This window comes from Homo sapiens, chromosome 2 (genome assembly GCF_000001405.40).
Source record: "Homo sapiens chromosome 2, GRCh38.p14 Primary Assembly".
Taxonomy (NCBI): Eukaryota; Metazoa; Chordata; class Mammalia; order Primates; family Hominidae; genus Homo; species Homo sapiens.
In genome coordinates this window covers 80,682,262-80,754,350 of record NC_000002.12, presented here as the reverse complement: position 1 = coordinate 80,754,350, position 72,089 = coordinate 80,682,262, and the positions used below count along the sequence as shown (strand labels likewise).

Genomic DNA, 72,089 nt, shown 5'->3' with positions numbered 1-72,089 from the left:
TTTCCCAGTATGAATTATTGAAGAGATTATCTTTTCTCCATTGTGTGGTCTTGGTGGCCTTGTTGAAAGTTCTGACATAGCATTCCATCTGCTAGGTATATACCAAAAAGGAATGAAATCAGCATCTCACAGAGATATCTGCACACCCATGTTTGTGGCAGCATGGTACACAATAACCAAGATAGGGAAACAACCTGAAAGAAACAGAAACATTGCACAGAAGGAAAAATACTATATGATCTCACTTATATGTGGAATCTTAAAAAAAGTCAAATATATAGTAACAGAGTAGAGTCTTCATTTTCATGGGTGAGGGGAAGGAGGAAATGGGGATATATAGGTAAAAGGGTACAAATTTGCATTTAAGTATGATGCATAACTCTAGAGATGTATACAACATGAGGATTATAGTTAATACTGTACACTGAACATTTGCCTAAAAAAATAGATTTTAAGTGCACTCATCACAACAAAAGCTTTTTTTTTTTTCTCTTTTGAGACGGAGTCTCGCTCTGTCGCCAGGCTGGAGTGCAGTAGGATGATCTCGGCTCACTGCCACCTCCACCTCCCTGGTTCAAGCGATTCTCCTGCCTCAACCTCCTGAGTAGCTAGGACTACAGGCAGACACCACCATGCCCAGTTAATTTTTGTATTTTTAATAGAGATGGAGTTTCACCATGTTGGCCAGGATGGTCTCTATCTTTTGACCTCGTGATCTGCCCACCTCGGCCTCTCAGAGTGCTGGGATTACAGGCGTGAGCCACCACGCCCAGCCACAAAAACTTTTTTCTAATTGAGATGACGTGATGATCACATCAAGTGATGGATATGTTAATCTGCTTGACTAGTAATCATTTCATTAATATGAATCAAAATATCATGTTGTATACTTTAAATATATACAATAAAGACATATTTGTTATTTTTGAAGAAAAGAAACCGCTAGAGGCAAATAAAAATGTAATTGTAGAAAATGTTCAAGCATCCCAGAGAAAGAAAGAAAAAACAAAACAAATGTAACAAGAAAACTGTCAATCAATAAATGGGCAAGCTTCTACCTTAACATAACAAGAATTAAATTAAATATGGATGGTTTAAATATATCAATTAAAAATATGAAAATCATAAAGGGGATTACAAAACATAAGCCAACTATATGCTTGTATATAAGAATTTATTATAAATATGATACAGACAGATTGGAAGGTAAAGTTTGGAAAATGTATCATGCAAATATTAATAAAAAGAAAGCATGAATATCTACATAATATAAAAAACGTAGACATCAAAACAAAGAACATTACCATAGACAGAGAGAGAAATTATACAAAGAGGTAAAGTCTATCCCCCAAGAAGGTAATCTTAAATGAGTATGCACCAAATAAGAGCTGTAAAATGAGTGAAGCAGAAACCAGATGAATTGAAAACAGTATAAGCAAATTCACAATTATGGTTGGATATATTAACAGTACTTTAATACAACTGATAGACCAACCAGATAGAAAAGTAGGAAATATTTAGAACTCAATAATACCAACAACTAATAGGATCTAACAGACATTAATAGAATACTACACCCCCCCAACCAACAACAAAAATAAATATACATAATTTTAAGTGACCACAGAACATATACCAAGATAGATCATATCCTAAGTTATAAAAAACTTCCCTAAATATGAAATAGTTGAAATCATATAGTGTGTTATCTAATCATGATGAAAACAAACTAGAAATAAATAATAAAAAGCTAAGAGGAAAATTTTCAAATACTTAAAAATAACACACTTTTAAATAGTTCGTAGGTCAAGAAGAAAAATAAATTACATTGAAATAAGTAAAAGGGAAAATACAGGATAACAAAGTTTATGTCATAAAACTAAAGCTTGTGCTAACAGGGAAATTTAGAGCACTAACTTTGTATGTTAGAAAAAGAGGAAAAGTCACAAATCAGTAATCTAGGATTCCACCTCAGAGACCTAAAAACAGAAAAGCAAAATCAACCCAAGATATGCAGGAGGAAATAATAAAGATAAGAGCAGAAATCAATAAAATTGAAAACAGAAAATAGAAAAATATCAATGAAACAGAGCTGGTTCTTTGGATTAATAATTTCAAAATTATCTAGAAAGACTGGCAAATTAAAAGAAGATTAAAAACTCCCAATATCAGCAATGAAATAGGCTATAACTATAGACCCTGCAGACAAAAAATGGGTAAAAAGGGATTACCATGGGAAGTTTTTCACAGCTATCTCCGACAACTTAGATGAAATGAACTACTTCCCGGAAAAACAAACTACCACATTTGCTCAGAATGAAGTAAATAATTTATACGGATAACCCTATAACTATTTGAATGAATCACTTAAAGATTCTCCCTGCAACCACAAAATTTTCAGGCCCAGATGGAATCACTGGAGACATGTACCAAATGTTTTAAAAACTACTAACCCTAGTTTTAAACAATTTCTTCCAGGAAAAAAATGGAGGAGAAAATATTTTCCAATTCATCTTATGAATCTAGTATAACTTTGATACTAAAATAGAAAGACAGTGCAAAATAAAAGATTAAAGAACAATGTCACCTAAAAATATACAGGCTGTGAAAGAGAGAAAATATTTACAAACCTCCTATTTATATTTTTATATAAACATAAAAAATTTGAAACAACATAGAATTTAGCAATACATATAAACATAGATGAATAGAATTTAGCAATACATAAACATAATTCATAATCATAACCAAGTGGTGTCTGTTTCAGGGTCCAAGGCTAGGTAAATAGTCAAATATCAATCTATGAAAATCACCACCTTAACAAGCTATAGAAGAAAGATTACATAATCATATCAATTGATACAGAAAAATCATAATCAACCCTGATGCATAATAAAAACTATCAGAAAACTGGAAATAGAGACTAATTCAACTTGACAAAGAATGACTTCAAAAAGTTCTACAGGTAACATCATACTTAATGATGAAAGACTGAATACTTTACCCGAAGACTGTGAATAAGACAAGGATGCCTTTTTTCACCACTCTTGTTTAACATAGTGCTATGAGTTTTTAGTAGCACTAGAAGAAAAGGAAATCAAAGACATTCAGATCAGAAAAAACATAACTTTTCTAAGTTGCAGATAGCACACTTGTCTACAGAGAAAATCCCAAGCAATCTACAAAAACATTTTTAGAGCTAATAAGTGCGTTAAAGGTTGTGGGATAGAAGATAAACATTAAAAAATCTATTTTATTTCTGCATGCTAGCAAGAAATACATGGGCACTGAAATTCAAAACATACCATGTATAAACAGCTCAAAAATAATTCTTTGGTGTAAATGTAATAAAACCTGTATAGGACTTGTATTCTGAAAACTATACATTGATGAAAAAATCAAATAAGATATAAATAAATGAAAAGAGATACTATGTTAACGGATTGAAAAAAAATCAAGCCAGTAAATATATTCCCCCCAAAAGATATACTGTCAAGACTGACACAATTATTATCAAAATACTAGCAAGATTATTTTAGACATAAATCAGGTTATCCTGAAATGTATACAGAAAGACCGTAGAACTAAAGTAGATTAAACAATTTTATATTTAAAAAGTATAAAAAAGAAAAATCAGGCTATTTAATTTAATACTTACTCTACAACTACGATAATCAGTAGCATGTGGTATTGTCAGAGAGACAGACACACAAATTGATGAACAAGTAGAGATCTCATAAATAGACTCATACCAGATTGTTCAACTGATGTTCACATCACAAAGGTGCAAAAGCAAATCAATGGAGGAAAGATAGCCTTTCTAACAAATGGTGCTGAAGCAACTGGACATCCATGGCCTCCCCTCAAAAAATATGTAATTTGACCTAAATTCATAAAAATTAACAAAATGAATCATGGACTTAAATATAAAAGTCAAAGCCATGTAACTTTTAGGAAAAGAAACCAGGAAATCTTCAAGATACATGGTTAAAGAATTTACATACTTAGCACAAAAGCATGATCCATAAAAAGAAAAGTTAATCAAATGATCTTCATTAGCTCATTTCCTTCATTACTTTTGTGGTGAGGAAAAGATCCTGTTAAGCTGAAAAAGACAAGCTAATGAGTGAGAGAAACTATTTACAAACCACCTAGCCACCAAAGGAAGAATAGCAAGAATATATAACTCAAATCACAACAGTAAAAAAGCAAACAATCTGATTACACAATTGAGCAGAAGACGTGAAGATACATTCCACCCAACAGGATTTACAGATGGTGAATAAGTACGTGAAAATATGTTCATCATCATTAACCACTAGGGAAATGTGAGTTAAAATCACAATGAGATGTCACTACACATCAATCAGAATGGCTAAAACAAAAAATAGTGACAACATAAAATTCTAGCAAGGATTCACAGAAACTGGATCACACATTGCTGAGGAAAATGTAGCTTTTGAGTAGCTCTCAAAAACAAACTTTGGCAGTCTCTTAAAAAAAAAGTATGTAACTATTATAGAACCCAGAAACTGTGTCCTAATCATTTATCCCAGAGAAATTAAAACCTATGTTCACACAAAAAGCAGTACACAATATTTATATGAGCTTTATTCCTAATAGTGGAAAAACCCATGGAAATAAATCTCTCACAGTTGAAAGGTAAAACGAACTGTAATATTCATACCATGGAATACTGTTCAAACAATACAAAGGAACAAACTTTTGATACCTCCAACAACCTGGCTCTCTAGAGATTATGTTGTGTACCCAATCCCAAAAGGTTACATATGATATGATTCCATTTATATTTAACATGCATGAAATGACAAAATTAGAGCAATGGAGAATGTATCAGTGCTTGCTTGGGGTTAGAGGAGTTGAGAGTGAACGGGAAACAGGTTTGGCTAAAAACAAGAAAACAACATGAGAAAGCTCTGTAGTAAAGGAAATTTTCTGTATCTTGACTATATCAAGGCTAATATCCTGGTTGTGATATAGTTTGTAAGAGTTTGCCATTAAGGAAAACTTGATAAATTACACATGGGATCTCTTTGTATTATTTCATACAACCACATGTGAATCAGCAATTATCTCTAAATAAAAAGTGCAATAAAAAAAACCCAGAAAACAGAAAGTTGATTAAGTACCAGAAGCCAGATAATGGTGGGTTATAGAATTTAGAGGGTGGTAGGGAGTTATATATGGGCAAATATTATGTTGTCCCCTAAGGCAAATCTGATACTTATTGGTTAAATTTATAGATGTTTCTTTCTCTGTGCACTACTCAAATGTAGTTATTTACTCCATTTCAGTGCTCAGTTCTATGCTCTTTTCTATTCACTCACTGAGTGAGCTCATACATTCTCATGGTTTTAACTGCTATATGCTAATGATTTCCAAACTGACATTGTCAGTCTTTTCTCCTCAAACTTCAAATTCTTACAGTCCATTGCATAGCAGACATGCTCATGTGGATGTTCTGCAGACACCTTACTCAGAGCAGAATTCCTCACTTTCCTCCTCTTGCAGTCTCTGTTTCAATTAGTGTCACAACCCTCCAACAGTTCTGCCTAATTAGTAACCTGAAAACTATTCTTGACTCCAGCATAACTTTCAGACCTCTAGCCACTCAAGCACCAAGTTTAGACACTTTATTTTCACATCTATTTTTGCCTTGCTCAGGTTCTCATATTTCTCTCCTGCAAACTACTGCTATATTTTTCTGACTAGTTTCCCTGCCTTCAGATTTGCCCACCTCATTAATCCTTTGCTCATCTTCCAGAGTTTTCCAAATTGCAAATTATCCATGCTATCCTCAAGCGTCCACAGAATAAAACTTAAAATCTATGTCAAGTATAAAAGCCCTCTGTGATCTGATTTCTTCTACCTCTCAGACTTATTTAGTTCTTTCTCTGCCTGGAACTTGATGCCCCGGGAGCACTGGATTGCAGGCAACTACCCTATGTCACACTTCTTGCCTTTTTTGTAATGACCCTCTGGTAGTAAAATGCTGTACCTTTCCCTACCCAACCCTCCCAGAGACCACTCTCCACTCTCCTCCATCTGTTTTATTACTGTTCAATATTTAAAACTCTTATTAAGCATGAATTCCTCATCCTGACCTTAAAGGATTGTATGATTGTCCCCTATCTTCTCACAACACCCTATGTAAATCTTTACCATGGCCCCACCTACATTCTAGTTAGATATCCGGTTTCCCCAGTAGACGAGAGGATATTCAAGGGCAAGAAACATGCCACACTACATAATAATAATGCCAAGAAGATGTAGAATCTTTCAAAAACGATCCCAGCTTTCATTTTATAAAGATCACTTTTTATAAACTCTCAGAACTCAAAATATTAGGAAGATCTATATTTGTTCATTCATTCATTCAACCAATATGTACTAACAGACAACCATTGTGCCAGGGGCTAGGAATATAATGATAAGAATGCAAGCTTCATGTCCTCAAGCTTATAGTTTAGTGTTATAAACTATAAGCTTATAGTTAAGCTTATAGTTAAGTATATGTCACTCTGTAAAATGTTGTGCAATGGAAAAGATAAAATTCTAGCATCTGTTTCACATGATCAGTACAATGATTGGAAGAAAGTGATGTTAACGATATTACAGGAAGACAAAGACTCAAATATCAGAGTTAGGCCAAGTAATCACCAAGAAAAGGATCCTGACAGAGACACAGTAGTAAGGTGCAGAAATAAATATTTGAGGTCGTTGTGGTGGGAAGAATTGAAAGTGTTTAGTTTAGAGCAAATAAGGATATGGGGTGAATGACTTTAAAAAGGTGTTTGCAGACATACTTGGCTTGATTTTATGGATGGATTAAAATGTGGGACATAAGTGGTGCCAATTCTAAACAACCTGCAGAGGACACGTGATTGTCCTTAGATGATCTTACTAGACTCCACATTAGTGAGACTTTGCCTCACTGACTATGGGGGTATGTTAGGCTGTTCTCGCATTGCTGTAAAGAAATACCTGAGACTGGATAATTTATAATGAAAAGAGGGTTAATTGGCTCATGGCCCTGCAGGCTGTACAAGCATGGCACTGGCATCTGCTTGGCTTCTGGAGAAGCCTCAGGGAGTTTGTACTCATGGCGGAAGGGGAAGTGGGAGTAGACATATCATATGGCAAAAGCAGGAGTAAGAGAGCGTTGTGGGGGGGTGCCGCATAGTTTTAAATAACCAGATCTCACAAGAACTCACTACCATGAGAAATCACTACAGTGAGGATGATACTAAGCCATGAGGGATCTACCCCCATGACCCAAACACTTCCTACCAGGCCCCACCTCTAAACTTGAAAATTACATTTCAACATAAGATTTGGGTGGAGACAAATATCCAAACTATATCAGGGGGATTCTGATCCCTATTGTTTTGCAGAATAAACTTCCTTCTAGACATTGTCAGTCCTGACTCTCTAAATTGTTAAAGTCAAAAACCAGGCAAAATAAAACCCTTAGTCTTCTCATCCCAGCACTGAACCACAAGAAGATTGTATAGCTTCTTCTATAGAATAAGATCAAGAATTTCTACTTTCCTAGGTCATGTTACTATCGAGTCCCTCCGTTAGGAGTGAGTTCAGTTGTACTAACTCAGAGTCAAGAAATCGGGTCCAGGACACCTGGGTCTCCTCAAGAAAGATGCCTGTCTACCTTCTCAGGTTCTTTTATGTTATGAATAGGAATTCTTACAGAGACACCTGTCTCACCCTAGTTCCCAGGTCAACTCTAGCCCTACTTAGAAACTTTGTCCCCTCTGCTCTTGTACTATTGTCTTTGGAGCAATTGTGCTCTCCCAGGATTCAGAATGTTTCCCTGTCCCTGTGGAGGCTGGAAAGTTTTAGCTTCATGAGATATGCATTCACCATAAGAAAATGAAAGTGGTTAGAAACAGAATCATGAAATAATAAAGAACCACCCAAAGGACCATGATCCCTGACTCCACCGCCATGTCTACAGAGTCTGGGAACTCTGCAAGTGACAGAATTCACATGCAGTCCTTTATTAATCAGTTCATTTTTATTCAACAACGATGTATAAAGCCCCTACTATGTAGCAAACGGTGTTAAGTGCTTAGAGCTTTCAGTCTAGTGGGCTCTGACCATTTGGTTTACAAACTACGTGTTAGTCCCAAGTCATCACACTGAAAGGGCATACACAAGGGGCTGCCGAGCAACCTACCCTTTTCTAAAAAATAAGCACACTTCAGGGTTTATTGCTTCTTACTCTCTTGCCTTAAAGCTTTGGGTTTAGGTTTTTGTTTTTGTTTTTTTTCCTCTCTCGAGACAGAGTCTCCTTCTGTCACCCAGGCTGGATTTAAGTGATACGATCTCAGCTCACTGCAACCTCCACCTCCCAGATTCAAGCAATTCATCCTGCCTCAGCCTCCTGGGTAGCTGGGATTACAGGTGCCCACCACCATGCCCAGCTAATTTTTGTATTTTTAGTAGATACTGGGTTTCATCATGTTGGCTAGGCTGGTCTTGAACTCCTGACCTCAGGTGATCTGCCCACCTTGGCCCCCAAAGTGCTGGGATTACATGTGTGAGCCACCACGCCCATACCATAGGCTTTTCTTTTTAAGACCTCTAACACCTCCCTAAGTGAACCTGAATAGCATTTCCCACTTTCTGCATTCAGTATATAATTCAGGCTAAGACATAGCTGTAGCTGTAGTAGTACCTACCAATATATGGTCTACCTAAGAAGGGCTGATAATCTCACTGCTATTATTTCCGTACCTGATGTACTTCAGGGTAAACTAGAACATTACAGTGGTCAAAGGGCTTAGCTCTTCGCTACCCCTGACTTATTGGTCTAGCACATTCCCCACTTCCACTCAGTTTTCTGCCTTATACTTCAGTTTCTTCTTCAAGCAGGAGTGCTCTCTTGAATTCCAACCCATTTGCCTAGGGTCCTAATACCCTTCCAAGCTCTAACCAACTTCATCCACAGGAAAGCATTTGATATTTACTCTTATTCTCCCACTTATTTACCAGAGTGAGTTCTTCCTTCGACGGACCACTCTGAAATACCACTATTCAGCTCACCACCTGCTCCTACCCACCTGATTTCAGGTACTCCCACCATCTGTGGCCCTGCTGCTATGCCAAGCCATCAGTTCTGCATTTTACCAAGCCCTGGCATACCTCCAGCAACAATTATTATGCACACGTAGTTCAAGGGTGGATTGAGACTGCCATCTTTCTAATGATATTTCTTTCCATAGGACAGCTAGAAAATTCAAAATTAAGCAGTAGTACAATGAGTTGAAATAATTTACAGATATTTTTAATGCTGGAGAAAAAATAATGATCCAATTAAATCTTCCCCTAAGAAATCATTATTCTATTGAGTCCATCCAAACAGCAGGGTGTGATTTTAATTATTATAATGGAACATAATTGTCACTAAGCTGAGGAGTTAATTATTCTGAAAATAATTGTGTCATTCTTCTACAAATAAAATGATACAAAAATGTATTTTGTGGCTCCGAGTTTTGAATAATACCAACACAGCCAGTATATTTACTAATGTGAAACTTAAGCAACAATCACTTGTGATTCACCCAATTTTCTCCCAAGAGTTGGGTTTGCAATTTTAAACTTGCAAATTTTATGGAAACTTCATTATTTCTCTAATGGGAAACACAAGATTCTTACAGAAGTGCCTCAGAATTGGCATTTGCCATCTATCTTAAATGCCACCATCCCATTGGAGTGTTGTTATAGGTCTCACTGAGACTGTCTAGTTGTTTGTCTTTTCTATATTATAACTCTTGATCCATGGGTTAATTTTCAGACAATACAGCAGAGACCGAAAGACGTGAAATTATCAGACATTATATTATCCTGAAATGAAGGCCAAAATTGTATCCCTGGAGAAAAACAGTCAGTATTCTCAAGGTTAAGATTGAATGGTGGCCCTCAGGGCATAATTGAAGAAGAGTCTTAGGCAAAAATAATGGAGTAGAAATATTTGGTAGCATAACTTATTTTCCTTATCTGGGACTTACTTCAATTAAGTTAAGCATCATTTCATACTGTGTTTCTAGATTTCTATTTGTTGGTATATCTGAACTTGCCTGCCTTTTCCATCGTACCACCCGTCTCACAGCCCATATTCTGGGGCCTTGGGGCCCTTTATCTGTAATATTAATGGTTTAATTAGAGTCTTATTCTCTCACGAAACCTGTCCTGTAAGTACTTGAATCAATTGGAACCATTAGTATGATTTGCTATCATAAAAGTCTTTTGGCTTTAAAATTATTCTTCAACTGACAGATGTCATAAAGTCAAGAGGGAGGGAGCTACATAATTTGGAACTGGCCCCAACAGATGTGTCAGTGATCAGAGGGGCATATGGACATGGTAGAATTTAAGCTTTAGGTGAGGGAGAGTCAATTAAAGATTAAGTGAATACAAAGTTTCCATTGGGCCCCTCTGATATCAATTGCTATCATGGAAAACTAAGACTATACTCAGAATTCAAAAACAAGACTATTTTTTTTTAAGAACTAGAATTCAGGAAGGAAGAGGGGCTGGGAGCAGCACACACTAAATCCTTACTACATCAAAATTATAGAGTTTCACTTATTAATTAATATAGGTTGTATTCTAATATTTGCCTAGTGGTTAGCATGAAGTAAGAACCTCATGACACTCAGGTAGTAAAGATGAGAAAATGTAGCACTAAAATGGGCAGTGTGAGTGGCCAGAAAGAGAAAGAAAAGAATATGTAGGAAGAGGTTTTTCATGGAAACTCAGGAAGTATTTAGTTGGTGCAAAAGTGACTGCAGTTTTTGCCATGATTTTCAATGGCAAAAACCGTGATTAGTTTTGCACCAACTTAATAGAACGTTTTCACAGACAGAGAGGTCAATTGTATCAGAGGTTTTTGAGAATCAAATAAACTGAGAAGAGAAAAATGCTCATTGAATTTAACAATCTACATGTTATGGGTTACTTTAACAAGATGATTTTGTGGAAAGATGAGGATAGTAACTAGATTGGAAGACTGAGAGGTAAGTGGCATAAATGCTGACAATGATTATAGACAACCAAAGGGGAGATAGAAGATATGGGGAGAGGGTAAGGAGAAAGATTTGTTTATTTTTGTTTTCGTGTTAATTGGGAGGAACTCCAGTGTGTTTAGAAACAATTCAGCTGAGAGGAAGTAAATGAATATGCAACAGAAAGAGAAGGGATTAAGCAGTACAGCATGGCGTCTGATCAGGCTAGCATTCATGAGACCAAAGCAGAAATTCAATATGAGGATTGGCCCCAGATTACAGGAGGAGCAGTTCCCGGCTCTGTCATTAACTCCTAAGAGCAACGCTAGAGGTTGGTAATTCCATTTTCTCAGTTAAGATCTGCTACTCTCTTCGTGAAATACCAGCAGCATATTTGAGGTTTGATTCCTGAGAGCCTTTTCCAATTTGAGATGAGGATTACATTATTTTTACAATGATGAGAAGCCTGAAACTCCACCTGCTTCCAGATAGGAAAGCAAACTTAAGACAATACTGCAAATGTGAGGCACACTCCCTCTGGGGTGTCCCTAACCACCAGTGACAGCTTCTGGTTATGTTGCTTATAGATCCTAATCCTGGGAGCAGAGGCTTGAGTTACTTATTAATGGAGAATGGAAAAAAGCAAGGTTGAGATATATTCTAAGTGTCATTTCTAAAATGTAGTTTTTAAAAAAGATTAAAAAGGGGAAATAAATTTACTTTTGCTCTGCTTGTGGCTCATGTCATACCGTTGGCACAATCAATGGCCCTGCATGGTTATTCTGAGATTGTGGAGTCCAACAGAATAAAGTAAGCTGAAAGGGGAAGAGCCTGCCACTGGCCCAGAGCTGGGTTCCATAAACTAAGCCCACAGACCCTACATACATTTTATTTCTATAAAAATAAATAAATAAATTCAAACAGTTATGCCTAGTAATTTATGTATCCTCCATGGCTGTGTTTGTGCAACAGTGGAAAAGTCGAACAGTTGTTACAGAGACCGTATGACTCTCATAGACTGAGATAATTATTCAGTCCTTTTTCAGAAAAGAATTGGAGCACTCTTGGCCTTGAGGAATGGAAGAGCTATTCCATGTCTCAGGCTATTGAAAGAGAAGGATGTGAGACTTCCCACTTTTCCGTGGAGGAGATGCTTTCAGACTGATCTAACAGGCAGAATCCACAGACCCAAATAGAGGACTGGATAGTAGAGGCAGTGCCCAAGTCCTCATAAGTGTTCAGAGGTCAAGGTCCTTTCTTTTATTGGAGGACTGCAATTCCAAGGGGACTTTGCTTATGGAAGCAATGCAAAACCCAAGTGCCTTGGCAGCAACAGAAGGCTAAGTTAGAAGCCATCTAACACTGGCTTTGGGTCACTTACCTTCAAGAGTCTGGTGGTAATGACTCTAAGGCAGAAGAGTCTGGGCAAAGAGTGATGGTCACTGTTTTGAAACAGAAGCCAGTAGACAAGATCCGTAGCAGTTGTAAATTCTTCATAAATTAAAATGATAAAGCCTGGCCTTGACTTCATTAGTAATAATAATAGCTTAGCTAACATTTGTTGAGAGCTTTCTAAGCTCTCATAATTACACCTTATACTAACATGCACAGCACACTATTAAGTTATTATTTTTTTATATTTTAAGTTCTGGGATACATATGCAGAACATCCAGGTTTGTTACATAGCTATACGTGTGCCATGGTGATTTGCTGTACCTATGAACCTGTCATCTAGGTTTTAAGTCCCACATACATTAGGTATTTATCCTAATGCTCTCCCTCCCCTTGCCCCCCACCCCCCGACAGACCCCGGTGTATGATGTTCCCCTCCCTGTGTCCATGTGTTCTCATTGTTCAACTCCCACTTATGAGTGAAAACATATGGTGTCTGGTTTTCTGTTCCTGTGTTAGTTTGCTGAGAATGATGGCTTCCAGCTTCATCCATGTCCCTGCAATCAACATGATCTCATTCTTTTTTATGGCTGCATAGTATTTCATGGTGTATATGTACCACATATTCTTTATCCAGTCTATATTGATGGGCATTTAGGTTGGTTCCAAGTCTTTGCTATTGTGAATAGTGCTGTAATAAACATATGTGTGCATGTGTCTTTATAGCAGAATGATTTATAATCCTTTGGGTATATACCCACTAATGGGATTGGTGGGTCATATGGTATTTCTGGTTCTAGATTCTTGAGGAATTGTCACACTGTTTTCCACAATGGTCGAAATAATTTACACTCCCACCAACAGCGTAAGTGTTCTATTTCTTCACAGCCCCACCAGCATCTGTTGTCTCCTGACTTTTTAATGATCACCATTCTGACTGACCTGAGATGGTGTCTCATTGTGGTTTTCATTTGCATTTCTCTAATGACCAGTGATGTTACCTTTTTTTCATGTGTTTCTTGGCCACATAAATGTCTTCCTTTGAGAAGTGTCTGTTCATATCCTTTGCCCACTTTTTGATGGGGTTGTTTTTTTCTTGTAAATTTAAGTTTCTTATAGATTATGGATATTAGAACTTTGTCAAATGGGTAGATTGTAAACATTTTCGCCCATTTTGGAGGTTGCCTGTTCACTCTGATGCTAGTTTATTTTGCTGTGCAGAAGCTCTTTAGTTTAATTAGATCTAATTTGTCAATTCTGGCTTCTGCTGGAATTGCTTTTGGTGTTTAAATCATAAAGTCTTTGTCCATGCCCTTTTGCTAGCCCTGAATGGTATTGCCTAGGTTTTCTTCTAGGGATTTTATGGTTTTGAATTTTACATCTCAGTCTTTAATCCATTTTGAGTTAATTTTTGTGTAAGATATAGGAAGAGGTCCAATTTCTGTTTTCTGCATATGGCTAGCCACTTTTCCCAACACCATTTATTAAATAGGGAATCCTTTCCCCATTGCTTGTTTTTGTCAGGTTTGTCAAAGATCAGATGGTCATAGATGGGTGGGGTTATTTCTGAGGCCTTTGTTCTGTTCCATTTGTCTATATATCTGTTTTGGTACCAGTACCATGCTGTTTTGGTTACTGTAGCATTGTAGTATAGTTTGAAGTCAGGTAGTGTGATGCCTCCAGCTTTGTTCTTTTTATTTAGAATTGTCTGGGCTATTCAGGTTCTTTTTTGTTCCACATGAAATTTAAAGTAGTTATTTTCTAATTCTGTGAAGAAAGTCACTGGTAGCTTGATGGGAATAGCATTGAATCTACAAATTACTTTGGGCAGTGTGGCCATTTTCACGATATTGATTCTTCCTATCCATGAGCATGGAATGTTCTTCCATTTATTTGTATCTTTTATTTCATTGAGTAGAGTGGTTCGTAGTTCTCCTTGAAGAGGTCCTTCACGTTTTATTCCTAAGTACTTTATTTTCTGCTAGCTTTTGAATTTGTTTGCTCTTGCTTCTCTAGTTCTTTAACTGTGATGTTAGGATGTCAGTTTAAGATCTTTCTAGCTTTCTGATGTGGGCATTAAGTGCTATAAATTTACCTCTTAACACTGCCTTAGCTGTGTCCCAGTGATTCTGGTACGTTGTCTCTTTGTTCTCATTGGTTTCAAATAACTTATTTATTTCTGCCTTAATTTCATTATTTACCCAGGAGTCTTTCAGGAGCAGGTTGTTTGATTTTCATGTAGTTGTTCAGTTTTGAGTGAGTTTCTGAATCCTGAGTTCTAATTTAATTGCACTGTGGTCTGAGAGACTGTTATGAATTCTGTTCTTTTGCATTTGCTGAGAAGTGTTTTACTTCCAATTATGTGGTCAATTTTAGAATAAGTGCCATGTGGTGCTAAGAAGAATGTGTATTCTGTTATTTGGGTTAAAGAGTTAGATGTCTATTAGGTCTACTAGATCCAGAGCTGAGTTCAAGTCCTGAATATCCTGTTACTTTTCTGTCTCATTGCTGTGTCTAATATTGACAGTGGGGTAGTAAAGTTTCCCACTATTATTGTCTGGGAATCTAATTCTCTTTGTAGGTTTCTAAGAACTTGTTTTATGAGTTTGGGTGCTCCTGTATTGGGTGCATATATATTTAGGATAGTTAGCTCTTCCTTGTTGCATTGATCCCTTTACCATTAATGCCCTTCTTTGTCTTTGTTGATCTTTGTTGGTTTAAAGTCTGTTTTATCAGAAACTTGGATTGCAACCCCTGCTTTTTTTTGCTTGCCATTTGCTTGGTAAATATTCTTTCATCCCTTTATTTTGAGCCTATGTGTGTGTTTGCGTGAGATGGGTCTGCTGAATACAGCACACCAGTGGGTCTTGACTATCCAATTTGCCAGTCTTTTAATTGGTGGGATTTAGCCCATTTACATTTAAGTTTAATATTGCTGTATGTGAATTTGATCCTGTCATCATGAAGCTAGCTTGTTATCTGGCACATTGGTTGATGCAGTTTCTTCACAGTGTCATTGGTCTTTACATTTTGGTGTGTTTTTGCAGTGGCTGGTACCAGTTTTTTTTCTTTCCATATTTAGTGCTCCCTTCAGGAGCTCTGGCAAGCCAGGCCTGGTGGTGACAAAGTCCCTCAGCATTTGCTTGTCTGGAAAGGATTTTATTTTTCCTTCACTTATAAAGCTTAGATTGGCTGGATATGAAATTCTGGGTTGCAAATCCTTTTCTTTTAGAATGTTGAATATTGGCCCCTACTTTCTTCTGGCTTGTAGGTTTTCTGCAGAGAGATCTGCTATTAGTCTGATGGCTTCCCTTCATAGGTGACCTGACCTTTCTCTCTGGCTGCCCTTAACATTTTTTCTTTCATTTCAACTTTGGAGAATCTGATGATTATGTGTCTGGGGTTGATTTTCTCATGGAGTATCTTAGTGGTGCTCTCTGTATTTCCCAAATTTGAATGTTGGCCTGTCTTGCTAGATTAGAGAAGTTCTCCTGGATAATATCCTAAAATGTGTTTTCCAACTTGATTCCATTCTCCCCATCACTATCAGGTACACCAATCAATTGTAGGTTTGATCTTTTCACATAGTCCCATAATTCTTAGAGGCTTTGTTCATTCCTTTTCATGCTTTTTTCTCTAATCTTGTTTTCATGCCTTATTTCAGCAAGGTGGTCTCCAATCTCTGATATTTTTTCTTCCTCTTGATCAATTCAGCTATTGCTACTTGTGTATGCTTCACGAAGTTCTCATGCTGTGTTTTTCAGCTCCATCAGGTCATTTATATTCCTCTCTAAACTGATTATTCTAGTTAGCAGTTCTTGTAACCTTTTATCAAGATTCTTAGCTTCCTTGAGTTGGGTTAGACATCCTCCTTTAGCTCAGAGGAGTTTGTTATTATCCACCTTCTGAAGCCTACTTTTGTCAATTCATCAATCTCATTCTCTGTCTAGCTTTTTGCCCTTGCCGGAGAGGAGTTGTAATCATTTGGGGGAGAAGAGGCATTCTGGCTTTTGGAATTTTCAGCGTTTTTGCACTGTTTTTTTCTCATCTTCGTGGATTTATCTACCTTTGGTCTTTGAGGCTGATGACCTTTTGATGGGGTTTTTGTGTAGGGGTCTTTTTTGTTGATGTTGTTGTTGCTTTCTGCTTGTTAGTTTTCTTCTAACAGTAAGACCCCCCTTGTGCAGGTCTGCTGCAGTGTGCTGGAGGTCCACTTCAGACCCTGTTGACCTGGGTATCACCAGTGGTGGCTGTAGAACAGCGAAGATTGCTGACTGCTCCTTCTTCAAGAAGCTTTGTCCCAGAGGGGCACTGGCCTGATGGAAACCAGATGGCCTGATGGCATCTCTCCTGTATGAGATGCCTGTTGACCCCTTTTGGGAGGTCTGTCCTGTCAGGAGCCACAGGGGTCAGAGACCCACTTGAGGAGGCAGTCTGTCCCTTTGCAGAGCTGGTGCACTGTGCTGAGAGAATCCCCCTTGTCAGGATCAGTGGCTCTCTTCAGAGCTGGCAGGCAGGAAAGGTTAAGTTTACTGAAGCTGCACCCACAGCCACCCCTCCCCCCAGGTGCTCTGTACCAGGGAGATGAGAGTTTTATCTGTAAGCCCCTGCCTAGGGCTGCTGCATTTCCTTCAGAGATGCCCTGCCCAGTGAGGGGGAACTTAGAGAAGAAGTCAGGCCACAGCTGCATTGCCTTGCTGTTGGTTTCAGTAGATTTATTTAGCTTACTGTTAAATACTTACTGTGGTGAATTCTGCTGTTGGTTTCAGGTAGATTTATTTAACTTACTGGTAAATACTTACCGTGGTGAATTCCGCCCAGTCCAAACCTCCCAGTCTCCTAAGCACTGTCAAGGGAAAACCGCCTTCTAAAGCCTCTGTCATGGTGGATGCCCCTCCCCTGACCAAGCTGGATCTTCTCAGGTAGACTCCAGACTGCTGTACTGGCAGTGAGAATTTCAAGCCAGTGGTTCTTGGTTGGCTGGGCTCCATGGGAGTGGGACCTGCTGAGTGAGACCACTTGGCTCCTTGGCTTCAGTCCCCTTTCCAGGGGAGTGAACAGTTCTCCTGTGTTACTGGGGTTACAGGCACCACTGGGGTACAAAAAAATCTCCTGCAGCTAGCTCAGTGTTTGCCCAAATAGCCACCCAGTTTTGTGCTTGAAACCCAGGGCCCTGGTGGTGTAGGCTTATGAGGGAATCTCCTGATCTGAGGATTGCAAAAATCTGTGGGAAATGCCTAGTACCAGGGTGAGTAGCACAGTCCCTCATGGCTTCCCTTGGCTGGGGGAGGGAGGTCCCTGGCTCCTTGCACTTCCCAGGTGAAGCAACACCCCACCGTACTTCTGCTCACTCTCTGTGGGTTGCACCCACTGCCTAACCAATGAGATAAACTGGATACCTCAGTTGGAAATGCAGAAATCACCCACCTTCCGTGTTGGTCTCACTGGGAGCTGCAAACTGGAACTATTTCTATTCAGCCATCTTGGCCCCTCCCTGATAAGATCAGTATTAAGTTCTTTAAATGAATTTTTAAGATGTAATTCTTATAGCAATCCTATAAGGGTAGTTATGCCCAACGCCACATAGCAAATATCTGAGCTATGATATAAATCCAGGCAGTCTGAATTGAAAGTTTATATTTCTAACCACTAATTTTTTAAATATGTCATAGGTCAAAATCTAATGTAATTACCATGCTAGAAAATACTCCCTTAAATAGGAGCTACAACTATGCAACTGCCCAATGGGTTCATTTTGCCCACTATTCACATGGAGCCAATTCATCAAGACAGGGGAATTGCAATAGAGAAATAGTTTAATTCATTCAGAGCTGGCTAAGCAGACCAGCTTTTATTATTACTGAAATCAGCCTCCCCCAAAATTTGGAGGCTAGAGTTGTTCAAGGATTGTTTGGTAGGCCAGGGAATTGGTGTTGCTGAGTGGTTGAGGATGCTAGAGTAGTGGAAAATGGTCCTTGTGTGGGCTGAGTCCACTGTTGAGTGGGGCACAGAAATGGTTGTTGGATCCAGCTGGAGCCATCAGTGGTCAGAAATGCAAAAATCTGAAAAGATATTTCCACTTTTACATTCTATAATAGTGATTTTATCTGTAGGAGTAATTAGGGAAGTTGCAAATCTTGTGACCTCTAGAATAATGTCTGGTTATCATTCCACCTAGTCCTTAGCAGAATTCAGGCACCTTCCATACTCTTAACCTAGGGCATTTTCTTAGCTTTACAAAAGTGGTTAAGTTTTTGGGAAGGGCTATTATAATTTAAACTATAAACTAAATGTCTCACAAAACTAGCTTTACCCAAGCCCAAGAATGTTTAAGGGCAGTTTGGCAATTCAAGGCAAGATGGGAGTTGGTTAGATTAGACCTCTTTCACTATCATAATTTTTTCACTGTTATAACTTTTGCAAAGTTGGTTTCAAGTAGATTTATTTAACTTACAAAATGAACTTCCTATTTACCTTATGTAGCTTCCTAGGTTAACCTCACTAATAAACTTTGGTGTTATTTTTCCTATTTAATTTTACTGTTGTCCTTCTTCTTTTGCATACCACTGTTTGTCTTGGTAAAGACATCAATTTGAAGATAGAAATGTCAAAAAAAAAACTCTCAAGCTATAAACAGAACAGAATATAACATGCATATTATTGAGAGGATTTTGAATTCTTAGAAGCAGAACTTATTAGAGAAACACATTGTGTCAACATACCATTCATATTGATCTCAATAAATTCAAAAAAATCTCCACTAGAGTTTCTCCTTTGAGTTAAAATATTATTTACATAAAGGGAATTACAACCTGAGAATTTCCACTCTATTATACCTGGGTAGATGCTGATGCCTTTTTAGAAAAAAAAAAAATAAAGTTTTTTTTTTTGTCTTTTGGTTTTTAATTTATTTAATTTTTCTGGGTACATAGTAGGTATATACATTTATGGGGTACATAAGATATTTTGATACAGGCATACAATGCAGAATTATCACATCACAGAGAATGGGGTATCCTTCACCTCAAGCATTTAACCTTTGTGTTACAAGCAATTCATTACACTCTTTTACTTATTTTAAAATGTACAATTAAGTTATTGACTGTAGTCATTCTGCTGTGTTACCAAATAGTAGGGCTTATTAACACTTTTAATTACCTTTTTTGGTACCCATTAGCCATCCCCACCTTCTCCCCCCAACCCCCATCCTCTGGTAACAATCCTTCCATACTCTATATCCCATCGTCCATTGTGTATATGCACCAATGGATACCATTGTACCAATAGTATTTCATTGTGTATATGTACCAATGGATATCAATGGATCAATGAATAAAGAAAATGGATAAAATATTTACACATTCGTCTGTTGATGGACACTTGGGTTGCTTCCAAATCTTGGCTATTGTGAACAGTGCTGCAACAAACACGGGAGTGCAAATATCTCTTCAATATACTGATTTCCTTTCTTTTGGGTATATACCCAGCAGTGGAATTGCTGAGTCATACGGTAGCTCAATTTTTAGTTTTTTTGAGGAACCTCCGAACTGTTCTCCCTAGTGGTTTTATTAACTTACATACCCAACAACAGTGTAAGAGTGTTCCCTTTTCTCCACACCTACACTAGCATTCGTTATTGCCTATATTTTGGATATAAGCCATTTTAGCTGGGGTAACATGTCTTATTGTAGTTTTTATTTGCATTTCTCTGATGACTCATGATGTTGAGCACCTTTTCCTATGTGTGTTTGCCATTTGTGTCTTTTGCGAAATGTCTATTCAAAAATTTTGCCCATTTCTTGATCAGACTGTTAGATTTTTTTCCTATAGAGTTGTTTGAGTTCCTTATATATTCTGGTTGTTAACTTCTTCTTAGATGGGCAGTTTGCAAATATTTTCTTCCATTCTGTGGGTTGTCTCTTCACTTTGATTATTTCCTTTGCTGTGCAGAAGCTTTTTAACTAGATGTGATCCCATTTTTCCATTTTTGTTTTGGTGGCCTGGCTGGTGGGGTATTGCTCCAGAAATTTTTGCACAGACCAACGTCCTGGAGAGCTTCCCCAATGTTTTTTGTTTGTTTGTTTGTTTGTTTGTTTGTTTGTTTTGAGACAGAGTCTCGCTCTGTTGCCCAGGCTGGAGTGCAGTGGCACGATCTCAGCTCACTGCAAGCTCCGCCTCCCGGGTTCATGCCATTCTCCTGCCTCAGCCTCCCAAGTAGCTGAGACTACAGGTGCCCACCACCACGCCTGGCTAATTTTTTGTATATTTAGTAGAGACGAGGTTTCACCATGTTGGCCAGGATGGTCTCAATCTCTTGACCTCATGATCCACCCACCTCGGCCTCCCAACATGCTGGGATACAGGTGTGAGCCACCTCGCACGGCCCCCCAAAGTTTTCTTATAGTAGTTTTATGGTTTGAGATCTTAGATTTAAATCTTTAATCCATTTTGATTTGATTTTTGTATATAGTGACAGAGAGGGGTCTAGTTTCATTCTTCTGCATATGAATATCCAGTTTTCTTAGCACCATTTATTGAAGAGACTACCTTTTCCTCAGTGTTAAGTTCTTACAAACTTTGTCAAAAATGAGTTCACTGTAGATGTTTAGATTTATTTCTGGGTTATCTATTTTGTTCTGTTGGTCTATGTGTCTGTTTTTATCCCTGTACCATGTATTTTTGCTTATTGTAGTTCTGTAGTGTAATTGGAAGTCATGTAATGTAATTCCTCCAATTTTGTTCTTCTTGATTAGTATAGCTTGGGCTATTATAGGTCTCTTGTGGGTCTGTATACATTTTAAGATAATTTTTTCTATTTCTGTGAAGAATGTCACTGGTTCATTGGTATTTTCATAGGTATTGCATTGAAACTGCAGATTTCTTTGGGTAGTGTGAACATTTTAACAATATTGATTCAATCCATGAATATGGAATATTTTTCCTTTTTGTTTCCTCTTGAATTTCTTTCATCAGTGTTTTCTAGTTTTTATCATAGAGATCTTTCCCTTCCTTCATTGATTTCTAAATATTTTATTTACAGCTATAATAAATGGGATTGCTTTTTAAATTTTCTTTTCAGATTGTTCACAGTTGACATATAGAAATGCTACTGATTTTTGTAGGTTAATTTTGTATCCTGCAACTTTAAAAAATTTATTTAGAAGTTCCCATGGTTTCTTTATGGAGTCTTTAGGTTTTCCCAAATATAAGATTATATCATCTGCAAACAAGGATGATTTGACTTCTTCCACTTCAATTTGGATGTCCTTTATTTCTTTCTCTTCTCTCACTGCTGTAGCTAGGACTTCCACTACTATGTTTAAAAACGGTGGTGAAAGTGGGCATTCTTTTCATGTTCCAGATCTTAGAGGAAAGGATTTCAGTTTTTCCTCATTCAGTATGATATTAGCTTTGGGTCTGTTGTATATGACTTTTATTATGTTGAGGTATGTTTCTTCTATACCCAGTTTTTTGAGGGTATGCAGTATGAAGGCATGTTGAATTTTATCCAATGCTTTTTCAGCATCAATTGAAGTGATTATGTAATTTTTTACATTTCATTCTGTTGATATGATGTATCACATTGCTTGATTTGCATATGTTAAACCATCCTTGCATATCAGGGATAAATCCCACTTGGTCATGATGAATGATCTTTCTAATGTATTGTTGAATTTGGTTTGTGATATGGTTTGGCTGTGTCCCCACCAAAATCTCACCTTGAATTTCCAAGTGTTGTAGGAGGGAACAAGTTGGGGGTAGTTGAATCATAGGGGCAGGTTTTTCTCATGTTGTACTCATTATAGTGAATCAGTCTCCCGAGATCTGATGGTTTTTTAAGGGTGAGTTTCCCTGGGCAATCTCTCTTTTTGCCTGCTGCCATCCATGTAAGATGTACTTGCTACTCCTTGCCTTCCTCCATGATTGTGAGGCCACCCAAGCCACGTGTAACTGCAAGTCCATTAAACCTCTTTTTATTCCCAGTCTCAGGTATGTCTTTATCAACAGCATGAAAACAGACTAATACAGTAAATTGGTACTAGTAGAGTGGGGCACTGCTGACAAGATACCCTAAAATGTGGAAGCAACTTTAGAACTGGGTAACAGGAAGAGGCTGGAACAGTTTGGAGGGCTCAGAAGAGGACAGGAAAATGTGGGAAGGTTTGGAACTCTCTAGAGACTTGAGAGTGCCTTTGACAAAAATGTCTTTATCAGCAGTGTGAAAATGGACTAATACGGTTTGCTAGTATTTTGCTGAAGATTTTTGCATCAAAAATGGACATTTTAACAATATTGATTATTCTAATCCATGAACATGGAATATTTTTCCATTTTTTGGTGTTCTCTTCAATTTCTTTAATCAGTGTCTTATAGTTTTTATTATAGAATCTATATTTCTCAGGGATATTTGTCTGTGGTTTTCTTTTTTGATGTGTCTTTGTCTGGTTTTGTTATCAGGGTAATACTGGCTTTGTAGAATGAGTTTGAAAGTAGTTCCTCTTCCTCTATTCAGAATTTGAGTTTGAATAGGATTGGTATTATTCCTTCCTTAAATGTTTGGTAGAATTCAGCAGTGAAGCTGTTGGGTCTTGGGCTTTTCTTTACTGGAAGATTTTTATTATTGTTTTAATCTTGTTACTTGTTATTGGTCTGTTCAGGTTTTGGATTTCTTCCTGGTTCAATCTTGGTAGGTTGGATGTGTCTAGGTATTTGTCCCATTTCTTCTAGATTTTCCAATTTATTGGCATATAGTTGCTCATAGTAGCCAGTAATGAGTCTTTGAATTTCTTCAGTATCACTTGTAATGTCTTTTTTTCTGATTTTATTCATTAGTATCTTCTGTATGGTTTTCTTAGTCTGGCTAAAGGTTTGTCAATTTTTGTTTATTCTTGCAAAACACCAACTTTTTGTTTCATTGATCTTTTGTATTGTTTTCTTTATTTCAATTTCATTGACTTCTGCTCTGATCTGTATTGTTTCTTCTAATTTTCAGGTTGGTTTACTCCTGATTTTTTAGTTCTTTAGCATACCTCATTGGATTGTTTATTTGAAGCTTTTTTTTTAAATATAGGCACTTATAGCTATAAACTTTCCTCTTAGTAGTGCTTTTACTGTATCCCATAGGTTTTGGTATGTTGTTTTCCCATTACAATTTGTTTCAAAAAATTTCCTTCTTGATTTCTTCATTGACCCTGCTGGTGAATCAGGAGCACATTGTTTAATTTCCGTGTATTTGTATAGTTTTCAAAATCCATCTTGTTAATTTCTTGTATTCTATTGTGATCAGAGAAGATGCTTGATATTATTTCAGTTTTTCTGAATGTTTTTAGATTTGTTTTGTGACCTTGTCTATCCTTGAGAATGACCCATGTGCTGAGGAAAAGAATGTGTAATCTGCAACCATTGGATTAAGTATTCTGTAAATATTTATTAGATCCATTTGGTCTATAGTGCAGTTAAGTCTGATGTTTCTTCATTGCTTTTCTACTTGGAAAATCTGTCCAATGCTGAAAGTGTTGTCTTGAAGTCTCCAGCTATTATTGTATTGGGGCCTTTCTCTTTAGCTCTAATAATATTGCTTTATGTATCTGGATGGTCCACTGTTGGGTGCATGTATATTTAAAATTGTTATATCCTCTTGCTGAATTGATCCCTTTAACATTATATCGTGACTTCCTTGTTTCTACTTATAGTTTTTATCTTGAAATCTATTTGTCTCATATATGTATAGCTACTCTTGCTTTTCTGGTTTCACTTGCAAGGAATATCTTTCTGTATCCTTTTATTTTCTATGTGACTCTTTAGGTGAAGTGTGTTCCTTGTAAGCAACAGATCAATGGGTCTTTTTTTGCTCATCCATTCAGCCACTCTGCCTTTTGACTGGAGAGTTTACTCTATTTACATTCAATTTTATTATTAAATAATGACTTGCTCCTACCATTTTCTTATTTATTTTTCTGATGGTTTTGTTTTCTACCTTTTTTCTTCCTGTCTTCTTTTAGTGAAGGTGATTTTTTTTTACTTGTGATTAAAAAAAAGAATAAAAAATGAAAACTAAAATAAAAAATGTTTCTTGCTTTTAATTTTATGTCTCTCTTGTAAGTTTTTTGAGTCGGAGATTATCATGAGGTTTGCAAATATTATCTTATAACCCATTATTTTAACCTGATAACAACTTAACCTTATTTGCATAAACAAACAAAAAGAAAACAAATAAAAACTCTGCACCTTACTTTTGTTCCCAGGCTTTTAAACTTTTTGTTTTTTTCTATTTATGTCTTATTGTGCTATCAATGTCTTAAAATGTTGTTGTAGTTATTTTTTAGTGGTTCATTGCTTATTCTTCCTACTTAAGATAAAAGTAATTACACATCACAGTTATCATTTTATAAAATTCTGTGTTTTTCTGTGTACTCACTACTACCAATGAATTTTTTACCTTCGGGTGATTACTTGTCACTCATTCACGTTCTTTTCCTTTTGATTGAAGTACCCCATTTAGCATTTCTTGTAGGACAGGTATGGTATTAATGAAATACTTCAGCTTTTTTTTGTCAGGAAAGTCTTTATTTCTCCTTCATGCTTGATGCATATTTTTGGCAGATATACTATTCTAGGGTAAAAGTTTTTATCCTTCAGCACTTTCAATGTGTCATGCCACTTTCTCCTGGCCTATAAGGTTTTCACTGAAAATTCTGCTGCCAGGCATATTTGAACTCCATTGCATGTTATTTGCTTCTTTTCTGTTACTGCTTTTAGAGTCCTTTCTTTATCCTTGATCTTTGGGAGGTTGATTATTAAATGCCTTGAGGTAGTCTTCTTTAGGTTAAATCTGCTTGGTGTTCTATAACCTTCTTGTACTTGGATATTGATATCTTTCTCTAGGTTTGGGAAGTTCTTTGTTATTATTCCTTTGAATAAATGCTCTACCTTGATCTCTCTCTCTCCCTACCTCTAAGGCTAAGGCTAATCATCTTGGATCTGTTTTTTTTGTTTTGTTTTGTTTTGTTTTTTTTTTTTGAGACTATTTTCTAGGTCCTGTAGGCATGTTTCATTGTTTTTTTATTCTTTTTTCTTTTGTATCCTCTGACTACATATTTTCAAATGCCTGCCTTCAAGCTCACTAATTCTTTCTTCTGCTTGATCAGTTCTACTATTAAAAGACTATGATGCATTTTTCAGTATACTAATTAGATTTTTCAGCTCCAGAATTTCTGTTTGATTCTATTTAATTATTTCAATTTACTTGTTAAATTTATCTGATGGAACTTTGAGTTTCTTCTCTGTGTTCTCCTGTATTTATTTGAGTTTCCTCAACACAGTTATTTTGAATTCTCTACCTGAAATGTCACATATCTCAGTTTTTCCAGGATTGGTCCCTGGTGTCTTATTCAGTTCATTTGGTGAGGTCATATTTTCCTGGATGGTGCTGGCGCTGGTAGGTGTTATTCAGTGTCAAGGCATTGAATAGTTAGATAGTTACTGTAGTCTTCACTCTCTGGGCTTGTTTGTGCCCGTCCTTATTGAGAAGGCTTTGCAGATATTCGAAAGGACTTAGGTGTTGTGATCTAAACTGTATCTGCCTTAGGGGGCACCTCAAGCCCAGTAACAATGTGATTCTTGCAGATTTATAGAAGTACTGCCTTGACAGTCTTGGACAATATCTGGGAGAATTCTCTGGATTACCAGACAGATACTTGTTCTCTTCCCTTAGTTTCTCCCAAACAAACAGTTCCTTTCTCTGTTCTGAGCCACCTAAATCTGGAAGTAGATTGACACAAGCATGCCTGTGGTCACCACCACTATGACTGTGGTGGGTCAGACCTGAAGCCAGCACAGCACTGGGTCTTGCCCATGGCTAGCTGTTACCACTCCCTGGCTACTGCCTATGTTTGTTCAAGGCCCTGAGGGTCTACAGTCAGCACTTGGCAAGGCCAGCCAGGCCTATGTTCTTCTATTTAAGTTGGTGAGTTCCCACAGGCCCTAAGTGGGTCCAGAGGTGCTGTCCAGGATGCAGGCACTAGTATCAAAACCTTAGAAGTCTACCTAGTGTTCTGTTCTACTGTGGCTGAGCTGGCACTTAAACCACAGTCATTTCTACTCTTCCATTCTCTTTCCAAATGCAGAGGAAACTTACCCCATAGCCACCACTATCACAGGCCATGGGGAGTACTGCCAGACTACCACTGATATTTCTTTAAGGCCCAAGAACTCTTAAGTCAGCTATGGTGAATGCTGCCTGGCCTGGGATTCGCCCTTTAGGGGAGTGGGCTTGCCTCTGGCCTGGGGCAGGTCCAGAAATGCCAGTTAAGAGGCAAGTTCTGGATTCAGGGACCCTAGGAGCCCACTTGGTGCTCTACCCTCCTGTGTCCATGATGGTACCAGAAGCCAGCAAGTCTCAGAGGTTCACCCAAGGTCCTCAATATAGTACCTGGGTATTGTTGCTGGTTATTCAGGGCTGAAGGGCTCTTCAGTTGGCATTTGATGAATGCTGCCAGGACTGGGTCCTTCCCTTCAAGGAAAAGCATTCTCTTCTGGCCCAGGGTGTGTCTAGAAATGTAATCTGTTAGCTAGAACCTGGAACAGAGGCCTCACAACTCTGACCATGCCCTATCCTGCTGTGGCTGAGCTGGTATCCAAGATACAAGAGAAGATTCTCCCCATTCTTCCTTCTCCTCTCCTCAAGCTGAAAGAAGGGGTCTCTCTTGAAGCTGTGAGCTGTACAGCCTGGAGTTAGGGGAGGGAGTTAGAGAGTCACTACTTTCTTAGTCACCCCAGCTGGCATCTTAGTATATTGTGTGTACTGCTCCTGTCCACTGTCTTTGGGTCCAGCTCAGCACCAGAACTTACCTAAGAGTTGCAGTCGTTATGGCCCAGACTGCCTTTCAAGTTTACTTAGAAACCCAGAGCACTTTAGCCCTCAGTGATGAGGTTTGTGGGAACTTAGGTTTGGACCACTGGGATCTGTGGTTCCCCTCTAGCTAGGGCTGCTTTAAATGCTACCTCCATGGGTGGGCATCAACTGACTTTGTTCTGATTTTTGTTTCTACACTAGCAGGACAGCACTGAGTTCAATGCCTCACAAATGCTGTGCTCTTCTTACCTCAGTACCCAGAGACACTTTCCACACTAGGCAGCTGCTGCTGGGTGGGGGGTGGGGGGGATGTAGGGGAGGGGTGGTGTCAGCTATTCCAGGCTATTTTTTTCTGTCTCTTTAGTGCCTCTTTCAGTGAAACAATGTTAAAACCAGATTATATGAGGGTTCACCTGATTTTTTGTTTTATGAGGTGTTTCTTCTGTATAGACAGTTGTTAAGTTGGTGTCCTTGCAGGAATTGGGGGGTGGGGATGACTGGTGGAGATTTCCGTTCTACCATTTTGCTCTGCCTACATCCTCTGAAGACTTTTTTATACTTTACTTTTGCACAAACATCAATACAATTGCTTTCTAATATCCTCCTAAAATATATCAACTTCTTTCCCTGGCTTTCAAAGCAATCTCCAAATAGATCCCATCTACATCTCTAAACTTGTTTTTTTCTAAACCAGCTACTCTATATGTGTTTATTTTCTTATCATCCGAGTATAAATCTCTGCCTTTTCTGCATTTTCCAACATGTTGGGGTACCTCCTCTGGGCTCTCTCTCTTCACTACCATGTAGACCTCTACCCAAAGAACAATAGAATTCTCCATTGAAACATACCCGTCCCTATCCCTTTTCTTAAACTTCATCACGAATCTATTAAAACATTTATCATTTTGCCAGTACAGTTTTTTCCTAAATTATATTATCTTCAATTTTTGTATGTAAGTACTGTCTTCTTAATTAGATTATTATTTCCATAAAATTAGGAAGTTTTCCGCTTTCTTTTCTATGTTTTCAACCTAGACCTGTCCTGGGTGACAAGTTTACTACTCACTTAATATCAAATGGTCATGAATTTGAATTCTGGCTTCTGTAAATTCAGCTATTTGAGCTTGAATAAGCTGTCTTATAAGCCTCAGTCCTCACCTGTATCAGAATGATGAGCATATTTTTTTTCAAAATATTGTTATAAGTACCCTTAAATCAAGAATATTGTCGTCTGGTTCACTACTGCATACTAGCACACACAAAATATAGTACTTGAAAAACAGGGATTGATAAATATTTAAATAAATGTAAAGATAATGTAAAATGATATTTATCAAGTTTATAACTGGCACAAAGAAACTCAATAAATGCCCAAACCTTAGAATTATTCATTTGTCAATTGGCTTTATGAATGAGCTTAGCTGAGGATCAGTGATTGAAACATTTTTTTTCACTGTACTGGGGATAACAACAGCTTCCTTGCTGAACATCACAAGACGTTTGGAAGATGAGAACAGTCATGGGGCTCACAAGAAAGGTGCTAGCAAGGTCATCAAAATGCTGTACCAATAAGAGATGTGACTTATCTATAAAGATGATGTGTAGATCTCAATGTCAAGTGTCACCTCACCTCATAGAACTCATGATTTATGAGATTTTCACATTCAAAAAAATATTTAACAACTTATTTTAAGTCCTTGGAGTTTTGTCCTAATTTCTGCATTTGGGATTTAGAAGTGTTACAATGTTTTTATTGGCCTAGGTACAGAGGTAGAATCACAACAAGCCCTATGAAGTGCAGAATGCAGCATAACCAGACTTCTTGGATGTTGTCCAAAGTGAATTATTAATAAAGTTTAAGAAAATGTTTTTTGGCCCTCCTATTACTATTTAATTATTAAATGTCTCACTGACATTGCAGGGCATAAATGATTCTCCAGCAGTTTAGTATTTATTGTTGGTTGAGAAAGAGACAGTTGGAGTTGTGATAACATTAAAGCATCTTTAGAGGTTTCCAGGACGTGATAGAAAAGGTGACATAATGTAAAAACCTGAGCTTTGGCACCAGACTAGATTGTATTCGAATACTGGCCTTTCAGAAATTTGCTGTATGATTTTGAAAAACCACTTAACTCTTTGTGCCTCCTTGTCTTCATCTGTAGAATAAGGATAAATAACAGCTGCATTTTAGGTTTGTTGTTGAAATAACATGGAATGAAAATGATTGTGATATTTTACTTTGAATTTCAAAATCCCTCTCACTGAGGGTCAAGTACCTTCTATGAAGAAGATTACAGAGAAGGGAAAAACGAAATCTTAGAAAGCAACATGGAGTGTAATGTATAACAGGACTAAGTGGCATATAAATTAGGGTAATACTTCCTTCTGTAGTAGATAAATCCCCAGAAATCATAGTGATTTACCATAATAAAAATTACTGTCTTGCTGACAATTCAATGAGCGTGGTCAGGAGATGAACTATCACAGGGTGATTTAGGGGCCCAGTCTTTTCCATCTCATGACCCCACCATCTTTCAGGACTTCTAAGTCCTTCACTGTCAGCCAGTGGTCATAAAGAGTAACGGTGGTCTAAGAGGTTTTTATAGCCCAGGTCTGAAAGAGACAGCCATCACTTCCACCACATTTCAATGTCCTCAGTCTTGTGGTCACACTAAACTGTGAGAGAGGCTGCGAAATACAACCTAGCTCTGTGTCCAGAAGGAAAAGGGAATGATTGTGGTAAACAGTTAATAATTTATACCACTAGTAGTAAATACCAATCAGCAAAGGAATCTATTACATGAAAAAGGGATGCAGACATCAAATATGTAAACTATTAAACTTAGAAAAAAAAAAACTCTGCTAGTTATTGAGACCTTAAGAGAAAGTAAATTCTTATGAAGAGAGAAAAACAAAATGGTAATAGACAATATGCAGAACTTGAATGGATGTGTATTACTTTAACCACAAAAGTGAAGGTAACCAAGAACCAGAAGAAATGTGATCAACTAGAATTTAAGGTCTCATTCCATGCTTTAATTTAGATATCAACATTCCAGTAAAAATCCATACATACAGTAAAATTAATTAGTGGCAAGGCCTTAATGTTACCTAGTTAGTTTCACTTGAGAAGAATTTTTTATTAAAAAGAAAAGAATTAAGGAAGATTGTATTCCACAGATTAAAAAAAAAGAAAGAAAAGATTGCATCATAATGAAGAAAATTAAATCTCAGGGATTAAAGGTTATTAAAGGTTAAATGAGTATCAAACGCCTCAGATAATTTTTGCTGATTTTAATCACAGTTAATATTCACTGCTATAATATATGGCTTCAATCCACCTTGTTTTGCCTGGTCTAGGCTGGCATAGCTGTTAGGAAGGAAATCCCCTATAACATGAATCCTGACTAGGAAACTGACACTCAGTATCCCCATGTTTTGGAGTGGTTTCACAATCTGCTGCTTGAATTGCTTTCCCCACCTTAACAGTGGAGGGTCAAGCTAACTCAGAGCAGCAAGTCTGTAAAAATGAGAAAGAATTGAATGTTGATCCTCTTCCTCAGCTGACTTTTCTTCCTGCTCAGAGGATTTTACTTTTAACAGTGGAGGCTCAGGGGGCATTAAATTGGCTTTGTTGCTTATTTCTTGATTATGCCAGTGGCTATTTTGTCCATAATAAATAAGAAAGTCTCATTGTGTCGGGAAGATCCTAGGTTTGACCCAACTCTCCCTGGCTCCTAAGAAAGAACCAGAGGGATGTTTTAATTTATCTGATATTGTCTCCATCCTTGGTTCACCCCCATCCTCGCCATAATGCTCTGACCAAACATCTCATTTGCTTTATCTTTTTGTCTCCAATCTGTCTCCACTGTCTCTTGGTTTTACATCTCTACCAAACCAATAATAAAGTCAATTAAAAATTCAAGTAAGATAGAGCCAGATATCAAAGGGTTCTTGGATGGAGAAACCTTTGGAGCTTATGAGTAATGTAGGTCAGCAAACTGCAGCCTGTGGACCAAATCCAGCCTTCTGTGTATTCTGTACAGCCCGTGACCACAGCCATCCTAGTCCACTCAGTACTGTCCATGGCTGCTTTCCCACAATGGCAGAGTTGAGTAGTTGCTACAGAGAGCGGATGTGGATTCCTGGGCCCCAAAGACTAGAATGTTTACCATCTAGGCCTTTGTAAAAAATGTTGCTGAATCCTTACCTAGATTGTCATAGATGCAATTGAAGGATATACCAGGTATTAAGGAATAGAGATGTTGTGACAGAGAGGCAAATATGAGCAAGTTATGCACAATAAGCAGTAAGTAGATTATACATTATATTAAGTAAACATTAAAAACTACACACACACATAGGTACAGAATAAATAGGTGAAGAGAAGCATTTACTCTTTGAGAATAACAATCTTACGTTTTGCATTTTTTTATTTTTAATCCTTCCCACTACTTAAAGCTAGTCTAAGAACACGGGAAGTAACATTGCTAGTTTACCAAATGCATTTAGCTTCAAAAAGCTTTCTGACTGCCCACGTCTCTATCTCTAGGCACTTATCTCTGTTGTCAGTTTGTCTCGGCCAATATTGGCTGTTCTAAAATGGAAATTCCTAGAGGAACTTGCATTTACCCCTGCTCAGTTAATGAATAGATGACATTCTCTATTCTTCTTCAGGGTCACTAAACTGGAACTTGTCTTGAGAATTAAATGTACTTTAATTAAAGCTTCAATATAACAAGAATTTTGCCACTTTACATATTTTTCTTGTGGCCAGGCATCAGTGATAATGAGACTAAGGTCACGGACTTGATTCCCATGTAGCCTACTTAACTCTGGTCTATTCCAAGTTAACAAACATTATAAAGCTCCTACAGTGTGCCAGGCACTGTGCATGTCATTAAGACTATGAAATTGATAAGGTACAGCTGCTTTCTTGAAGAATCCTAGAGCTTAGCAGAAAAGATTGGATAGTCTTGTGCCTAAGTGACTGGAGTTACAAGTAATATTGTAAGAAATACAGATAAATTGCTTTGCTACAATCACTTAAAAAAGCAGAAAACAGGATTATGAAAAAACCTGGAAAGAACCTGTGTTTGCAGTATGCTTTAAAGGTATATGCCATTTTTTAAGGTAAGAGAATGATGACAAGGAGCCTTCTCGATATAAAGTATGTACACAACACTGAAAAAATGTGTAATATATTTAGTAAACACTACTAGATTCCAATTTACTCAGAATACAGGACATACATATGGGAATAAGGAGATTAAATGTTTGTGGAAGGTCTGGAAATTCAAACTGAAAAATGCTGGTTTTATTTGCTAAACTAAGACGAGCCCTGGTGGATTTTAAGCAGTGAATAATTGGAGAATGGCTAAGAAGGGCAGACTGGCTGTCTGCATAGAATCAATTGGAATCTGAAAACTCGAATTGGAGGTGAGAGGAGAGTTAAAGATCTATTGCAGCAATTCTAGGAGGGACATCAATGAGCCCTAAGTAGAATGCTGGTGGTGAAGATGGAAAAGAGATAGACTTCAGCAACAGTACAGAGACCAAATCTAGAAGACTTTGGTTATAATTTGCATGTTAATAGAGAAATAGGAATAAAAAGACCCTTCATTTTCAAGCCTAGAATGCTCTTAAAAAAAAAACTATTAAATGGAAAATAAAGTCAAAGGAAAACATAGTTTGTGAGGACTTAAGGGGAACTATGAAAATTCTACACTTAACATGTTTATTTAAGGTTCAGGAGAAGCCTTAATAAAGTTATGTGGTAGGACGGGATTTGGAAGAGAGATTCAGGATAAACAGAAAGATCTGAAATTTTCTTAAACAGAAGTTTTTTACACAGATGTTATTGTAATGGGCACAATTTGAGAAGATGCACATGTAGAAAAAGAAGTGATGAGGCCTAAGAATAAAACCCTGGGCCATGGCTATGTTGGAGAAAAAAGTGAAGTCACCCATCAAAAAAAATTAGTGAAGTGGTGCAAGTATAGTTGTGTGTCCAGGCAGGAGGGCCACATTTCAGGCAATCTTATCACAAATAGGCAATAAAGAAGCCTGAGAATCTACATAAAAGCTTCTATGGTAAAACGTGCAGCCAAGATAACATACTACATGATGGCAACATGTGGGTATAAATGTGCATAGCAAAAATGTGGAAATGGGCTGGGTGCAATAGCACATGCCTGTAATCCCAGCACTTTGGGATTACAAGCTGATGCGGGAGGACCGCTTGAGCTCAGGAGTTCAAGACCAGCCTGGGCAACATAGCGAGACCTTATCTCTACAATTTTTCTTTCTTTCTTTTTTTTTTTTTTTAGTTAGTTGGGTATGGTGGCACATGCCTGTAGTCCCAGCTACTCAGGAGGCTGAGGTGGTAGGGACACTTGTGCTCAGAAGTTTGAGGTTGCAGTGAGCTACGATCACCCCCACTGCACTCCAGTCTGGGCAACAGTGTAAGATCCTCTCTCTCTCAAAAAAAAAAAAAAAAAGGTGAAAACCTTACCCTAAGTATTAGCCAGAAATCAAAGGCCGAGGAATTTTAGGGGCTTATGTTGCCATTTAAGTGTTCTTGGTTTTGTTTCAAGAGAATATATTTGGGTCAATCTATCTAATCTAATTGTAGTAAATGGGAAAAACTAACCGAATCATAATCCGTTGTTGTATACCCTATCTAAAAGAGGACTATGCTGGCCAGGCGCGGTGACTCACCCCTGTAATCCCAGCACTTTGGGAGGCTGAGATGGGCGGATCACCAGTTCAGGAGATCGAGACCATCCTGGCTAACACGGTGAAGCCCCATCTCTACTTAAAAAGCTGGGCATAGTGGAAGGCGCCTGTAGTCCCAGCTACTCAGGAGGCTGAGGCAGGAGAATGGCGTGAACCCGGGAGGCGGAGCTTGCAGTGAGTCGAGATCGCACGACTGCACTCCAGCCTGGGCAACAGAGCAAAACTCTGCCAAAAAAGAAAAAAAAAAGAAAAAAAGGACTATGCTAACTAATGGGAGCATGCAGCATAAAGCCTTTAAAAAATATATCAGATGACTTGAATTTATCAATGTATGTCCAGCAACCCTCTAGACAGGGTTTTCAAAGGAGCTGATAAGCATATTCTCCCCTCCTTATCTGGCTTATCCAATTTAGGTGCCTTTAAGAATATAGGGCTAATTCCTCGTGTTGGATTCCATGAAACGTTTTGATGACAAGTTGACCAAGTAGCTTGAGGGGCACAGGGTAAATGTGCTGACGAGGATATATTCTGGGTCATTTGGGATAATATATTAGTATATTAGCACTCTGAGTTATTAGACTATTATCTCTAAATGTATTGATAAATGTATCTAGACCTGCCTTCATGAGAAGACATAAAAACTAATATACTACCCTCTGTTTTCTACAGACTTCTATAAATTTCATTTCATCTCACCTCTTAGCTGCAACTCAGCCTTTATACCTAGAGGTACTATTCACATCGTATTGCTTCTGGGTTTAAAGCATTGTTTTGGTTACCCATTAGTGATTAACAAACCATCCCTAAACTTAGTGGCTTAAAACAACGACTTACTATTTCTCACAAATCTGCAGTAGGAGCTGGGCTTAACTGGGCTGTGCTGTTCCACATGGCACCTGAAGGGGTTGAAACTCTTTTATGAATGGCAATTGCTTCTTCATTGACATGTCTGGGGATGGTTAGAACCACTATGGACATGACAAGCTTCTCCCTCTTCTTCATGTGACCTCTCCATATGTCTGGCTTGGGCTTTCTCACAGTACATGGGGTCTCAATGTAGCTGAACATCTTACATAGAAACTGGGTTCCAAGGCAGGGAGCGGAAGCTGACAGTTATCTTAAAAGCTGGAAGGGGCCAGGCACGGTGGCTCACGCCTATAATCCCAGCACTTTGGGAAGCCCAGGCGGGTGGATCACGAGGTCAGGAGATCGAGACCATCCTGGCTAACATGGTGAAACCCCGTCTCTACTAAAAAAATACAAAAAAATTAGCTGGGCATGGTGGCGGGCGCCTGTAGTCCCAGCTACTAGGGAGGCTGAGGCAGGAGAATGGCGTGAACCCAGGAGGTGGAGCTTGCAGTGAGCCGAGATCGCGCCACTGCACTCCAGCCTGGGCGATAGAGTGAGACTTCATCTCAAAAAATATATATATATACATATATATAAAAAGCTGGGAGGAAACTGGCACATCATTTTTTCTGCTACATTTTATTTGCAAAAGGAAGTCTAACCAGATTCAAGGGAAAGTTAATAGACACCAGCCCTTGATTTGAGAAGTGACATGCACATATAGGTGGAGAAGAAATTGATGACTGTTATTTTATAAATATAGGGCAGGAGGCACACAATAGACAATGATTGTTGAATAAATATGAATAAATTAATGAATGAATTGATTATAACTAAAGAACTCCTCTCCTTAAATAAGATCTAATATTGTTTCTTTAAATTTATGCCTACCTCGAGGAGCCTTATTTTGTTATTAAGTAGAGTTGAAAATTTAGTTTTTCTAGATAGCAGTATTTGTTTTCGTTATTCATAAGAAATTCAAGAGAAAGACCTTCAGAGTAACTTTGAAAATAAAATGTTAATAATAATACATATAAGGCTTTCTATGGGCTGGGCATTCTTGTAACTCTTTCACATTTAATAATTATACAATTTTACTTCATAGACGAGGAAACCAAGACACAAGCAGCTAAATATCTGGCCCAAAATCACTGGTAATTTGTAATCCTGCCCAAAATTGCTGGTAAATTGTAGAGCCTAAATTTAAACCCAGATTTTAACCATTACATTTCTGTACCACTTCTCCTGCTTAAAGGAAATAGTGGATTTTACATGGGAATAAATTTTCTTCTTCCATTCATCTGCATTATCTTTGTATCCTTGCCCTTTATCTTCTTTGTCCCTAGTAAAGTTAGAATTTTCATTATTATATAATAGTGAAAATAGGGATAAATAGTGTTCACATGGTTCTTCAAATATACGAAAGCAGGCTTACTAATTACACCTCTATATAACTGAGAGTATTTGATTTGGGAATAGGACTCCATTAGTCACCCGTAGCACCACTTTGGAGAACAAGGCATGGAAATGGAGCATTTTAATGAGAAACAGTTGGGATTTCTGTACTAAAAATATATTTACAACACTTTGTAAGTAATACTTTTTATTTGGGACTTCTGATCCTAAATTCTGCAGGCAACACAGGACATCTAAAAAGAATCATACAGAGAAAAAACCCAGAAACCTTTACATTTCATAAGGATTTCTTCTTCAAATTTGAATTTAGTTCATAATTATATAAGCAGTTATTTTAACGAATATGTCCAGCCAAATCAAACAACTATTTTATTAGAGTTCTTGTTTATATGTATAATACAAGGAAATGTGAGAAACAAACGTTTATATTGATTGAGCAAAGTGGATTTATAACTTTATAACATAGGTTTTAATCCTGAATCCTGACTCTTCTGTAACTGGTTAAGTGAATTTGAGAATACTAGTTAATATCTCGCAGATTTGTTTTCCATCAATAAAAAGAGCAAATCTATACTTACCTTATTGTTCCCTAAAGAGAATTAAAAGAATCATTTTACATATCTATTTCTATGCGTGGCATATAGTGTGAGTACTTTGTAAATGGTCATTTTCTTACTTTAATTTCAAACTGTTACATATCAAATTACTTTCTCTTAAAATGTTTTGAAATATAAATATTTTGGAATATTTTGTATTAGATGTTAAAAAATTACATAGTTGATTACAATGATAATACTACCATATTTTGTATGGGCTTTGCAGTTTAAAAATGATTTTATACTTCCTGGAGTGTTCACAACATGCAGTTGAACACCAATAATTAGTAATCCTATTTTCAGGTGGAGAATATGGAGGGTGCCAAGATTTAGTTATTTGTCCAGAATTCAAGACTTTTTCCAGGATTCAACCACATATATAGTAGATGGCCTTTAGGAATGCTTTGGGAAAAATCAAACAAAAATCTTTTATGATGAATGTGTTATTGAGAAATTTTACTTAAGAAGTGGGTTTTTGAATCTCACTTCAACCCTCAAGCTACTGTCCCATCTGTCTCCTTTCTTCAAATAATATTCTCAAAATAGTTGTCACTACTCAACGGCCTCCACTGCTGCCTCCTTCTCATTCCCTACTCACTTTGTGCCAATCTTGTCCTGTTGCCACCACAGTAACAAACCTCTGACATAAAAATTTAATTTCCAATGATCCCAGGCCAGCATGACTTTTCTCAGCCCCAATCTTCTTTGATTTTTCTATTACAATTGACACTAATGATCAGTCACTCTAAAATTCCTCCTTGTGTTCATCCTTTCTTTCTGACTGCTCTTTTCCTGTCTTAATTTCTCTTTCCACTGAAGGATGGACAGACAGTCCTTATGGCTTTTGTCTTTTATTATATTCTCTTATTATATTCTATTTCTCTCTTATTATATTCTCCAGGTGAACTCACTCATACATTGCCTCAACCCTGACTCTTGTATTGATTGCACAGAAGTCTACATTTTTAGTCCAAATTCTTTCATGTAGCTTAATTTCCATAGTGTCAGCTGCTTCTTGCCCACTCCCACCAGGATGGTCAATTGGAAGAGAGATTTGAACGCTACTCAGAAACCTTTAGTGACTCTACGAGGGCAGTATTTGACGCCAAAGGGTTGAGGGGTGTGAGCATGTGTGAAACATAGAGATGAATATCTTATTTTGGCTGGGGAATAAAGCACAGGAAGGTAAGAAGTTAAAGTAGCTCTAGCTACTTGGCAGAAGTAGCTAGAGTAAAATTCTGATAACACTCTAGATTTTAGACTTGTTTCTGCAGAAAACTGGTAGAAACTTCTTTTTCAGCTTTCTTTCCTATCTATTTCTAACCTGTCTCTCTGCTTTTAAATCCATCAGACTATCTGTATATAGGGTGACCAGCACACAATAAGAATAAATGTATGGCACCTTAACTTTGTTATTTAATTATGTCCCAAATAATTTAGGATCATGCTGCATTGTACGATATTCACCAAGTGTTCTAATCTTTTCAACTCTTGATCTCTTGTTTCTATTCCTTCCTATACCCTATACCTGTAATGCAATACTGCCTCTCTAACATTGTCCTTGGATAGTCATGCTCAGGAGCAAACTGTTATTAGGCTATTAGACCACACTTTGTTGACCTCAATGTACATAAGAGCCGAATAATCACCTGATTGTTTCCCCTAATTCCTGTAAGCAAGTTTCTGTTGGGTCATCTGAAACCAACAAACCAAAGTATTTTGCTGAACAAAAAAAGATTCTGCTTCCTGTATAAGTAAGCACAGCATCTCATGAAAATTACTTTTTGAATAAAGCCAGAGAATATTTCACTTGCAAACCTATCTGGTCTCTACTCTAAAGTGTGTGTTTGTGCATAATCTGAAGTCAGCCTCTTCAAGACTAAGACTTTGCCCAGCCCTTAGTCTCAACTTCTTTAGATGCAAACCAAAAAACCCCTGTAAAGTGAGAACTCCTTTTCAAAGAGCTCTGTAACCCAGAGATGTCAGTACAAGGGAAGAACTGAATGTTATTATGGATTCTAACCCCTGTTCTTTTCTCCTATTAGTCTTTTGAATCTGCAGCAGGAAAATCAGGACTTTGAGCCTTATTACCTATCCAGACAAACTTTTCACCTGGCTATCATCAGTTCTAGGGCCTGACATGCCTTTATTGAATAAGATATTGAATGAGATATTTTGCTTTGAGCAAATAAAAATACCGAAATATTTAAATAAAACATTAAATTAGTTTCTCCTGCTTTCCTCAAATGCCACTGGAGTCTTGGAGAAAATAGAAGGAAACGACAGATCTATTTCTGCCTTTTGCAAAATGCATCTGTGTATACAAACCATTCTGAATATCCTCTTGATGAATTAACCCTCTGGGTTACTAAGATGCTACCTTCTACAGCTGAACAAGAGCAATTTTTGCCACTTGTTGCCCTTGTATCAACTCTTTTCATTAATAGGAAAGGTTACTATTTTAACAAGCATTCCTGAATAATAAATAGCAGAAAACGAACCACTTCTGAGTTCTACCCTTTAGCTATCTCTCTCAGGCTTGGAAAGGGAAGCTTTGCTGAAAAAAAAAAAAAAAGCTGGTTTATGACTGGAAACAAATCTTAATATTTTGGAGAGATCTTAATACATAAAAGCCACAAATTTAAACCCAAGGGCAAATAAACCATCAAGGAGGATCGTTTGAGCTGACCCAAGAAGGCCATTTGGAATCTCAAAGGCAGACAGATGCACCAAATGTTCTTGATTGGGGAAAGAAAGTCCCAGAGGCATGAAAGAACATGGCACATTCAGGAATTCCCCCACTCTGGCCCAAATTTTATTCACTGAGGGGAGCAGTGAGGAATGAAGCTGCAAAGATTAATCCCAGACTGATTTATTTGGGCAGAAAAAGGGTGAGGGTGGGCAGGGCACAGGTGCAGATCAGGGACATGATCCTTAGGCAAAGCAACTCTGAAACTTATCAGTCGAAATCCTGAAAATGACTGCTGTCATTGGTGATGGGAGAAAACAAAAATATCTTCTCATTTGATGTTCTATTTCTAAAGAGAGAACATAGTAATTGTAAGACACAGTATTGGCTGGAATTAAAGCCTATTAGTCATGCACATACTTTTGCTGACCCCATCCCTGATTTGAAATCTACAAAAACTTTTAAAATTATAACAGTTGCTATTTGTGACACTTTACATATTTTTAAGAAAGTACTTCCATAGTGGTAGTAATAATATTAAATATCATTTATTGAAGCTACTGTGTGCCAGGCATTTTATATTGTTCTCATTGGAGTATTAACAATTACTTTGCAAACTAAATATTATTATCCTAATTTATAGGAGAGAAAACTGAGTAAATATTTAAAAGCTTTAGTATTTTACCCCAAGACACAAAGCTAGTATGTAATAAAACTACAATTTAATCAAGAGTGCTGGTGACACCAAAGTCTATCCATTATAACATGCTGGTTGAGGGAATCCACGGTGCTGAAGAGTTCAGACATTCAAGTTGCTAAGTTGTTAAGTCTGGAAATGTCAGCACTTTCTAAATTTTTAATTTTTTCAGTGAAATTCTTTGAAAATATGCAAGCTCTATGGCTTTACCTTGTATAGCAGGGTTTTGAACATATAAAGACTTTTCTTTATGAACTTTCAGGAACCTTTTAATGGCCAAATATGTCAAACAATAGTCACCCTTCCTCTTCCTTGACATCTTTTAAAAACTCCACACACTTGACTATTTCACCTTCTTGAAAATCTCTTCTCCATTGGTCTTGGTTATACCCCCACATCACAGTTCCCTCCAACTTTTCTTATCACTTTTTTTCATGATCTTATATTAAAGACTCTTTCTTCTATTGCTCATTAAAGGTCAATGTTCTCCAAATCATCTTCTCTTTTCTTTTTATTAGTCTACACACTCTCTTTGTGTAGTGTTATAGTTTCACAGTTTCAGTTGCCTGCAACACAAAGATATTCATATCCTAGTGCCCCAAACCTATTAATGTATAGCCTTACATAGCAAAAGAGACTTTTCAGATATGATTGAGTGAAAGATCTTGGCATAGGAAGATTATCCTGGATTATCTAGGTGGACCCCCTGTAATCCCAAGAGCCTCATGGAAGGCAAGATGGTCAAAAAGAGAAGATACAAGAACAGAATCAGAAACCAGAAAGAAGAGTAGATGCTATGCTGCTGGCATGAAAGAGAGAAAGGGGACCACAAGCTAAAGTATATAGGCACCCTTTGAAGCTGGACAATTTAAGGAAGATGGATTCTCCTCCAGAGCCTCCAGGAAAAAAAAAAAAAAAGGCCTGTCAACACCTTTAGTCCAATGAAACTGATTTCAAACTTCTGATCTCCAGAACTGTAAGATAGTAAATTCATATTGTTTTAAGCTACTGTATATGGTAATTTGTTAAAGCAACAATAGGAATTAATATATCTTCAATATATTAAGAACTTTCAAGCATTGAGTCTTGTCCACATATCTCTCTTGAATTCCAGAATTACATAGAAGACTACTTGTTGATTACCTCAAACTAAACATCCCACAAATATATAGTTGAACCGAGCCCAACCATCACCCCACCCACCTACTGAATTAGCAAGAATCACTCTTGACCACTCCATCTTTGCCAACCTCATAGCAAAGCTTTGTCACAAAAGGAGGTCATGATCTACCCCAACAGAAGTAAATGACAGAATATTCACAGCTTCGCATCACATATTTATCATGACATTCATTAAAACTTGTCTTGCCAGGTATTGACCAAAGACATTAAAATGTCTCAGTAAGGCACAGATAAAAGACTTTGGCTGTAAGACTTGTACTTATTGGTGATCTTTGAAATATGAGCTGACTTCAGTGGAAAAGGAGAAAAAAATCCAGAGCCATTCACACCAAGTGTAGAAGAAAGGAAAATAAACAGTGGTAAATATAATTTTCTAAAGAGTGCTACCACAAGGTGACTAAAGAAATTCAGACCTTAGAAATGTCAGTCAAATCCACACATTATTCTTCATCTGATACCTAGAAAATTATATTCAGTCCTTGATAATATTTTTTGAGTGATATTAGATTAACTGGAGCTCATCTAGAGAATGACCAGAAAGGATAAAAAAATTTTATATGAGGAACTATAAAAAAAATTAAATATTCAATACTGAAGTGCTGACATGGTGTGAACTCAAAGGTTTAGATTAAAACCAATGCCTGAAGTACTGTGACTCACTAGAAAAAATAATTACTACTGATAACATAACAATAAGCTAATTATTTACATGGAATGATATTACATAAAATAAAGCAGTATATTTGACATTATTATTAGCAATTAAGAATAAGCTGAGTAAGCATTTAGTACCAAAACTGTAGTATGGAATATGCAGTAGGAACCAATGGGCTACAAAGAAGGAAAGGAAAAAAGAAAAAGCCTTGATTTGCATCCAGACTTTGCAATTGCTTTGTTGGCATGTGAACATTTCATCTTTCTCAGTCTCATTTTTTTCTATATATATTACAAATAATCTTTTAAATCATTGAATTTTTTGTAAGGATATGTTAAATAATGCATGAAAGCAGTTAGCAAACTGGCACACATCAATTTTTCGTAAATAGTGATATTACTAGAAGTAGGAGAATTCAAACACTGGATACTGCATTAGTCTAGATGACCTCTAAGACATTTCTCAAATCTGTTTTCAACAATATAGCCAAATAGTTAATAAGAATAAAACAACTTTTCTCTAAAGAGAATTGTAATGTTTTGAAGAAATACTACTAACATACTTTAAGATATAGATCTGAGGAAATAGGAAAGCTAGGGAAATTTCAAAATACCAGACCCTGAAGGAGAACTGAGTCTAGAGTGGGTAGGCTAAGGCTCTGGCTGCCCTAACGACATATACTTATCTTATTAACCAAGAGTTGTGAATTTAAATGACATCAAAATGATAGGAGGTAAATGTTGGGCTCATATGGAATGTGACGATAGAAGTGAGATCCTGATAGAAAGCCAGATTCCTTGATGCACAAAATGAAAAATGCAGGGTCACCATAGAGAGGAAAAAAGGAAGCTTAAAGATCTTAACCCAGACTCTAATTAAAAAAAAAAAATTAAGGGGTGTTTTTTTTTCCCAGAGAAGTTATAAACTCAGCCCTGAACCCACTAGGGCTTGTACATGATTCAGAATCCGCCACACTGAGTATTCACATAAAAAGAGGCCCAAACAACCTGGGCAGAAGCAAAGACCAATCAGTCAGGTCACACTTTGAATTGAGCTCAAAGTACAAAATTAATAACTCATAAGGAAACAAATTACCATGAATTATTGTGAGTAATATTATATCTGGAAAAAATCATTGACATTATAATATTGGATAAAAATATAAAACAATTATGTTTACCATTTAATAAAGAACAAAGTATAATATGAGGAAAAAATAATCTACTATTAAAGAGATAAGACATACTTTGAAAATAACCTAATACAATTTCTGTAAATAAAAACTAAAGTTATTGAAATTTTAAAATATCAGTGGATTCCTTTTTTTTTTTTTTTTTTTTTTTTTTTTTGAGACGATCTTGGCTCACTGCAATGTCCACCTCTGGGTTCAAGCAATTATCCTGTCTCAGCCTCCCAAGTAGCTGGGATTACAGGCGCCTGCCACCACGCCCAGCTAATTTTTGTATTTTTAGTAGAGACGAGGTTTCACCATGTTGGCCAGGCTGGTCTCGAACTCCTAACCTCATGATCCACCCACCTCCCAAAGTGCTGGAATTACAGGCACGAGCCACCGCGCCCGGCCTGGATTCTTTAAATAATGCATCAGCACAGTTAAAGATAGATTTAATAAGCTGGAGATTAAATTTAAAGAATGTACACAGAATAAGTCACAGAATGATAAAGCTAGGAAAATACATCAAGAGGTAGAGAGAATATAAGAAGAATATAATGACCTCATTTTTTTCAGACTTTATGAAAACTAAAAATCCTCAGGTATGGGAAATATATTATGTTCCAAGTAAAATAAATAAAACCAGATTCACACATAGGCATGTTATAGTGAAACTGCAGAGTGACATTAAAAAAGATTTTCAAAGTTGCAAGAAAGAACATGTAATATACTAGTTTTCTTTTTTTTCTTTCTTTTTTTTTTCTCGAGACGGAGTCTTGTTCTGTCTCCCAGGCTGGAGTGCAATGGTACAATCTCAGATCACTGCAACCTCTGCTTCCTGGGTTCAAGGGATTCTCCTGCCTCAGCCTCCTGAGTAGCTGGCATTACAGGTGTGCACCACCACCCCTGGCTAATTTTTTGTATTTTTAATTTTTTGTAATTTTTTTTGTATTAGTAGAGACAGGGTTCACCATGTTGGGCAGGCTGGTCTCGAACTCCTGACGTCGTGATCCGCCCACCTCGGCCTCTCAAAGTGCTGGGATTACAGGTGTGAGCCACTGCGCCCAGCCATATATTAGTTTTCTATTGCTAACAAACTACTAGAAACTTGGTGCTTCTAGACAAATTCATTATCTCATGGTTTCCATGGTGTGTCTGAGCACGTCATAACTACATCCTTTGGTCAGAATTCACAGGGATGCAATCAAGTTGTCAGCCAGGTGCTTTTCCCATCTGGTACTTGAGGGCCTCTTTCAGATTCCTGGCAGAATTCAGTTCCTTGCAGTTGTTAGGACTAAAGTCCCCAGCTTCTACAGGCCTGTCCTCATTGTAGGCAGTTCACAGCATAAATTTTTGTTTAAGGGCAACAGAAGAGTACCTCTCTGTTTAGAAAGGTCCATGTCCATCTTTTAAGAATTTTTACCTGTATTCACTATGTCTACGAGTTGAATTGTTTTGACTTTTAGATCCCACAAATAAGTGAGAACATGTTTTCCTTTCTGTGTCTGCCTTATTTCACGTATCATAACGATCTCTATTTCTATCCATGTTGTTGCAAATGACAGGATTTCGTTAATTTTTATGAGACAGTAGTACTCCATTGTTTATATGTACCACATTTTCTTTATCCATTAATCTGTTGATAGATTCTTAGGTTGCTTTTAAATCTTAGCTATTGCGAACAGGACTTCAAAACACACAGGAGTGTACATCTCTTCAATATACAGATTTCCTTTCTTTTAGGCATATACCCAATAGTGTGATTGCTGGATCATATGGATGCTAAATTTTTAGTTTTTTGAGGAACTTCCAAACTGTTTTCCACAGTGGTTGTATGCTTGAGGGGGTGAATACCCCATTCTCCACAATGAGATTATTTCACATTGCACACCTATGTCAAAACATCTCCTCTACTCCATAAATATATACACCTACTATGTATTCACAAAAGTTTAAAAAACAGTTTTCACCTCATTATGTGAGTTTCATTCAAGATCATTCCCCTTTTGCTTACTTTAAAGTCAACTTGCTTGACACTTAATTACATTTGCAAAATCTCTTCTACTTTGCCCAATAAAGTAACCAATCATGGGAGTGTTATCCCACATCTCCCATGTGTGGAGGGAGAGGATTATAAAGGGTGAGTACAGGAGGATTAGAACTTAGAGACCAATTTAGGGTTTTGTGTAGAACATATAGATTTTTCTGGAATGGAATTTCCATTATACTGATAGTGGGTATCTCTATATCAACCACAGAAGCTATCAGACAATGAAATAATATTTGAAAATATTGAGATAAAATTACTGTGAATATAAATTTATTAGAAAAATATGAAGAGTTTTTATCTCTTCTCACCAAAGTAAATTACAAAAATATATTTTGAGACAGAAATTAAACACTGAAGGAAGAGCTAAAATATAAGAAGCAGCCAGGCGTGGTCCTATAATCCCAACACTTTAGGAGGCTAAGGCGGGCAGATCACCAGGTCAGGAGTTTGAGACCAGCCTCGCCAATATGGTGAAACACCGTCCCTACTAAAAACACAAAAATCAGCTGGGTGTAGTGGCGCATGCCTGTAGTCCCAGCTACTCAGGAGGCTGAGGCAGGAGAATCGCTTGAACCTGGAAGGCAAAGTTTGCAGCAAGCCAAGATTGTGCCACTGCACTCCAGCCTGGGCGACAGAGGGAGACTCCATCTCAAATAAAAGACAAAACCAAAAAAAAAAAAAAAAATAGCAAGGAGGAGTTAAAAATTATAAAATGTGTGGGTAAATCTAAGAAATTGTTGATGGCAATAATACATAAGACAGGAGAGTGTTAGAATAAAATCCATGTTTCTTTCTGAGTTGAGGGCAAAAGAGGTAATGTTGATTAATTATAATCTTATTAAAATTATGTATGCATGTTAAAATTATCAACCTGTTCACTAATAGACCTTGATTGCATTATATCCAAAAAAGTAAAAGCAGAAAAATAAGTGAGAGAAGATAAATAATCCTAAAGAAGACATTAAATGAGGGGTAGGAAAAATACAGAAAAAGCCACGTAAACAAAACCCACAAAATAACATCCAACGCCTAGAACCAGCTTACTCACTGATTTGCAGGAATTCTGTAAAAACAAAGATAAGTGGCCAGGAGCGGTGGCTCACACCTGTAATCCTAGCACTTTGGGAGGCCGAGGCGGGCGGATCACGAGGTCAGGAGATTGAGACCATCCTGGCTAACATGGTGAAACCCCGTCTCTCCTGAAAAAATACAAAAAATTAGCTGGGCGTGATGGCAGGCACCCGTAGTCCCAGCTACTCGGGAGGCTGAGGCAGGAGAATGGCGTGAATCCAGGAGGCGGAGGTTGCAGTTAGCCAAGACAGCGCCACTGCACTCCAGCCTAGGCGACAGAGCGAGACTCTGTCAAAAAAAAAAAAAAAAAAAAAAAAAAAAAGATAAGCAGGCATAGATTCTTGGTTAAGGATTTTTCAGTAAAGATCTATCCTGTAGAAAGTCACCAGCTGCTTTGGAGAAAAGCAGCAACATCAATAGATAACGGGACTTGGAATTCTCTGTGATAGTAGAGTTTGATAATACACCAGGAGGTTTTCCTCCCACTGGACACTCCAAATGATCCTAATGCAAATAAATTTAGGAGACTGGTTTCTTCACTATAGGATTTCTCAGAACTTTTAGTAAACTGATGGAAATTATAAATCCCTAAGAAAGAAGAATATAAAATGCAGTGCTTCCCAAAGTTACTTGCCCATCTAGTCCATTTGGAAGTGTTTTGTGTATTCATTTTTGCCAAGTATGTCATGGGTCTATTGCACCACTGAATACTCGTCTACACAAATGCAACTGAAATGGGAAAAGTTCCCTTGTCCCTCTCACAGGGCATGTGATGGGGGTGTGACTCATTTCTTCAGTGCCCTGCTGCTCAAACCTCTAGGGGAGCACAGGGAAGGGCAGGCTGTGGAGCTCTGACCCCATGGCAGTGTCTAGGGGTGAATGTTTACAGCTGAAATCTCAGTGAGCGTGTGTTACAGGATGCTCTTTTAGTTTAGCCATCCATGTGTGGCTTGTGTTAGTCAGCTCAGTTAGATCCCTGCCTTATCACAAGGACAGAGGGCATTCTGTATCCTGGGGTTCTTGCCTTGGTGTACCAGAAGAATCAGATCACACATTGTTTGGAGAATGACTGCAAGGTTTTATTGAGTGGAAGTAGCTCTCAGGAGTCGGGGGAGCCAGAAGGAAGATGGTTTTCCCCTGGAGTCGAGCCACTTGTTGGCCTTGGCTCTCCTACAACTGCCCCAGCCAAACTGCCTTGGTTTGCTGCCTGATGGCCTGTCTGCGTGCCAGTGTGATCCTACACTGGTGCATTCCTCTCGATGTCCAGCCGCCTGTGCAGCAAAAATCCCTGTCCTCACCTAGGTCCATGGGCAAAGGCCTGGGGGTGGAGCCCTAGCCAGGGACCACTCCCTCCTCTACCCAGCACTTCCCTTCCCCCTTCCCTATCATTTAAAGGGACCACACCCTTCCCTTCCCAGCATTTCCCTTCCATATCACAAGGACCAGTCAGAAAGCTCAATTAATTATCGCTGGAAATGCACTGACACCATTATGACATGAGACCACAAAGAGAAATCATGCTGTTTAATGCCCCAAGGAAACATCATCCATCCCCCTGAAAAACCACTTCAAGACCACATAACTTTTTTTGGAACCATATAGTTTCCATCCACCAGTAACAGGCCTTCTAAGAATAAAAACACTGAAAAATGAATATTCATAATTTATTTAAATAAATATTCAAATCAGCAAAGGTATCAGTTACCTTTATATTATTTCTTCTTCATCTTGGAATGATTGTGTCTTAGTTTACTTCTCCCTCAATCAAATATCTACATCCCATATGGCCCTCTCCTCTGGTAAGCGTTTCGGCAAACTGATCCCTGCTGATGTGTTAGTGAGGACTTTCTTTAATCATAAATAAAATGTTTGCATTTTCACATGAGCCTTTGGAGAACAATGTTTTAACTTCCTGGAGATGGCTCACTTCTCAGACCTCCTACTGCTTTAGAAATATGAAGAAGTTAGCATTGTGCCTAGCACATAATAAGCCATGATAAATATTGCCATTATTTGTATTCTTCTTGGCAGCTGAATTAACCTGGAAACCCTTTGGACCTCAGCTCTTCTATCTATAAAAAGGGGGTAATAATAATAAGTCTCTGACTGTGTCACTGCAATGATTAAATAGGATATGCACAAACTCCTGGTGTTGTGTCTGCTATAGAAGTTATTCCTTTCTTTCTGTGCAGAGGCCTAGCATAACTTTAGCTGCGGTTCATTAGTCTTGAGATTAGCCTGTGATCACAGAATCTGAGACAGAATACGGAAAACATAAGCCATAGGCTCGTAAATGAACAAACTGGGTTCAACTACTATCTCCAACATTCTTGGAGTGACCTTGAGCAAATCACTAATCTTCAGGACCTTTACCTGTAAAATGAAGATTGAAATTATATGTATTATATACGTGTGTATGTGTGTGTCTGTATACACACACAGATACATATAGATCTAAAGTGTTTAATAAATGAGAATTATTGTCATTATTATTACCATGAGTCTACCCTTAGGAATCACTCCATTTGGGTTTCTCTTGATGTCACCTATGCCCAGGGTTTATTCTGATGACACTACTGACAAGAATTTTAACCCATGTGAGCCACCTTCTAAAAAGACACAAGAGGAAAAGAATATCCTTTCCTACCTAGTCAACCTGAAGCCACATCTCCTCTATGACAGGGTCCATTCTTCTGCTTCTCCTTTTGCTTCCCCAAAATGAACATTATGTAGAGCACAGTGCATCGGTGTAGGAGAGGTGGCTGTGGTGGGAGAGAGTGGCCCTGTGTCTTTGGTTTCAGGCTGCCCCTCTTGTCCTGTGTGACCGTGGACAAGTCACCCTCAGTGGAGAGAATGAATGGACTGGGGCCACTCCTTTCTCCTGCTGGTTGTTTTCTCCCGAGGAGTCTCTCCAGTATTGGTTGCCTTCTTCCTTGTGTATGCTTTAGAGAACAGAAAAAAGAGAAAGGGAACATGAGAGACAGCAAAGGCAAACCCTCAGTGCAGACAGAAGTTGTGATATGTTCACAATGCAGTGGAGAGAGGACTCCTAAAGGTCCTCCAGTCACATCTGCCCCCAGTTCCCTACCCTGAGGTTAGGTATGAGGGCAGGTAGGGATAGGCATTGCTTATTTAACACACTTGGGGGAAGGTAAATAAACATGGTACATATCATCAAAACTGGTATAATTTACAGAATTCTTGAATATCCTCTTGCCTAAAATTATCTTCCTTACCAGAATCATAGGCTGCCTAAAATTCAATCCTTACAGAGTTAGTCCTTTGGCTTCAAATAGCAGGCATGCAAGTTCCCAGGTAGGGTGCAAATGGGGGAAAATAGCCTATTATAATTATTATTCACTAATGTTCAAAACGGATTATTGTTATTTTGAGACAGAGTTTCGTTCTTGTCACCCAGGCTGGAGTGCAATCACGTGATCTCAGGTCACTGCAACCTCCTTCTCCCAGGTACAAGTGATTCTCCTGTCTAAGCCTCCCGAGTAGCTGGGATTATAGGTGCCCACCACCATGCCCAGCTAATTTTTGTATTTTTAGTACAGATGGGGTTTCACCATGTTGGCCAGGCTGGTCTCGAACTCCTGACCTCAGGTGATTCACCAGCCTTGGCCTCCCAAAGTAGAGGGATTCCAGGCATGAGCCACTGCGCCTGGCCCCAAACAGATTATTAAACCTTCTTTGAGTTTGCAGATAAGAGAGCACTGATTTAGAAACAACAGGGCTAGGAAGAAAGAGAATGTGGCAAGGGAGTCATGACTATGAGACCTTGGACAGCAGAGGAGAGAGTGCTGAGCAGATAGCTGCCAAGGATCAGTCAGTTACGAAGCTGGCCATGGAGAGAAGGGAAAGTGAGGAGGGTGTGGCTAAGGGTTTGTAATCACTAGGAAACCAGAGGGGAGGCAAACCATGAAGAACAGACACAAAAAGATAAACTGCTTTATCTTGGAATATAAAGCATGGAACTACTGTACTACCCTCCTTCAAAGCTGTGACCTTCCCAGAACCCTGTAATTTATACTAATTTTAACAATTATAATATGTTTACTTGGCTGTCTCCAAGATGTGAGGCCTAAGACAGACTCCAGGAAGAAGGGGCTCACAGAGATTCACACTAGGCGTACACACACAACTTTATTTGATCAGAGGAAGTCAGGTACTTGTTAGCACCAAGAACAGAGAGAAAGACATTCTAGACATTCCAGAAGTGCTCCAACCTCCTTCCTCTCTTCCAGGAAAGGCATGGAAGGAATGCCCTGTCCACCGTTGATAAAATTGGGAGACCCTAATGGACTTAAGTATGTGCTGGTTTGATTTTGTTTTTCTTTTGTTTGTTTGTTTTATTTTGTTTTGCCCCCCCCAATTGGCTTTAGACGAAAAAAATTTCTCCTCCTCTTCCTCCCCACAGACTCCCTAGCTACTTCCAAGTCACTGTCTATTTCTTTATCTCTACTTTGGTTTTAAATAGTCAGTCTCTCAGGATAACTTTGTGGGTGGCCTCTTCCACCCCTTCTTGAGCAGATTATTATGGCAGATTACTGGATTAGTGGTTAGACCACTAATGATGGCATATGACCATTTCCCACCTCTGTGAACATTGACTAGTCTGTCAAACAAGAATCTTTAAAGTCTTTTTCAGTTTCATTGTTTTGTAATTCACCTAAGACTATTCTTTACTCTCAAAATTCTCCAAAGAAAATGGTATACTATACCCTCAGAATAAACCTGCCCTAAATCTCCACCTTAGGATTTTACTTCTTTCTTTATTTCTATTCTAGATAAAGCTATATTTATATATGTATCTGTATCTATATATTAATTGTATTTATTTATGTCTCGATATAAATTGCCTATCCCTATTTTTACACTCACACCAGAATCATTCATTTACCTGCAGGGCACATTCAATCAAATATCTTTCTTTCTCCTCACTGTTCCCAACCTTTTGTCCCTTTGTTAAAGGACAGAATGTTTTCTGCCCAAGGCTTAAACCAGTCATTTTCTCTTTAGTGAAGATACCTGAAGAGTCAGTTTTCTCACATGATGATGGGCTATTAAAGGATTTGGAGGCCTCTTTTAATTATGGGATCTGATACCTTGCTACCTGCCACCTCCAAGGGACCAGTAGCTAAGAGCTTCCTCAGGATCTATAGGATCCTCAGGGTCTATAGGATTTCATGAGAGATGAAACTATTTATCTGATGATAAACCAATATCCTTCTCAAAAAAAAGTTTCTTAAAAATTCAACAAAATGAAGGTGATTTTTTTTCCTTGATCCATTTTCCTTTCAAATCTTTTTTTGCTTATAGCAGGCCTGATATTAAAAAAGAAATGTAGAGGTATGTGTGTCTAAGCATGTGCATGTGTGTGTGGATGACGATGTGTAAGAACGTGTGAGTGTATATACTTGTGTGTGAGTGGAGAACACTGTGCTGTGTATTTCTGAATCTATGAGTATATTTTCTGGCTCTAAAATATATTCCAAATATCCTGTTCCCTTATGCTCTACACAGCCTAGTGACCCTCCTGCAAATATTTTTACCAGTCAACCACAAATGTGCACATACAAAGCAAATCTTTGCCTTCCAAGGGCAAAGGAAATTCATAATAGGAAATGTGATTTTTGTACACTTTTATGGCATACAATGCAAGGGCAGGCCATGAAAGGTCATAGAAGCCTTCCTCTATGTCTCTAAGATGGTCTACCTGTCACATAACCTGAAGTTAGAGAACATTATATAATAATGATTACCTGACCCAGGTCTTTTTCATTTTGTAAACAAAAAGGGGAAAAGATAATCTATACTGTTTGTTCTACTCTTTATACAAGGTGATCAGTGAAACTCATCCCTTTGGAAGACATTCACATTCCCACAACCACTCTTATCTAAGCCCACTTTAACTGCCTGATTCTTTTTTTTTATTGATATATAATATATGTACACATTTATGGGGTATATGTCATTATTTTTACATGCATAGAATGTGTAATGATCAAACGGCCTCTCTTCCTACTTCCCTCTAATCTACCATTCCTGAGTTGGCCATTCAATAACCTAGTGCTCTTTAATAGCACTGAATCCTCTCAAACAATGCACAGACTCCTTTGCCTGAAATTCAAGGGCCTCCACAATCCAGCCCCAACACCACTCATCTAGCTGTATCTGCATATATCAGTAATCCTCAGTTCTTGTTTTCCTAGCCCAGAATAAGTAAGTCACAACATCTGCAGAAGGTACAAGGACCAACCATCCCTCTGTTTTTAGAACTAAGTTTCCCTGATATGCAGGGCTCTCAGTCCTCAAACCAGGAAAGTCTTGAACAAATTGTTGAGTTTGATGGACTTGAGCCCTCCATCAAACATGGTTTTCCCGTTATTCCTGAGACTCACCAAAGGTATTTTTACATGGTACAATCATTCTGCCAGTCTTTTGTCACCTTCATCTGTTGACTCTACCCTAAGGTGCTATTTTCTCAGAGCCTTTTGCACATTGTTCATCTTCCCATGACCTGTCTAATACGAAGTGTTATCTCTCTGCCTGGATTAACTGCAAGTTTTCTCCGCAGTTAATAGCAGAGCACACAGGCCCTCACCTTCATATCTGAGGCCTCTGCTTTGCTTTCAAACTGCCTCCATAGGAGAAATGAAAGCCCTGCTCTCTAACACCCACATAGAGAATCAAACAGCCTCCTCACACAAAGGAGTGCAGCTTTCATCACTGAGGAGTCCTTTATATTTATAAAAAGAATAGTTAACATTCTAGACTGAAGGATTCATATTTGGCATCATTCCACCATGTAGAGTCTTCACCATGAACAATGAATAAAATATGTGTCATATATTTGAGTGACTACATAGTGATTCTGTTGGCTATTCCAAAACAAAACAAAAAGGTATATTTCAAAGTAACTTGCTTTCTTTATCTATAGAAACTGTTCAAAACATTTAAATTTAGGTCTCTTGAAAAGTCTATGTCTAGTTACCTCATCACAAATACATACCTGGTATATATGAGTGTTCATTTGTATATCGATGTTTTGACTTCTATCTACTTATAGTGGGGTATAATATGGTTTTATAAATGTGTGTGTCTTCTCTCTCCATTTTTTCTTATTTTACCTATTTCCCATTTATTTTGCCAGAGTTTTCCAAGTAATATCCCAGCAAAGAGAGAAAATAAAGCAGAGAGAACAAAATAATTCTTCACTTTCAAAATTTCAACATAGATATTTGAAACTCACAAAGAGGACAGGATTTGAAGTACCTGGATATATTTTAGTTTGAAGAGTTTAATATTTGAAGGACTAAGTTTTATCCATAAAAATAGCTTAAGGAAGATGAGAACGGGAGTCAGCTCACCCTGTCCTCAGGTTAGAAAACGACTCCATAGTCTGGAGAAAAATGATGAAAGAGGAGAGGAGAGCCAGAAAGGGTAAAGGGGCTCTGATACTGAGAGATCCTGTACAGGAGCCCATATGGACTAACCATACAGGCCAGGGCCACATCTGAAAGAGGATGCTAAAGAAACCCAGGTGTGTATGGGCAGGCCAGAACAAAGGGAGCGTGTTAAATACAACTCCAATAGTTAGAAATTTTTGTAGGGAAGTCTCTGTCATCCCATCGTAGTTCAGGAGTAGAGAAATAGAAGTGACTGTAACAAGTAAGCACAGAGGGCATGAAGCACCAGCAAGTCCTTTCTAGTTTTAGATTTGTTCAGTAGAATAGCCAGAGATTTCACCTGAAACTAGAAAGAATCAAAGAAGTGGCCCTCAAGGTAGGACCAAAAGAACATATATGCTATCTTTATGGTGTATGTTATTATGGATTATGTTCATTGGAAACCAAACATGAATTTAGATGCTTTAGGGGAATACCTAACAGTGACCTGTAACCAGATGTCCCTTCCTTCCAGGTTCTGAGACTTTTTCTCTCAAATAATTTAAATGCATCCTCAGGTATAGTGGGTAAATATAAGACTCTAAATTTTTTAAACAATTAATTTTTGTGATTAACATTTTCTATTGAAACCATCCTATGAATTACCTATTATTTACACATTTTACAGTGAGGGTAACTCAAACCCATAGAGGGTATGTAATTTATTAGTGGTCAAAGACTTAGAAAGATGTAGAAATCAGACACAAACTCACATTCTTGAGCTCTGAGCCTCAAGCACTTTCCACCATACTGCACTTCTCTCCCAACCTTTTTCTTGTTGTTGTTGGGTTTTTTTTTGTTTTTGTTTTTGTTTTTGTTTTTGTTTTGTTTTTTAATCATGTATCTCTATCTCTGTTTCCTCCAGGTCCCAGTAAGAATAAATCCAGATATCCCTGGTAGGTTGTAAAATGGTTTGTTGGTCAGAAGCAATGTTGTGGGGGATACTATGACAGTAAACAAGGCATCTGGTAAATCCCCGGGGCCAAAACTTAGAGAATGCAAGAAAGGCAAATCCATATTCTCGCAGAGTACAAAAATAAATATCTATTCCAGTGACAATAAATCACTTTCTTCTCTGTGGACAAAAACGAATCTCATGTAATTGACCTGCCATGAGTTGCCAGTTAGTGCCCTGGGGTTTGAGCCTGCTGTGATGTAACATTAATTTCTACTGCTGGCAGATGGAGTTCTCAGCAGTGACAGTTACCTGAGCAATCTAGTAAGAAATCCATGTTTTTGACCCTATGCCTAACTTTCCTCACTGTCATCATAGCCACCTTTATTCATGAGTCCCGTGAGCAAATATGGAATGTCAGGCAAGAGAGGCTGAATAATACCAACAGTGATGATTACTTTTTTCATGTGATTAATGTGGCCACAATAATCATGGGAGCAGACACTTGGGGGTACAAATGTGATATGGTTTGTCTCTGTGTCCCCACCCAAATCTCATCTTGAATTTTAATCCCCATAATCCCCACGTGTCAAGTGAGGAGCCTGGTGGGAGGTGATTGGATCACGGGGGTGGTTTCTTCCATTCTGTTGTTATGATAGTGAGTGCTCACAAACTCTGATGATTTTATAAGGGGCTTTTCCCCCTTCCCACGCTCTCTCTAGCCTGCTGCCAAGTAAGACATGCCTGTTTTCCCTTCTACCATGATTGTAAGTTTCCTGAGGTCTCCCCAGCCATGCAGAACTGTGAGTGAATTAAATCTTCTTTGTTTATAAATTACCCAGTCTCCAGCAGTATCTTTACAGCAGAAAATGGACTAATACAAAATGCCCTTACGTTCTGGACAACTTTAAGAAATTCATTCGTGAATCGATCACCAAAACTGCCTTGTTAATAATCTTCTGATATTTCTTTAATTCCAAGTTTCTAACCATCTTTCCAAACCATGATCGACTCCTACCCATGGAATTGATGTATATCTAAAGCCTCAGTCATCTCTTTTTTCAAACAAAGTGATCATCATATTTAGTTTTTACATTTTGCCCAATAGATGTATTATCATAGCTATTGTTATTCAGGAGTATCCCTGAGTGAGACAATACACTTTTGGCTGATGTCAACATATTAGATTGAGTCATCTATAAATAAAGCTTACTTGTTTTTCCTCAGTCAATTGATACTAGAGGAACTCTTTATGAAGTCACAGTTTGGCTAGAAAAAGTGACAGTGAACCCACAGAACTGGGCACATTGGGAGTATTAGTAATCTGATTATGTAACATGTTGAGACCTTTTGAACATGCTTAGGCCCAATCCTGTTTATCTTATTTCCTATTGATGTTGGTGTCCTACTGAGCACACGCAGCTCTGTGGTTTACAAGTTCATGATAGCAGTTCAAATAGCACATATGATGACTTGTTGACCCATTGGATCAGTCAAAGTTCTATCAGAGAATCAGAACTAATACTATATTTGATGCTCCTCAATATCATAGGAAGTGGACATTTTCATTCTCATCTTTGTGTACATGTTTAAGTACAGGTGAGCCACTGGCATTTGATAAGACCATGCCACCTTTTTAAGCTCTTTGCATTTATTATACAGAACTAAGGAATTTCTGATATCTTAACTTCACTTAACATAAGACACTGTTATATTTAGTTTTCAGTAAACAAGTCCTAAATATTTGCTAATACAAATTAGCAAACAGCTTCTCCTCCTGGACTTGAATCTCTTTTTGGTTCTGTGAGTCAAACTGAGGTATGTTTGAGATCATATAGATGGTAGGGTGGGATATGGGGAGTATAGCTGTTCTCTTGCAAAAGCACTGATTACAAGGTCTTCAAATAAAACAGGAAGAATCTCATCAGCCCTGTATGGGTGGTGGGGAGTAGCTGCTAGTGTTGTCTGAGACAGTCAGTAAAGTTTGGAGGTTCAGAATACTCAAAATCAACTAAGTCACCTCAAATACCTAAGAATTTTTAGGCTTAACTTTTTTTCAGCCAATACCCTTATGTGTTTAGTCAGGGCCTGGCAAGACTCTAAATTCTCTCTATTTTATTTCATCAACTCAGAATCAGTCTCTGGATTTGATGTTTAGTTACATAAACCCAAAGGAATACAAGATTCTTTTGAGGGCACTCATAGAAACGCTCCAGTTCTTTTTTCAGGACTTGAATCAGGATTTTAAAACATGACCCCATTACTTTCTTGCTTTGTGCTCTTCAGTTCAGTTGGAAGCAACAGCCTGGCCTATTGTCATTATATTCTTCACACCTATCAACATGGCCTACTTAAGCATAGCCATTACCTTTAATAGGTGCATCTTTCCCAGTAACAAAAGGCAATAATTTAATAATTCTTCCATCAGTAGATGCTACAGATTACCAGCATTCCAATCTCTACTGCTGACTAGTCTACCCTACCTTCAACCTAGTAGGTCAGACAGACAACTCCAACATCCATGTCCTTCATCTGTCTCACCTGAAGTCATTCTGATACTATTATACCTTTCTGAATTTCTTAGTTGCAGATGCCATAGTCTCCTGCAGCTATACTAGGCAGACAAGGGTTCATTTCAGAATTTCTAGTAAGCTAGATGATAGAGGCAAGAGAAAAGGCTTTTAGTAAAACAGGACTCTTGTAACAAAACCCACAGTCACTTCCACTTTATGATGACACCTGTGCCATTCTGCATTATCCAAAGAGTCAGTCTCCATGCTGCCCCTTCACATTGTCACATTACTCTTTCCCTGTCTCAGGTGGTGGCTTTGCTTTTGGAATTTAGGTCATACACAGAAGGCTGCTGAAATTTTTTTGCCTTTCCAGCTTCTAAAAGATAGGGAGATACACTAAAGAGGAGTTGGAGTTGGCATTGAGTGAGCCAATCTGCACAGTGTAGCCAAGTGCTTTGTACTTTAAAGAGGTTTTGAAGGCAAAAGTCTGTCAGTCAGTTACACTTTTATTACTATTAATAAGTATTGTTGAATGGAACTCCTCTGAGAAGTTCTCTCAATACCTTAGATGCTTGCATTTAATTTATTACTATGCTATGTGCTATCTTATATTAGTATCCAACTCTTCTATATGTATAAGTATAGAATTTTCCTTCTCTCCCATTAATGCAAACTCTTCAAGGACTGTGGGATGGACTTCTTTTATGCCCCACCCACTATTAGGAGAGAGCACATCAGAAACATGATGAGGAACATGGCTGTGACCTCATACATCAAGATGAAGTCCCAACATATGCCTGTCAGTAGATGGGTCACCTTAAGTATCCACCACTCTGATTTTATTTTTTGTACCCTGGGAAGTGGAACCTTTTAAACAAAACAATATTTTAAAGCAATTAGTACAATTATAGAAATTATAAGATATTATATGATCAGGTGCCCTGCCAGAGGATGCACTGCTAAAGAATTCATTTTTGTTTGTCTTTTTTAGATTTTGTTATTTTCTTTTTTCCCCTCTTCTAATGCTAGAGAAATGCTACATTTTATATTATAATCTACGTATAATTTTTTTTAAATTATTGAGAGATGCCACCCTTAAATAGTAGGTTTTGTTTGAGCAAATCCTACACTAGCCAATTGTTCATAGAGAGGAATATAACAAGATCCATTGATTTGTGGGGATTAAAAAAAAAATGTACCATAGCCTGGGAGAGGTGGTCAGTAGAAGGAAAAATGGATGATTTTTCCAGATGTTGGAGGGTGCAGACAGAGGCATGAGTCCAGATCCAATACTTTGAGGCTGGGGCTAGCTGTATAAATTTAAATGGATGATTATTAAGAGCTATGATCCTGGGAACCTGAGGAATGATGACACTTGCCCTGGAGGCTAGGGGATCCTTCTCTTTCAAAAACTACTGTGGTTTCTGCAGAACCTCAACAAGCAGTAACGACATCAGAAGAGTGGGCTGACCTGACCATCAGCCTGTAAGTTACCAGTCATCAGCTGTCACACTATAGCAGTGAGAAACAGTGGCAACCTGGTTTCAATGGTGCAGAAACTCCTATAGAATGAAAAACTCCCTAGGATTCTGTTACAATTAAATAGAAAAGGAATTAGACACTGAAATTCTTGATGTTAAGCAGGTGAGAGATTGAGCAGTTTATTTGAAAAAATAAGAGACCTGAGTATGCTAGATACCCTCAGGCCTGTACAGCAATTCATACCATTTACATTTAGTTTGCCTTTCTTTCTATTCAGAATTTCTGCCCTAACTTTTCCAATAAATATCTGAGCTTCAGGGATGTCATCAAAAATTGAGGACTAATACTAAGTAATGTGTTATAATTATCACATTATGATGCTCTATGCTTATTTTTTCTTTGGGAGGATTGGAGGTAAAAATCACTTATATGGAGAAAAACCTTTTATTTTGAAATCACTCTGTTAACACCTTCCAAGCTCAAGCCTATGGTTATTTCTTTGTGTATCACAGTTATTTGAAACATTTTAGAAATATCAGCAAAATAAAAAACACCATGGACTTTCAAGGCTGGCTATATTGTACCTGATATTGTGCTCAGCATGTAGCACTCTTAGGTAATTAATGGGGTTGGCTGGTTAAAAAAAAAAAAAAAAACATAAAGCTGTTCACAGTTTTCTGAGTCTGTATACAAGTTGTGGGAGTCTTCAAAGCAATGGATACCATAAGACTTTAATGAATTTTATATACAAAATGAGGACATTGCCTCCTTCTCACACTCAATGGATTGTTCAATGGATTTGCATATATAGATAAGTCATTTGTACATGTCTGTTATTCAGTGGTCCTTTCTCTCTGTGTGAACTCATAGCACTTATTGCTTGCACTGTTCATTGGGTGAAAAAGTATTCTAAATGCCTTGAGACATTATGTTATAGAGCCTTGATTGCTTCTCTCTTAATCGAGTACATTCTCAAAGAAGGCAAGTACCTGAAGCAAAAGGCTAAATTTTGGGGAAAAAATACAATGACTTGCCCACTGCAGCAGCTCTCTAAGATGTGAATGTCACTAAATGATGTCAAAATTCTGTGGTGTTCAATCTACAGATGTAATTATTATCCCTTATCATGCCCACTGATGCCTCCTTCTCTTGTTCATTCCCTTTCTGTGACTAATCTTCTGGCTAGGATTAACTCTACTCTGGTTTCTGCCTCGCTTAATCATGTGGCAGCTTTCTTCATTGCCATTTCATGGTTTCACGGTGATTATAAAGTGACTTTTATCATTCTGCTTAGCAATTAGGACTGGTAATGCTAGATTCATTCTCTGGGTTCTAAGTTCAAAACAAGCATTGAGACTCCCATTTTCTACCTCCCATATGTGGCAATTAAGAAAGAATAGAATTAAAGGTGACAATTTGCCAAAATTTAGGGTGTATGAGAGGCCTCCTACATAGATGATTTGATTCTAATTAACCTGCCAACTTAAAGAAAAGGGAGTATCCTTGACTCAACATAGAAATATAGTCATCTCTCTCCATCTGAAATACTTTCTTTCCTTTATGGTCCCCATTCAACTTACAACCTGCGTCTTTACATAACTAAATATCTTCCATGAGTGGCCTGTATGTGTTGTCTCTACTCTCTTACATTCAATTAACTCCTAAAATCACTTCCTCCACCCTATCTGCCTGAGTGCCAATAAGAAACGCATCATCTCAAGTTAGAATGATTTAAGAAAATATTATTTACAAAGATAATATTTACAAGAGATGGTGCAATAACCCAGGGTAAGTATTATACAAGCCATGAGAGCCACCACTAGGCCCAAGAAGATAAGAAAATGAAGTACTTACTGGAACCCAGAAGGAAAAAGACATAGACAGGACACCTTAGAAGCATGGTGATTCCAGGACCATACCAACCCAAAGTGACCTTACAGGGAGAAGCTGGGAAACAGATATCCTGACTGTTGTCTCCTTCCTCCTTCTATTCTTCTTGGCATTCCCCTTTGGAAAAACCCAATAAAAGCCAGACAATAAGGGAAAACATTGATGAAATATGCAGGTCAGCTTTTTGAGGCTTGAGGCAAGTAAAGAAGGGTGGTGAAAGTGGATATCGAGTTGGAAGACACGAAGACACATTTCACCTCAATGTTCCATTGGAATTATACCTCTAAAAAGTCAACTCCTCTCTAGTTTTCATACCAAATGGCCTATTTTTATTTACTTGTCACCTCATTCCTTTGCCTCTTTGCTTCTGGATTCCATGACACCCTTCACCCCTAATCTTTTGCTAGACCTTGGCTCGTCTTTTATTTTCTGTCTGCACACCTATTTTTCCTTTTCCTGGCTTTCCCAGGAGAAACATCTGATATACTTTCTGAGTATAATCTGTCTGCTAAGTCATCCAGCATACTAATACCAGCTTCATATCACTAAAACACAATTCTCATCATGACATTTTTCTTCCTAAACTGCTTTGATAGCTCCTTTATGCCCATAAGATACATTATAAAGACGTTTCTTAATCTAGCCCCGGCTTCTCTTTCCACACCCAGTTTCTGCTCTCTTCTCCCATGTCTTGTGTTCAGCCAGACTCTCCAATTCCTTAAGCATGTTCATGCCACTAAGATTTGAGAATACTGCCCGCTCTGTCTTAGATTACTTTTGCTCCTTTTCTGCCTAATGCTCTATTTTATCCTTCCAGAGCTAGTTCAAATATGTTGTGATCCAATAAAAAAAAGAGAATTTTAGACCAATATCCCTGATGAACATCGATGCAAAAATCCTCAATAAAATACTGGCAAACTAAATCCAGTAGCACATCAAAAAGCTTATCCACCATGATCAAGTGGGCTTCATCCCTGGGATGCAAGGCTGGTTCAACATACACAAATCAATAAACGTAATCCAGCATAAAAACAGAACCAAAGACAAAAACCACGTGATTATCTCAATAGATGCAGAAAAGGCCTTTGACAAAATTCAACAGCCCTTCATGCTAAAAACTCTCAATAAATTAGGTATTGATGGGATGTATCTCAAAAGAATAAGAGCTATCTATGACAAACCCACAGCCAATATCGTACTGAATGGGCAAAAACTGGAAGCATTCTCTTTGAAAACTGGCACAAGACAGGGATGCCCTCTCTCACCACTCCTATTCAACATAGTGTTGGAAGTTCTGGCCAGGGCAATCAGGCAGGAGAAATAAATAAAGGCTATTCAATTAGGAAAAGAGGGAGTCAAATTGTCTCTGTTTGCAGATGACATGACTGTATATCTAGAAAACCCCATCGTCTCAGCCCAAAATCTCCTTAAGCTGATAAGCAACTTCAGCAAAGTCTCAGGATACAAAATCAGTGTGCAAAAATCACAAGCATTCTTATGCAACAATAACAGACAAACAGAGAGCCAAATCATGAGTGAACTCCCATTCACCATTGCTTCAAAGAGAATAAAATACCTAGGAATCCAACTTACAAGGGATGTGAAGGATGTCTTCAAGGAGAACTACAAACCACTGCTCAACGAAATAAAAGAAGACAAAAACAAATGGAAGAACATTCCATGCTCATGGATAGGAAGAATCGATATCGTGAAAATGGCCATACTGCTTAAGGTAATTTATAGATTCAATGCCATCCCCATCAAGCTACCAATGACTTTCTTCACAGAATTGGAAAAAAACTACTTTAAAGTTCAAAAAAGAGTCTTCATTGCCATGTCAATCCTAAGCCAAAAGAACAAAGGTGGAGGCATCACGCTACCTGACTTCAAACTATACTACAAGGCTACAGTAACCAAAACAGCATGATACTGGTATCAAAACAGAGATATAGACCAATGGAACAGAACAGAGCCCTCAGAAATAATACCACACATCCACAACTATCTGATCTTTGACAAACCTGACAAAAACAAGAAATGGGGAAAGGAGTCCCTATTTAATAAATGGTGCTGGGAAAACTGGCTAGGCATATGTAGAAAGCTGAAACTGGATCCCTTCCTTACGTCTTATACAAAAATTAATTCAAGATGGATTAAAGACTTAAATGTTAGACCTAAAACCATAAAAACCCTAGAAGACAACGTAGGCAATACCATTCAGGACATAGGCATGGGCAAGGACTTCATGTCTAAAACACCAAAAGCAATGGCAACAAAAGCCAAAATTGACAAATGGGATCTCATTAAACTAAAGAGCTTCTGCACAGCAAAATAAACTACTGTCAGAGTGAACAGGCAACCTGCAGAATAAGAGAAAATTTTTGCAATCTACTCATCTGACAAAAGGCTAATATCCAGAATCTACAAAGAACTCAAACAAATTTACAAGAAAAAAAACAACCCCATCACAAAGTGGGTGAAGGACATGAACAGACACTTCTCAAAAGAAGATATTTATGCAGCCAACAGACACATGAAAAAATGCTCATCATCACTGGCCATCAGAGAAATGCAAGTCAAAATCACAATGAGATACCATCTCACACCAGTTAGAATGGCAATCATTAAAAAGTCAGGAAACAACAGGTGCTGGAGAGGATGTGGAGAAATAGGAATACTTTTACACCATTGGTGGGAGTGTAAATTAATTCAACCATTGTGGAAGACAGTGTGGCGATTCCTCAGGGATCTAGAACTAGAAATACCATTTGACCCAGTGATCCCATTACTAGGTATATACCCCAAAGATTATAAATCATGCTACTATAAAGACACATGCACACATATGTTAATTGAGGCACTATTCACAATAGCAAAGACTTGGAACCAACCCAAATGTCCATCAATTATAGACTGGATTAAGAAAATGTGGCACATATACACCATGGAATACTATGCATCCATAAAAAAGGATGAGTTCATGTCCTTTGTAGGGACATGGATGAAGTTGGAAACCATCATTCTCAGCAAACTATCGCAAGGACAAAAAACCAAACACCGCATGTTCTCACTCATAGGTGGGAACTGAACAATGAGAACACTTGGACACAGGAAGGGGAACATCACATACCGGGGCCTGTCATGGGGTTGGGGGAGAGGGGAGGGATAGCATTAGGAGATATACCTAATGTAAATGATGAGTTAATGGGTGCAGCACACCTACACGGCACATGTATACATATGTAACAAACCTGCACTTTGTGCACATGTACCCTAGAACTTAAAGTATAATAAAAAAAAATTAAAAAATATGTTGCAATCTATGATTTCCCTTTTTGCCTCTTCCCAAGAAGAATGGATCCCCTTCCCTCTGCTGTGTCCCAGGGAGAAACTTTCGTGGCCCTTTGGCCTAATTTCCATTTTGGCACTGAACATAAAAGCTGTAATTAATTCCTCCCAGTTAAACAGTGCTTGAGGTAGGAACACACAGTGCTTCATCTATCACCAATAATATATCAGGGTGCTTGGCACATGGAAAGTTTCCTAACATATTTGCTAAATAAATGAAAGGTGACTAGCCTGGTATATTAATACCACCTTCTACCTGGTACCTGAAGAGCAATCCTCTTGTGCATTAACAAGCATCTTCATATGTAACATGAACTGTGGTCAGATGGAGCCCAGGAATAGCCATGGGATCCAGCCAAGCATCCCACCTATGGGGTAGATAACAGGTGAGGAGCTGGTTCAGATGAGGCAGAGTTCTTATCTGCATTGGGACGAGTATACACTGGTGTCAACCCTGTCTACTGAACATGGGAATTTCTCTTTTGTATTGAAGCTGCCCAATCAACTGGCAGAAAATTCCCTCTTGTAGGGCTCCTGAATATTCAAAGTGTCCTTCACATACCCCTTATACAGGTCCACTAACTGGTCATGTAGAAGGATAGACACCTTTCTATTGGACCGGTACCAGCAGCCTGCTTTCTGGGCCCCACCTGGTGACCCCAGTGTCATGTTACTCTATCCTCCTACGTTCCTGCCCTTCTTTCTTCTTTCATTCTTTCTCTTCTTACCAAACTCCCAACTATAATGTTCATGTTTTCCTTTTACAGAAAACTCTGGTGGCCCATTAAAGTGGCACTCAAATAATCAGTGAGTGGAAAGTCAATCCCCTTTTCATCCACATTAAACATAAATAGGCAATTGCCAAAAAATAACAAGAATGAGAACAAATGTGTTCTTTCTTTCTAAGGTGGTAAATACAATGAAATAAAACAAAAGGTGTTACCATTTTAAACCAGGTTGAAAGTTCTGATCCAGTCATGATAGTTTTACCTAAGGTTAAAAGTTCTGAATGCCTGTCATTGAGCTACCCACTCCCTATGTGGTGACAAGCTACCACCTCCATATAGTTGACAAGATCATCCCTCACTCTGCACAGCCTAATTTCCATCTAAAGAAATGACTCTATATGTACCAGTAGAGTTCTCATTTAAGTCTTTAATGCTTTCAAAAGCATTAATTTATATGCAAATTCTTCTGATGTGGCAGTCACCTTAACTGGGCAATACCCTAATCGATGGTTAATACTGTCCTTTAGTTTACAACCCTCTGAATGCAAAATATATAAAACAAGAGACCAAGAAAAAGCATCTACTAGTCATTTGTATGTTGAAAGGAGAGCTGTTGAGTGGGGTTAAAGAGTTTCAGAAACTTTAACAACTTCACTATTTTGCTAAATGGCAAGGCTGAGCATGAATTTATTTATTTTTTTTAACCTGATCACTGCCAAATGTGTTTTTCTCTTTCTCTCCCATCACTGCACATCTTTTACTAACTGGAAACCTAGAAGTGTAAGAACTTTTATTTATGTTGCCTTAAGCATTGGATAATTATTTGGGCCAATTTTGTTCATGCAGGAATTATAATACTCTAGGCAGTGGCACAGGTTTCAGTTGGTGTATAATAGCTAAGAAAGTGTCTCATTATTTCAAAAATAGCTGGTGTTTTCTTTTTCTCAATTCCAAACTATTTTGAACATGTATCAATTAGGAAGTTCCCATAGGTATAGCAGTGACGGTCTCAATTGAACAGAACAGTTGTCCCAATTCTTTATATTTTATAGGCCAGTAGTAGAATTCCAGGCTTTCTGAGCCATGATATATTATAAAAGCAGTCTACCAAAGAGAAAATTTCCTGACAGGATTACAGGATGATTCTTCTCCTATTGGTTTTAGACCAGGACAAAAAGCACATCATCCAAATCACTCCTCATTTCTCTCTTTCTCTAAAATTGTAAGTAGTTACCACAACCCCATCTTTTCTAGAACACAATGGACACAGAAAAACATAGAATCCTTGCAGGGAAAATCAAGAAAGTGGCCAAACATTAGTGTGTCAAAAGGATAGCCCAGTTCGTTTCTAGCTACATTGTCAGAAATGATGAAAAGGAAAAAATGTTTTTCTGTTGTATTATATCCACTTGATCACATTTTAGAAGTCATCAGAGAAGACTGCTAGATTTAGAGGCAGAAAATCTAAATCTAATTCTACCACTTCTAATAATTTAATTGTTAACAATTAAATATAACCTATTAAATTTCAGTTTTGTAAATTACATTGTGTGATGTTATTAATGTGGTCAGTTCGTGTTAGGTAACAGCAGGGCAACACCCCCAGAGTTGGAGGTGAATTAGCTCTCTGAGAATCTAATAAGAAGGTAGCAAAAGCCAGACCCAGATAATAATTAACTGATAGTTTGCGAGAAACACCCTAAATCTTTCTAAATGCTCATGTGTAAAATAGTAATATACCTACTGGATGATTTTTGTGGGTATTACATGACTTGATTCCTCAGAGACTGGATCTCTAGGTGCTCAACAAAGCTTAGTCCCTTCTCTTCCCTTCCTATACAATAGACTTGGGAAGGCATGAGAGCAGTAAGACATCAACAGTGCATAGTATTAACATGTCACTAGAATGTGGTATTGAAAGTGAAAGGAAAACAGGGAGGAGAAAGTGGTGAATGGTTTTTGCAAAAACTCTAAAGAGGATTCCCCCAGTGCCTTAGGGTCCTTAAGCTATGGGAGCCAGTCATTTGACAACCATTCTTTCATGGCCTGAATGCATATTTACTATACAAGGCTTTTATGACAATTTGCTTTCTATATAAATCTTTTCTTAGGGATGATAACACAAATTAGTGATTTTGAATATTCCAGGCTTTTTGGCAATCTTATTTTATACACTAAACTAATAGTTTAAATTTCAAGCCAATTCTTTAGACTTTTAAAAATGTTAGTTGGCATAAGAAAAACCACGGAGCAACAATAATCACTTTCCTGAGTACTTAAAATTTGGAGTATCTGAGTCTACTCCTCTCCAGAACAAACCTATATCATGGTCTCCTAATCAAAATACTGCATGTAGGCCGGTTGTGGTGGCTCATTCCTGTAATCCCAACCCTTTGTCCAGTTGAGGTGGGAGGATTGCTTGAGCTCAGGAGTTCAAGACCCGCCTGAGCAACATAGCGAGACCTGATCTCTACTAAAAATAAAAATTTAAAAATCAACTGGGTGTGATGGCACATGCTTGTAGTCTCAGCTACTCAGAAGGCTAAGGCAAGAGGATCACTTGAGTCTGGGAAATCAAGGCTGCAGTGAGCTGTGATTGCACCACTGCACTCCAGCCTAGGCAATAGAGTGAGACCCTGTCTTAACAACACAAAAATTCTGTATGTTACCTCAATATCATGGCTTTCTAAGTATAATAGCTATGCTTCATCAAGATTTTTTTCATAATTTAAAATTTTTTAGATAATTATAGATTCATATGCAGTTATAAGAAATAATACAGAGAAGTCTGGTATACCCTTTAGAGTTTCCCTCAATGGTGACATCTTGAAAAACTAATACAGTATCAGATGAGATACAGTCATTGATACACTTAAGATACAAAATACTGGACTCCCATTATGGCAACAATCCCTCTTGTTGCCTTTTTATAGCCACACACATCTATCTCTTAACCCTTGGTAACTACTAATCTGTTATCCATTTCTATAATTTTGGCCTTTCTTTATGTAAGGCTTATGTGGCTTCCCCTGACACCCAAGTGAAAGGCTCCGCATTACTCTCAGTTGGGGTGGGAGTCTTGGCTCCCACTAGGCCTCCGCTGGCATCTCCCTGGCTGAGAGAGGTAGGAATGCCTCTTTACTATGCCCCTCAAGGCTTCCACTGACACCGTAATGGGAGGTAGGTGGTACGCTTGGTTACCATGGGAGTGGTGAAAGTCATGACTTCATTAAGCCTCCTTTGACCCTCTAAGAGAACCCCAAAGGAGAGACAGGCATTGCTTCATTACGGATAGTTGTGGGAATGGAAGTGGTCTCCGCTTGACACCACATGGAGCAGGAGGACTCGTGGTCTCCGCTGACACTACAGGGGGCAGGAGGACCTTGCTATAATCCAGTGGGGATGAAAAGTCCTGGGTTCCCACTCAACCGTCTCTGCCAATTCTCTGGTGGAGGTCTGGGGGCACCTCACAATAGCCTCTGAAGCAGGAGGGTCTAGGCTCCCCACTTTGCCCTTCGTGGTATGGGTGTGGGTGGAGGCCACAGTTTATCTGTCATGTTTAGTTGGAATAGAGTGATTATTGTCTAAAAGTTTTATTTTTCCTAGTCTATTCCCTTTCTGGAACAAGCTTTTGTTCAGACTTTTGGTTGTTGTTTTGGCATTTCTGGGTTACCAGCTTCTTCAGCTTCCGGTTGGCATATAAGGGACAAAAAGAAACACAAAGAACTCAACACCATGTTCTTGCTTGAATCCTGAGGTCCTGAGCTAGTCTGCCTTTTCTCTTCACTTTTCAGAGTCTTCTTTCACATAGGAAGAAAACAAGCATATTTATGTGTAATGACTGGGGGTTTTAGTCATCTCATCAAGTTTTTTTGTTTGTTGGTTTTAATATGTGAATATACCTAGCACATTCCCCCAGCCCAGAGTAAGACAGCAATGTACATTACTGAAGTTAATATTTAGAATTACAAAAATTCTCTAATTATAGATCTTGATATTCCTCCAGGGTACAATTCAATATCCAAAACTGAATTAAAATGTCCCTAAGTACTCCAACCCATTGTGATTTATTCCTCCTCAAACTCCCAACAATGAATTCCTATTATACTTGTTCAGCAAAATTTATGTGTCATGAGATAACTCACCATTTATTTACTGTGTTATATCATGCAAGGTACTTAAACGTCCTCATGTTCTTTATCTATAAAATATTGTTAATAATAAAAAATGGCACGGATAGGACTCCACCCCTGTATAAGTCTATAACTCCATTATAAAACACATTAAAAATTGATAGATTGGATTCAAATTAGGAGATCAGAGTTCTTTCTACTTTTTATTTTAATATTTTTTAATCTTATAGAGATGGGTTCTCACTATGTTGCCCAGGCTTGTCTCAAACTCCTGAGCTCAAGCATTCTCCCACTTCAGCCTCCCAAAGTGTTAGGATTACAGGTATGAGCCACCACACTCAGTCCCAGAGTTTTCTTTATGTAGCTGGTTTAGTACGCAGATGGTTACTCTCAGAATACATTTTTAATTGCAGTTGTTACTGTTGTTGATTTTAAACATGACACTTCAAAATAGGGCTGTAGGACTATCATCCCCCAAGAGGCAGTATAGCATAGTGACTAACACAATAGGTTTTGAACCTGTGGCAGGCAGAATAATGGTCTCCAAAAAGTTGTCCAAATCCTAATGGCTGGACCTAGTGAATGTTTTACCTTACATTGCAAAGGGGACTTTGCAGATAAGATTAAGTTAAATATCTTGAGATGGGGAAATTATTTTGGGTTAGCTGTGTGAACCCGCTCTAATGACAAGGGTCTTTATAAGTAAAAGAGTGAGGCAGGGTAGTCAGAGTCAGAGAGAGATCTGAAGATGCTAAGGTGCTAGTTTTGAAAATGGAGGAAGGGGCCACACCCAAAGATGGCAGGTGGCCTTACTGGCTGAAAAGGATAAGGAGATGGATTCTTCCCTAGACCCTCCGGAAAGAATTCAGCCTTGCCAACACTTTTGTTTTAGAAAGACCCATTTTGAACCAATATAAGACAATAAGTTTCTCTTGTTTTGGGCCACCAAGTTTGTGGTAATTTGTTGCAGCCACAGAGAGAATCTAATACTGGAACCAAATGTTCCAGATCTGTCATTGTTAATATATCTGATCTTAAATAAGAAATTTAATACTGGACCTTTAACTGTTTCATCTTTAAAATGAGTAGAAGCATTTTACCCAACTGCAATTAAAAATGCATTCTGAAAGTAACTATCTGTCTACTAAACCAGCTATATAAAGAGAACTCTGGGGCCCAGTGTGGTAGCTCATGCCTGTACTCCTAGCGATAGATCCTACCTCATACAAAGGAATAAGTACATAAAAAGTTAATAAACATTATTAGGCAAATAGTAAGTGCTCAGTACCTGTTACCATAGTATCACAGTAGTGGTAGTAATTATTCATATATTCAAAGAATGTGATTGAAAAGACAATGAGTACTTTACAAAGATGATATTATAAATGCAGTCTCCTATGTCAGGAGTCCCCTGTCCCCGGGCTATGGACCAGGACCCGCCAGTCCATGGCCTGTTAGGAACTAGGCTGCACAACACAGGGGGTGAGCCTTGAGTGAGCATTACCGCCTGAGCTCCACCTCCTGTCAGATCAGTGGTGGCATGAGATTCTCATAGGAGCGTGAACCCTATTGTGAACTGCACATGCAAGGGATCTAGGTTGCACGCTCCTTATGAGAATCTGTAACTAATGCCTGATGATCTAAGGTAGAACAGTTTCATCCCAAAACCATACCCACCCCCTCACCACCCATTCCATGGAAAAAATTGTCTTCCACGAAACCAGTCCTTGGTGCCAAAATGGTTGGGACCACTTTCTCTAACCTGTTTTGTTTCAAATACTTATATCTAAGGAGGAGGCCATGTGTTAGGATGTAGGAGAAGCCTAAAGACAGTTTCAAACAATGTATGAATGTTCCAGTTCTTAAATTGGGTGATAAGTTTATGGCTGTTTGCTGCATTTTTATACTTATTAGCGTACATATGGAATCAGCCCTGGATCCACAGGTTCTGCTTCCATGAATTCAACAAACCGTGGATCAAAAATGTAGTTAAGCCTATGATAGTTGTATTAGGTATTATAAATAATCTAGAGATGACTTAAAGTTTACAGGAGGATGTATATAGGTTATATGCAAATACTACACCATCTTATATAAGTGTCTTGAAAATCTGTAGATTTTGGTATTTTGGGAGGGTCCTGGAACAAATCCTCTACAGATACCAAGGGATGACTGAACAATTCATATATATTTCCTTTGTATCAAATGCTAAATAACACATTTTTTTCTAAAAGCTATGAATAACACTTGAGAAACTTCTCAGATCTTTATTCATTATAATTCAGCTAAGAAAACTCCATTATGCTGTGGTAACGAATAGCTCCAAAAAATTTCATGGGCTTACCAAAGCAGATGTCTATTCCTTACCCAATGGTATGTGCTCACCACAGATCAGCAGAAAGCTCTGCTCCTCTTGATTTCTCACATCCCCAAACTGACCAAGGCTTCATCTTGCCAAGAGTTTTTGAATCACTGAAGTGATGGGAAGGGAAAAAGTGGGTAATTGTGCACTGGCTTTTAATGTTCACCTCTCAGAAGTAACACTTCTGTACAGGTTTCATTGGACAGAGCAAATCACATGTCCTTAGCAATGTTAGAAGAGGGCATGGATGTTTAATTGTTGCATGTGATTATAAGGCAAACGCCACACTGTTTTGTGAAAAGCATTAATGATTTTCACAGTTCATTTTTCTGGGCACCAAATTGTTGTATTTTGTCCAACAGTATCCAGACTTTAACACAGGCCCTAATATACGGTGTATATAAATTAAAAAAATATGTAGGGCAGCAACTAGAGGTCTTGTGAAATTTAAATAACAGTTCTAAAAAATAGATGAAATATTAAAATAGACATGGTAATACCTTTTCAGGGCCCAAAAAAGATATGACAAGTCTAGAATCAAGTACTATTTGGTAGTTAGAATAAATGTGTGAGTTGATATTAGTGTGTGAAAGCTTGATTTAATTTATAACGGATTGGCTATCATGACAATAAAATTATATACCAGTTATGCTTGAGCCAGTATTTTAAATTTTATTGGATGAAATATGTACATGGAAATAGAATTTAAGTCCTAATACCATACTACAGGACAAAGATCCACAGTTTTAAACTCAATTATGATTTCTCCCCCCAATACAAAGTCAAATACAATTTCAAAAGAAGAATATTTATAATAGCATGGAATAGAATGCATCAATCTGGACGCTTAGCCTGACAAACTTCCGTTCTCTCCCCAC

The 72,089-nt window shown here is 37.9% G+C and overlaps 2 annotated features.

The window, feature by feature from the left end:
• Window positions 66,571-66,630: an enhancer, noted in NCBI's record as "active region_16097". NCBI's record gives its function as "activates an Ori minimal core promoter by ATAC-STARR-seq in GM12878 lymphoblastoid cells {active_cell/tissue: GM12878}" and the evidence as "EXISTENCE:reporter gene assay evidence [ECO:0000049][PMID:35858748]".
• Window positions 66,661-66,750: an enhancer, noted in NCBI's record as "active region_16096". NCBI's record gives its function as "activates an Ori minimal core promoter by ATAC-STARR-seq in GM12878 lymphoblastoid cells {active_cell/tissue: GM12878}" and the evidence as "EXISTENCE:reporter gene assay evidence [ECO:0000049][PMID:35858748]".